Consider the following 72089-nt stretch of genomic DNA (forward strand, 5'->3'; position numbering starts at 1 on the left):
CCTTTTGCTAGCAGCAACATTTTTTTTTAACAGTTCAAGATAGAATGGCTTTTATTTTCAGCAAATACACCCAGTACATATCTGTGTTTAATGAATACCAAACTGTAAAAAAAATCCTGGGTACTGAAAAATGTACAGCATCTGCCGTTCAGTCAATAAGCCATGTATAATTCACACAACTGCAACAAGGGCTTCCCTGGCTTTTTCTGGTAACCTCATCTTGCCTCTAGAGGAACTCCCCTTCTGAGAATCAGAGTCATTCATTTTGTGTGCCAGCCTGGAATGCCCGATTCATTTGATACCTCTATCATTTGTCTGGGTTTTCTGTACCTCATATGCTCTTGTCACGATTTCTCCTGTTTCTTCTCGAACACAGCCAGCAGCATCTAACTTTACACAAAAGAATGAATGGCTGTTCAGAGGTTAAAGTTACCAAGAAAACATGCCAGGACAAATTTTCACAGGTGAAAACAGATTACCGCATAACCTAACATTCACCTCCAAAGGACATCCATCGCTGTTAGAATCCTGAATGCTATTTTTGCTTTCAAAAAATCTACACTCTCATTTCTCTAAAGCAAAGAGGTTCATCTATGTTTGAGGGAAACGTGGCTGGAAAAACAGGGTTAAGAAAGGAAATCCAGGTGGAGTCTCATTATTCCTAAGGGTTCTGTTCCCAGAACTCATGTGGAGGGCAAAAATCACATGAAAGCAAACCCATTTAAAAAACAATGACCCTTTGCTAGGCAATTTAAAAACAGCCTTTCCGACCTTTGTGGTGTAAAACAGAGATGTTAGGCAAACAATTCATCAATCAGTCTCTCTCCAGGTGCTTAGAAAGGCTTCACTCTCAGCCAGTGACCTCTCCTTTCACAAATGCAAAGTGATTATCTTTCTTTCACATGCTCAGGGGGAAGGGACAGGTTGAGTGAAGCTGTTCTGCCTGGAAAATGATAGATGGTCAGCCGGCTGCATTAACAAGGCTATTGTTAAACAACTGTTTTCCTTTAATTTAAAGGGCACTTTTCATTGTTTTGAGATAGAAAAGTGCATGGATTTTTTCTACAGGTAGAAGGGGAAAAATGCATCCTTTTATAATCATAGTTTAAAAAAACTGCTGTTCTTGTGGTTGTAGAGAGACAGTCATGCAAGTGATTACAGGTAAAACCCATGGATAACTAGGTTATACCTATAATCACTTGCATGACTGTCTCTCTACAACCACAAGAACAGCAGTTTTTTTAAACTATGATTTTAAAAGGATGCATTTTTCCCCTTCTACAGATTAGTTGAGTCAAATCTGCGTATAACAAGGTTGGATCTGTAAATGGAAGCTTCCTTTTTATTTAACTTCAGTTCCTACATTAACGCTTTTCCATGGATTTACAAATTGATTTAATCATCATTGAACACTAGTATTGGTTCTTCCCTGCCAGATGTCTGACTAATGCCTGTACAATACATGGTAGTTAGAACTTGAAGAAAGACAAAAACATTTTTTTAAAATTTTTGGTAAACACCACAGTAAACCCTGTCTACTACTTATCAAAAAGTTGATCATATGAATTCACCAAACACTCTTTGTAGAATGGTTAGGTCCAACCCCTCACCGGGTGCAGCTTCTGTTTCTGCTAAGCACTTTGACAGTATCTACACACATGAAACTTCTACATGCTTAAGAACTTTTCACTGAATGGCAGCCCTGTACAGCATGAAACCAGGACCCTAGGCCCAATGTTTTATTCTTGTCAGCATATGCCTATTATAAAAGCACATATTTTAGGGAATTATGATAGTCTGACCCTGCCCTACCCCCATGTTTTAGGAAGCTCTGAATACTTCCCAAAGTATTACAGAGCAATACCTCTGCGGCAGGAGATGTGGTCTGTTGGTAGAGCTGCCACCTTGCCTGAAAGAGCTAAGCAGGATCTGCTCCGGAGTGGCCTTGGATGGATGACTGGAAGCTGCTGGCTGGAGATGAAGGAGTGTGGAGGAGTCAATTGGCAAGAAATGAATAACATTCTAAGAACCAGCCTGAGGTATGTTTTGCAGCTACCTGTGGATGCTTGGAAAGTACAAGCCAGGTTGACAACTGCACTATGTAGGGAAACATTAGGAGATAATGGAGGGCCCTATGAATTTCTCTCATAGAATAACACTTGTAAAAACGTCATTTGAAAAAAAAATGGGGCTTATGGTAAACAGCCTTGAGTCTACAATACTCAAGTCTACGAGAAAGGCGGTATATAAATACTATCATAAATAATATAAATATGTCCTTGGAAAATGATACATTCTATTCTTTTCAGGAAGTCACGGCAATTGCAGACATTTAAACCCAGTAGTATACATGTGACTTTAAAAAGGTCATGGACTTTTTCCCACACCCAGGACTGTAAGGCTTTGGTGGCAGATGGAGAATCGGGGGGTTCCAGTGCATTTTCATACAGATCTACGTTACTACAGCTTAAACCACTGGAACATTTTACATATAGTGTATGAGGGGAGCACAATTCCACCATCTAATCACATGCATACTACTACCATGACGACAGGTGTGCAGATTGGTCTTGTGTTTTTGTCTCTTACTGTACACATTGCCTGCAATGCAGTTCACAGTAAGAGGCTTAAGTGCCATTGATTTCAATGGAATTTATGCTCGTCCTGCTATGGACTGAATGCAACCATTGTGTTTGTAACAATGTAAATTTTTCAGTATTTACTTAATTTTTACTTAATACAGAAAAAAGTGTTTGCATGTCAGATTATATGGTCCTTACAGGTTGATACCTGACCAATTATGGATGAGCAAAACAATATTTGGTTCTTCAGTTGCATTTTAACACTCTTAAAAGCTAGAATGAAGGTCATCAGTGAGCAGGTTTCTAAGCCTTTCTTGTGTGGCTGACCAAAAAGAACAGACAGTGTGTTTGTTTTCGCACCGTCCAATGAACACTCGAGACAACAGATATGGGAGAAAGGGCCACTTTATTTAGCAGTTACAGCAGAAGAGGAGGCTGAGACCTGCAACATTCAAGGCAGCGAAGCCCCCAGTGGTGCGGAGGCGGGACCTCTGGGCACATCTGCCCCCAGGCGGGCATGCACCCGACTCCAAGCCGTGCCGCATTGTTAGGTGGTGCAGCTCATCCAGGTCTGTCCCTTAAGGGGAAGGCAGCCGGATGGCGGGCTGTGCCACCTCGAGCTGCTGAGCCTCTGAGGTGGACCCCACGGTCCCGGCCAGTGACTCGTCTATGTCCTCGTGCCGCCAAGCCCCTGAGGACTGCAATTGGGTTCTGCCCTGCCTATGCCACCTGAAGGTGCATGCCCAAAGTCCATTTCACGCCTTCTAACCCGCACCACCTGCCTTCATAAAGTGACCAATGGCAACTTGAAGGGGAGCAACCCCTGGCCCTGGACAGTCTGGGGTAGGTGAAAAAACTGCCTGACCCTTGGCTAATCTTGGCAGGCAGCAAAAAATTCCTACCTGTCTCCAAACGGCGACCAGTAAAACTCAGACTGCCTTTAGGGTGGGTGGGTGGGTGTCTACACAGTGCCCACGTGTAAAGGAGGAAGAGGGGTGGGTATTGTGCCCTTTAAAGGCCCCCATAGTTGCCAGTTCCAGCCCACCTCCACTCCCCAACTGGGAGGAGACTCTTGTGTTCCAGGCCAGGCTAAACAAACTCCGATCAACCTTTAATTGGGCGATCGGGATACAGTTGGTTCAGTTCATGCTGTTTTCAGCAATATTTACATCAGACACAATCAGGAAGAGAGCGAGAGATGCTCAGATTCATTTTAATGCTACAGTTGGGTCTTTGTTGCTTATTATTGACATCTCAGGATTGAGCTTTGGCTGCATGCAAACTTAAACCAACTGTACTTGAGCACAGATGTATTTAAGGTGGCAGTCCTAAGTATGTTTGCTTGAAATCTGTGATCCTTAATTCAGAAAATACATGGATAGAGTTTACCTGCATTTCTCTATTACATCTGCACTGCATGAGATTGCAGAGCTCGATTCCCTGTAGCAACCCACATTTTCATTTGCAGAGTGCTCTCTAATACAGTTGTGTATTTTATATCCCAGTTGGACTGTTGCAATGTACTCTACATGGGGCTGCCTTTGAAGAGTGTTTGGAAACTTAAGCCAGTCTCAAATGCTGCAACTGTTGAAAGAATGACAGCTAGATCTATACAATACAGTACAGTGAGTGTGGTTATGTGTGTGTCCCTACCAATAGGGGGAGCAATCAACTATTTGCGTCCTAGTTTTAAACGCTTGTAGTCTATTCTCTCCTGCTTTGACTAGACTTCTCATTTGCTTCTTGTCTTGTTGTTTTTAACCCCTCCTGCCTAAGGGGCCATGCCCAGTTGCTTCTCTTGTTTTATTTTGCAATATACTCAAAGCTCATTGTGTAACTCAGCTCTGATGACAATGAGTTGTTTTTTCCACAGCTCTACCAGTACCCAGTCTATTGACCAGAGTCGACTAAGAGGAGCATGTGATTATCTTGTTAAAACAGCTTTACTGGCTTCTGGTCTGTCTTTGGGCTCAATACAAAGTGCGAGTGTTTAAAAGTTACCCATTGGAGGATGCAATCTTTTAACACTTACATGGGAGTAAGTCCCATTGAGCTGAATATGACTTACTTCTGAATACACACACACAAGAATGTGTTGTGCCGTAAGGGGACCATCTAGGGCAGGGATGGGCAAAAATTTTGGCAGGAGGGTCACATCATCTCTCTGACACTGTTGGGGGCCAGGAAAAAGAAAGAATTAATTTAGATTTCAAATTTAAATAAATTTACATAAATGAATACATCAGAGACGGAACTTATGTGAATGAATGAATTTTACTGAGCTTATTTATAATACACATGATAACTATAATACAGGTATGTAGAACCACATGAGAACTATGAAGTGTTTGCCACACACCTCATGCACAGTGAAAACATATAGACCAAGGCAGAGACCAAGCCAGAAACACATGGAGACATATATTGTTCAGAGGAAATGGGGGGGGGGGCTAAAATAATGCCCAGGGAAAACACATGGAGACTTTAAAGCTATAACTTGGCCCGCAACTTGCATCTGGCGATTGCAACTGGCAGTCACAGGCCTGCGCAGGCTCCAACAGTCTCTGATGGGCCAGAGGTTCATTGGAGACTGGGAGCTCCCTGTGGGCCGCACTGAGGGTCCCTGAGGGTCGCCAATGGCCCCCGGGCTGGGGTTTGCCCACCCCTGATCTAAAGGATCATATTTTCTCATATGAGGTCACCTACTCGTTAAGAACTCTTCCTCTGTGTCCCCTACCATTGGGAGTTGTATGGGAATGTGAGAGAGATCTTGACTGTAGTTGTGCCCAAGCTGTAAGAGTTCACTTTTGAGGGAATTCCACCCTGCCATCTCTGATGGACAATGCAAAGTATGGATAAGTAGTATTACCATGTAAAATGTTTATTTTTCATATGTTTTACCACCCTTCCTCCAAGGAACTCAGGGTAGTGTACATAGTTCATTCCCTTCTTTTGTCCTCACAACAACCCTGTAAGGTAGGTGAGGCTGAGAGATAATAACTGATCCAAAGTCATCCAGGAGGCCTCATGGCTGAGGAGGGATTTGAACCTGGATTTTCCAGGTCCAAATTGAAATCCCAAATCACTATACCATCCTGACTCCATACCAAGATACTCCACACCAAGATAATCTAGGGCCTAGCTCCACTGTTAAGTTCATACTGATGAAACCTACTAGTTGATTAACCATAATTCTACGTTGTCCCAGAGTCATCCTCAGTATCGTTGTATATTAATTGATATTTTGCATAACTTCATTACACAGAACTACAAGCGTCAATTACATATGTAGGTCGATCTTTCTCAGTGATGCAGAGTATGATTGCTAACCAGCACGTTTACCACCAGAAAATCCAGTTTGGGGTCTGTCTCGCATATCTTGGAAATACAGTAAGTGAAAAAGGATGTGCGTAGTCTTGGGGCAAGTCCTCTGGCTGGAGTAAAAGGAGGTCATGACTTTGAAGTTCACTTTAACTCCCTTTGGCTCTATATTTTATGAAACCTCTTCCACAATAGAACTATAGAATTTGTGAGAGCTCTGTGTGCTTGTAAGGAATGCAAGGCAGTTCGGATTGTGCGTTAATTTATGTTTGGTGTAGCAGTTAGGAAGCTGAGCCCTCTCATAAAACTCTATGGTCTCTTTCATTAATTGAGAATCGGGGGGGGGGGGGCAGACAAGGATTGTAGCAGAAACTGAATGCCCAAAGGGAGTCTGGAGCTGACACCTGTCCCTGAGAGGACCACAACTCACAGCTAATCAATGCAAATTTTGAATGTTTAAACAAAGTGGACTGAAATGCTCCATTTATGTTTTCTTGGCCTGATTTCCATAAAACAGAGCCACAAAAAGTTGTGTGGGTGTGCGTGCATGCGTGCGTGCGCGTGTGTGTGTGAAAAAATACCACAAGAAGAATAGAAAACTCACAAAATAAAATGACACAACCTAACAGCTATATGCCTTAAAAGAGGACTGAAAAAAATGTATACATTGCATATGCATCTCCAGAAGATTAAACAAATCACTTATGGTGTGGCATACTTTTGCACAGGTACTCTTTCTGACCAAGCTGGGAAGTTTCCGCTGCTGCTGCAGCTCCAGCTTTTACTTAAATGGCTTCATCTTCCTTCCAGTAATTCCCCTTATGATGCTTTCCTTTTACTCATGACATCTCTGCTCTTTAGGACAATATATTGAATTTGCTTATCTCCCCCCCCCCTGCCTTTTTTGTAACATGTCTCTTAGCAATTGTTTTAAATTGTAAATACCTTGAACACTTTGGCAGAAAAACAGTATGCAAACAGAGTTAGTAAGTAAATAAATAATACAGCAACAACATAAGGTGGAAAATAAATGAATATATAACATAGAAGCTTCTTCCTTCATCAGTAGCTCCCCTTAGTATAAAAAGAATTACATCAGGATTTACCCATATTTGGGGGGAGGGCGGGAGAAGCAAGAAACATTTTTGATGAATGGTCTCATCCTGAATTCCTGCACTAGCAAAAAAAACAGGGTTAGTGAGAATATGTAGACCCCACGATTTTCCTAGTGCCAACTGTGGCATTACAGGCTGATATATCTTTAAGACAAAGGGCTGGCGAGTCATTAATGCCACATTTGGAGGACTTGGGATTCGGTTTAATGTCTCCCATGTAAATGCTGCTCCAGCCTGATGTTCCTTATCAAATAAGGAATGCTGAAAATATCACAGCCCAAGATGGTGTGGCCACAAGCCAGCCTTAATTAGTTAAGCACACAGTGCTATACATCACTCATTAATTCTTTTAAAAATCTCACCTCTATTTTTTGTTCATTAAATCAAACTTTCAGGAAAACAAACTACCCTCATTCCCAGGGCTGCAGCACAAACTTAATTTCATTTTAAGCAAGCATCAGAGTTTAAAAGATGCCTTAGGTCAGTGGTTCCCAAACTGGTGGGTCTCAGCTTTGTCTGCAACTTTAAGGGGCAAGAAGGGGGGAAGGCATCGGCATGATCCCCAGGATCGTGCTGCTGCCAGGGATGGAAGGGGATGTGACACTTCTCCACTAGCTCCAACCTGGGGGGGGGGGGTTTCCAGGGAGACCCATGGACACCTTGTGTGCACGCATGCACGCATATGTATATAATGCAAAATATTTGCAACATCAGATTAGTCTTTATTATAAAGGTTGTCTCAAATCTTTTCTCTTTCAGATCCCATTAATAAATGTTTCAGTTCTCAGACATCCTGAAAGTGTGAGAGATTAGTGCTTTTCATAGTTCTCAATTTCCCTGGCAGCACAACATACCACATGTATGGCACTGGCCAAAGATAGGAGGGTGGCCCTATTCATGATGTGAATAAGCATGATTTTCCTTTGTGGGGGGGGGGGGGAACACCCATCTATCTTGTGCAGGTAAAAGAGAGATTTAGATTTGCTCTCCGCACTCTGATGCAATGAGGGAAATCCACACATAGAAATCAGCTTCTGTACATAGGTTTCCTTGTTTGCTTGGGATTTGCACGTGCAGCTTAGATGTGGATGAGCATCCTGATTTCTGATGCACTGTGCTGCACATCTGAATGCAAAGCACCGAAAGTGGTCCCCATCTGAATGGGAGGGTGTGGATTGGGATGCCTGGTCCCATCCGTCTTGCTTAGCAGATTCAAATGTGCTGTCTGGCAAGCTACTAGCCATGTGCAATGCTACCATTTTTATTGAACTATTTGGATTGGGACCTGAATGTTTACGAGATGGCTTGGAATGTTTATGAGAATTGCCATGAATCTAATGTTTCAGCTTGCTCATGTGAAAAGGTTTCAGTCATCCACAGAACTACTTTGGAGAAAGGTCCTTTATGCAACAAAACTACAGGAGAGAATGATCAATTTGTTTCTTAATTCTCGTGTCATTTTTAAACTTTCAATAGTGTATTTTTTTCAGGAGCATTTCATGCAACTTTAAAAAAATAGCTGCTTAATGATGCTGATAATGCCCCACTCCTAGGTTACTTTAAATATGTGGGCTAAAAATGACCTTTGCCCATCCTCATCCACACCAGCAAGGGTTGGTACACCTTCACAGTCATTCTATACCTAGTGTGACATTTGGCAAGCGAGACTTCACTCTCCTGCCTGTTAGCGGCACACATTTTTGGTGGCTACACCACTCACTTCTCTCTCCAAGGAATACAGAAGTCAGCCACCCGGAGATGCTGTGATACTGAGTCACAAGTCACCAAAGATCAATTTCGATTACCCTCTGCTTTTATCGTACCAGGGAGGTACCTGATATTGCTCCCCCACACTTCCCTGAATCTCAAGTATTTTTCCCCTTCTCCTTAGACAGAGAATGAAAAAATGTTTCAATTTCTCCAGAGCAGTTTTCCCCCTTTTTCAAATTGTTCAGAAATCATTCATGAGCTAGTACTCAGCAGTGAATATTTGAAGTGATCTTGTTGAGTTGCACTTAAAATGAGATATTTTTTTTCCATTCTTTCACTGTGGCCCTTCGCATGCAGTTCAGTGATTACCAGTAATTCCTGAGTGGCCAATCTACAGTATAGAAGTCACAAATTGCCAAAGGCAGCAGTGGAAATTTGTGGTTGGCCTAGCCAGGAGCAGAAGGTCCTGTGGGCCTAGCCCTGGTATAGTATTAGGTCTCAACTTCCAGCACTTGGAGAAAGTGCTTTGTAACACGTCTTAGCAGGACTGATGAGCAGCCAGGGATTTGAAAGTGTTGGATCATGTTATCGTTTAATATATTCATTAACCAATTGCATTTCAATCAAATGTGCACCTGTACTTATTTATATCGTTAGGGTCCCAGTCCTATCCTTGTGGCATGCCAGTGTACCACAAAGTGTGCTGTTGCAACAGCTGGTCCACTGGTCTGCGCAGCTGTTGTGGGAGGCTGTATGCTGCCAGTGTTGCCACGCAGACTGGCTGCCAGTGGGGTTCTGCCGATAATGGAGGCAGCTTGGGGGCAAGATGGCATGGATCTCGGTGGCACTGTCCACCTTATTCAAACCCCCATCCCAGTCCTCACATTCCTGGCAGGGTCCAGTAAAACAGCTGGTGTAGATTGAAGGGGTTCCACAGAAGGACAAGGCAGCGGCCTTGGAGATAAGTAGGTAAATTTTTTTGTTTCTTCCCTCTTCCATTCAGGCTGCATCCAGCATGCCAGTGGGGTTAGGATTAGACTATTAGAGATCCTGCCCTTAAGGAAACAATGCTCTCATGTTAGCTAAACTTCACTACAAGAGCTTTTCAAAAATATTGAACACAGCACAAAATGATACAATTTAGTTTACAAAAGTTGGCACCATTAAAAGAAGAGGCAACCTTCAATAAATAGAAATACCATTAATCATAATCATATTTTCTTATGCCATTCCATTCATTCCACAGTGTACTAAACAAAACAGGAGTGTCCTTAATGCGCACCGTTACCAACATCTTCCTTGTAGATTACAGTTGCCCTCATCAAATAAAGAGGACTAGAAGCAAAAAATCATTTCAGCAAGGGCTCATCTGGCATTTGGGTGATGGGTTGATGCCTACCCTCTGTGCTTCTGTAATTATTCTGTAGTTTGTTTCTTTCTGGACCAAATAGTTACCCATTCCCCCATGGCTCTACTGTGTGTGAGGGGTTTGGGTGGGTCTTTTTTTGTTTTTAAATGATTTTACTTATTGCTATTATACATGGTAGTATGGAGCTTTGTAAGCCACCTTGGGCATTTGCTTTGGCATGGGAAAGGCAGGATACAAATTTTTCAATCAAATTAATAATAAACAATGCAATCCAATGTGGTCTTGACCTGTGTGGCATACTTTCTAGAAGTTGATCGTGACATTTATGATGCTCTATGTCAGTTGTAAAATCTGAAGATATTTGGACAGCCATGCTTATATCGTTCATATGCTCACAGAAACACGTATGAAGCTGGCATGAGAAGAACCAGTGGACGTGGAAAACATTGCTGCCTTCAGTCCGGTCAAGTGGCCGAGGACCACTGGCTTTCATATCCATGGATGTGAAAACTTTGCCGATTAAGCCAGTAGTTGTGGTTGTGATGTTCTATGCAGCTGAGTGGATAATTCATAATTAATCATTTATGCCACTGTGTTTCTTTCCTTCTTGTGTGGGATTTTCTGTTCTGCTTCCTTGGTTTGACAGATTTTTCTGCTTCAGGCTGTTAGTTACTACTTGGGCAACCCAGGGCTGCAGTGATGGTGCTAGTTGGTAACAGGAGAACTTGAGCAGCATGAAAGATGATAGAATCTGTGACTGGAGTAGTGGTCAATTAATATCCATAAGGTTGCCATATAACCAGAAAGAACAGCCTAATTGGCTCTTGTGCCTTGATGTAGCAGCCTGATGTGCAGAAATCAGTAGGTGATGCTTTTCCTGGTTTGGAGCTAAAGAGACAGAAAATATGTCACTAGTAAATGTCTGAGTGTCAAGACTACTGTTGAAGTATAGGAGCAGAGCCTGTGCAAAAAGGTGGCTACCCTATCTGAGATTGCAACTCACTTACCTTTAGATCTGCTCAGAAGCCAAAATATTTGTTCTTGCGATTTTCTATAATTTTTATGCAGGATGTTATTTCACAGGTTTATGGACTGTTTAAATCAGATACTTTCAAAGTTTGTTACAATGCAGGGAAAAAAGCCCAACAAAAAACTGTTCAAAATAAAGACAGTCAGTCCAGATGGTAGCATTCGTTATTTTCAAAGAGACAGACAAATTTAAAAAGGAAAGAGGAAGCAGGAGTAGGCAGGCCTATAGTTTTGCAGAATTGCCAAGCAACCTGTATTTTACTGGCCCAACCAGTAAAACAGTGTTCTCACAGGTCATCAGCAGGACTTGAGTCTGAGCACCAAACTGCATTGAAATGGTAAATATCATTTAAATCAATTTAAATAAATAAATGCAGCGGAGGAGGGCAGAATTAGGATCAGACCTGTGGTCTAGGGGAGTTAATCTTTTCCCCCAGGATCCATTTTTCAGTTGACTCCTCACCCATCAGGGTGCGTATAACAGAGCATGGGAGAATCTGTCACAGATCAATGTCTCATCAAGCTACATCCAGAAATGTAAATAAACTCCAGTCTGAATTCTGTCTCTCCACACCTGAAACCGTCAGATTTTGTTCCATCACTAGCCTGCCAGATTGTTCCAGGTTCTGTTTATCTTGTTTCCACCCTGGCCTTGCCAAAGTGGGCATTGCATTTTGTATCAGAAAATAGGAGTTCCAAATATCTCAATGAGATAAGCCTAATATAAAATAAGAACTCATGGAAAAAGAAGGCATTAGCAGGTCATTACACCCATCAATCGATTTGTCAAACATTGAGGAAGCAGGGCTTGTGTCAATTACAGTAGTTCTTAACATTTCACTAAGTGGGACTGACTGCCTGGGCCTTCTTGGAAGACCTACCTATATTCTGAGAAACTTGGCTTTCACTCCCCAGAGAGGATCTACACATTGCAACAAAATGAGATGTGAAAAAAGTAGTGGAGTTCTGAAGTGGCAGACAGTCACTTCAGACATGGGATGTAAAACGACTTTTTAAATATTCCTTTATGCAAAGAAAGCCCTGCAAGTAGACAAGCAGCATGGCAGGGATAGAACTGGGGGATCAACTTTCTTTCTGATATGTTAGTTTTCTGCATGCAGGGATGCATTACATGGGATGTGCATTACATACACATTTAAAAACTGTGTTCCTAGTCTGCAGATTTAAGTGGTGTACTCTACCAATCATTCTGCTGGTGTGGCCCGTAAGTGGTAGAATGTCTTTAAATACAGTTGTCACTTTATTAAGTGTGGAACTTCATTACATTTGCAGTACTTTTACTTTTCTTCTTCTGAACAGGTCCTAAGTATTTTTCTTACTCTGATCAGTTCTTCCATTTTAGAAGTGCATTGTGTTGAAACCTGCACCTGGTATTTGTTTTTTAATCACCACCACCACCCCCAATTTTTTTTTTTTTAAAAAAACCCCTTTACATTAAAAGTTTGTGTGACTGTGAATTCATTTCCTTTTTCCTTTAAAAGAAGGCAATAATCATTTTTCTTTAAGAGAGGGTGACAATTCCACTATTTGTAAATTCTCCTTCCGAGGAACAGACCAGATTGCCTGGATCTTTTCGTTGTTGTTCTGGCTTCAGTTTCAGAACTGAATGCACTCCTTCTGCTCCGTCTGTTTGAGTATTGACAATGCAATAGATAAAGCTGGAGGAAATCCCATGAATAAGAGTGGTCTAAGCTGCTGCTTTATCTTAGTTTAAATTATCTTTCTACTTAGTAGCAGTATACATTTTTAGAGGAATTCGGTGTAGCAATTAAAAAAATTTTTTTAATGACTTATTTATTTTAAAATGTTAAAAACTGGAGTTAACGACATTTAGGCTGTAATCCTATATGTATTTAGTTGGGAATAAGCTCCAGTGAGTTTAATGGTACTTACTTCCAAAAAAACATGTATCAGTCTGGAATGCACATCTAGTATGCAGTTAAAATATTGATTTAAATCTTTTTACTAAAAGGGGGTCCTAAATTAATCATGTTATTTTATGGGTTCCACCAACCTTTAATTTGCTCATCAATTAATTAATTGACTGATTAAAGTTTGTATATGCAAATCTTCAGGGATGGGCAAGTCCAGCTCGGCTTGGTTCGAATCAGGTCACGTGTCTCAGTCCCCTGCAACTTGACAACGAATCATAAAGGGGGCACTTTCCAAGTTGCCCAGAACGTTTTCGCGACTCAAAAAGATGAGTCACAAGTCATTCCCTTTAAAAAGCCAGCCATGGGAAAAAGGGAGCTGCTGCCAGGGTATGTGTGTTGGAGTTCTCTTTAACCACTTCCCTGATGTCCCCATCCCATCTGTAAACAAGGCAGGAGGGGGTGGGACCCAATCCTTTGCAGCTCTACTCAGAAGTAGTCCCACTGTAGCCAGTCATTTGATGAGACTTACTCCTCCCAAGTAACAATGAAGCCCTTGCCCTCACTGAAAAGCAAAATTTTCCTGGCCTCCTGTCTGGAACTTCCCTGCAGGTCGCCTGATCTGATGGCTTCACAGAAGTAAAACAGGGAGGAGATGGGCAGAGAGGAGGGCAGATTGGGTCAACAAAGGGGGCGGGTGTGGCAGCAGTGCCTGCTGAATCCTAACCTCTTCCCAGTTCTGATCCACCTTCATGGATCAACATGAACTTGTGCCAGGGGTATCTCTGGTGCAGGTCTGGGTTGACCCAATGGGCCAGCAGGGGCTTACTCTGAGGGAAGGGGGAAGGTTCCCTTACCCCTAGAAGGCCTCCCAAGGCTGAAACTACCCTGTGGGATTCAGCAGACACCACGTTGGCATCACTGTACAGGGCCTTAGGTAGGATTGGGCTGTACATCCTTTTACAGATATCTAAGTGCACCTTAGTTCACCACGTGATGCCTCAAGTGACAGACCCTTGCTTCCCTATTTACTATTCTAGTTATGCTTTGAATCCCCTTGCTAATAGATAAACACTAAATCTAGGTTTCAAGGGGCTGCATGCCCTTCTAGAAGCCACGTCTCTTGAACTAGATGTGACATTGTCCACCACATATGACAGAATGTGCTCAGGTTGCCTGTCAAGTGGTAGATCTGGTTTCACTGTGATGCCTCCCAACATTCTGACCCAACAGAGACAGCTGCTCAGGAAGTAACAGTGTATGTACTCACTCTAATTATATGAATCCTGTGATGTGGCCCCTTCTTTCATAAGAAGCCTGAAGCCCAGAACTGCTCAGTGATCAAAGAGATTAGATTTGCTAATAATATGGATTCTGAACACCTGATCCATATGCAATCATGTGAACAGAGGGTTCAGGCTACATTGCTAATATTATTATTGTAAACTGTCTGAAGTCATTTCATGCCAAAAAAGGGGATAGGAGAGCTGTTATATGGAATAACTACAGTAGAACTTCCAAAGTTGACCACCTCCTTAAGTTGACCTAATTTTCACAGTATGGACAGACACTGCATATACACTATGGGAGACCAACCTCTCTATATTGACCTCCTCCGTAAGTTGTATCTTGGCCACTTCGACCATTGCACAGAGTATTAATTTACCCTCTGTAAGTTGCCCGCTGAACGTGATACTGTGGGCCTGTGTTTTGCCTGGTTTGTCCCATCTTGGAAAAGCAAGAAGCCATGTGACAATCCCTCCCCTACACCTGCTAGCACATGTGCGAAAGGGTTTTTATAGGTGAGCACACCGCATGTAGCTGACAGACCTGTGCTGGCTGCCGATTGTACCTGGACATGTACCAAGTTGTGAGGGACATGAGGTTGCTTGTGCATAGTGAAGCCACTGTCCTTTCACTTTGGTTCCCATCACCAGTGCATTACTTTACACTTATATTGAAACACAACTGCTATTTTACTGCCTATTCTCCGGGTTTGGAGAGATCCTTCTGGAGCACTTCACAATCCCTTCTGGTCTTCACCACTCAGAAAAGTTTAGTGTCATCCACAAACTTGACCCCCTCTCTGCTTAACCCTGTTTCCAGGTCATTTATGAAGATGTTGAAAAGCACCAGTCCCAGGACAGATCCTTGAGGCACTCCACTTTCCACCTCTCTCCACTTTTTGTCAATTGCCCATTGACACCAACTCTCTGTTTCCTGGTCTTCAACCAGTTCCCAATCCATGAGAGGATCTGTCCTCTTATTCCCTGACTATGGAGTTTTCTCAACAGCTTTTAGTGAGGGACCATATCAAACACCTTCTGACATTTAGTGAATCAGAGGAGACCCAATGGAGGCCATGTAGCCTAGGTAAAAAGTGTGTGTTTTTTTTTAAGCTGTTGGGGCTATGTAACATGCTACAGACTGGCAAGGGATAGCATTGCTCTGCCTTTCTGCTATGAAACCAAGTAATTTTTTTTAAGCTTATGAATTTTCAGGGTTTTTTTTAAACACTGATTGTGGGCTGTTTATTCTCTGTCTCTTGATATAGATGATATAAATAGTAAGCATCACAAGAGGATCAATTCTCATTGATATTTGCAATAAAACTTTTTAAAAATCCAATCTAAATAATAACTTGGCCTTGCATTTGTTGTCCTGGGAGCTAAACATGATAATATTTAAATGCCTTTTTTCTCATATGTTGACCACCTCCCTATGTTGACCGATTCCTCCAGTCCCTTGGGTGGTCAACTCAAAGAGGTTCTACTGTATACTGTATACAGGAGACATGCAAGCATGTGCCAGAAAAGCCTAATGATCCCTACTTCAAAACAACTTTTGAAGGGGGCAAAGTATTGCCCCAGATACTCAGTCTGCATAATTATCACACAATTCGCATAATATGCAAGTTATACTGCTCATATGTGGTGAACTGGAATATGGTGACTCTTAAAAAAAAACACTCCTTCAAAATGTACTTGGAGTTATTTCATGGTCAATCTACAAGTGATGAGGAAAATCCATGATACAGCCTCAACATTTTTAAAGAAGGTTAAAAGCAGCCCTGTTGCAGTCCTATAGCTGCCCCCAGGTTTACTGACCTTAAGCTCCTTTTCCTTAAACCCCAAGGAAAAGAAGAAAAGGGCTGGATGGAGTTCACTTGCTCAAAAACAATCACATAAGTTGTAAAACATCCCCACTTTATTAAGCAAGTCAGAAACCCCCACTCTTAAGTTTACAGAAAGGCCATTTAGAATTGTTAATGGAGAAGCACACATTCACACACAAGTTCAGGAACTAGAGGAAAAAAAGATATACTCCCAGAGCTTACCTAAAGCTAACAATGAGGCTCTCTTCTGCCTCTATTCTACTCCCTTTTATAGCCCCAACCAAATCAGTTGACCAACATCTCTCTGGGAGATGTAACCACAATATCAGCTGGGGCAAAATAACTACAGCCTCAAACAAGCCCAACTAGAACCTTAAAGGGGCCAGCACATAACAAGCCCTGAGTTAAATTGAGGCTGTGATGTCAGAAGTGGTGGCGGTTTTGATCCTCCTTTGTGCCATTTTCCTAATCCAAATAACCTCCGAAGCTATTAGCCCTGTTGAGTGTCATACCCTATGCATTCTATATTTTGCAACTGCAGTAATTTGAGCAGCAGGCATACAATCAAAGAATCATGGGATACTTTATCACAGCACATATATGTATTTCCTACAGCTATTGTAAATGGTAATGTTAATGCTGGCACAACTTAATTTCCCTGTTAAGTTTTCTAAGTGGACGCCAGTCTCAATTATGGAGTTTTCATAATACTCTGTGTGTAAAATAGCATTAGGAAAGTCAACTGGCAAAGTATAAATGGAAACATTTGCAAATTTCCCCCAGCTGTTGCAACTGCTAATGTGTCTACCTCACAAAAGTCTCAATTCACCCATAGCTTTAGGGGTCTTTGAGATCTAAAAGACTAATCAAATCTCAGCTGCTTTTCCACTTTGGGTTTTGTAACTCTTGCTATGTGGCATTCATTTCACTGTAATGTATCCAAACAATAGCTGGTGAGTAAGGAAATACTCTGCCTCTTAGGCAAAAATGAAGGTGTCAGGTGTGTGTGTAAGTTTCCCTTTAAAACTATCTGCTCATAATGTCTATGTTCCAGTGACATCACAGGTTGTGTCTCTTATCCACTGGGGAGTCCATCCAGGAACCCCCAGTAGATAAAAATAATCAGTGGATACCCAATCAGTGGAAAAATAGCTTTAAAGACCCACTGCCAGGTTTCTTACTCCTCCATTGTTGCCCCAGAATACTTTGTATCAATGTGATACCACATTCAGTCACTAGATGAGATGAATAATGGAATCTAATGGAATGAAATTATTTAACAGTACGAAGGTAGGAAATTCGATTTTGATGCTTTTTTTACCTTGTTGCATTTAAAGTTGGACCACAGTATCAGTGGTGAGACTAAACAGTGGATACCAAATCAGTGGATACTGAAGTCCCACCTGTAATTTAACTTGGTGGTTCCCAGACTTACCAAGGTGCCTTTCTTTTGTGGCGGGCTCTTCTTCCTAGCTCTCCCATCCTGGGTGTTACCATCTTGGATCATATGAGATCTCATGTGATTCAAGATGGTGGTGCCCAGGAGAGCCGGGAAGAAGAGGATGTCAGGGGCATCTTGTGGCACCCCCTTGAGTTCACTGTGGCACTTGGAGGCACCACAGTGCAAAGTTTGAGATCCACTGATTTAACTGATAAGATGCTAACTTGCTAGTGTCTGTACTGGGTAAATCTGCAATCTGCTGATATGAAGCACTTCTGTAATGGGGGAGGGTGCTTAGGCTGTGAGCTCCAGCTGATGCTCCAGCAGACTATGGGCAGTCTGAAAATGTGCCCCAGCAGCATGCTTAGTAATGTTGCAAATGGACCCGGGGTGGCTCTCTCAGATGTTTGCTTGGAGCAACAAATCACCTTGTGCCTTGCCTAGGGTTGCCAGGCCTCAGTTTAGTCTGAAGTTTCAAAGGTTTCACCCTTGATTTAAGCAAAGCACCAGGCTGTCATATGGTAGCATGAGAGATTTTCATATTAGTTTCCTCCCACATTTATCAGGTTCCACCTAAGCTACCACAGCATCGGTGTCCCATGATCCACTAAATGCTGTTCCCCATCATCTCCAGATTTCTCCCCATTGCACCAGGCTCTGCCCCCAACCTATGATGCTTCATCCCTAATCAGAGTATCAGGGAACCTGACAATCCTAGCCTTGCCTTGCCCTCCTCTTTATTCAGCTATCCTACTAATTCCCTCTAGAAAATATTGGAGGGTATGTGGAAGTGCTCTTTGGATATACCCACATTATATGCATTGGAGGCTTTCTTATGCAGAGCTTCAGTAAGATATTTGACCTTACAAATGTTCATTCACATGGATGGGGGAGTACAATATTTGCATCTGAGTACCAGTAGCAGAAGCGATTTATAGCCTATCTGCAATGAATTCTGAGTAGGTAAGATTAAGATTTCAATCAGGGCTGCAAGCAAAGAACCAGGCACAGAGCCTAATACCCTTTAGGGACATGGAGATAATGGAGGCATTCCAAGGCGGGGAGGAGGATGGAACAGGTGGAGGGGCTGGCCAGAGAGGGGGGCGAGGCCCACTGGATCCTATGCCTCATAATGCTTGGAAGCCCAACACAGGGCTTCTTAAGTCTGCATCAGCTATTTAACTGGCACAGACTTGAGAAGCCCCATTGTGGAGGTTGGGGCATTACTGGGGGGGGGAGGGGAGAAGATGAATGTCCCCTTCCCCTGAGGAGACTTCTAGAGGATTCCCTGGTCCCACAGCATGTAGCAGTGGCCATTTCAGTGCCACTGTAACCCACAGCACTTAGAAGGATAGGATTTGGCTGCCTATTACCATAAAAATGTATAGTTTTAAGCAGGGATGGGCAAGTCCAGTGTGGCTTGACACGAGTTCTAACAGGAGCACTTTCTGAGTTACCCAGAGCATTTTTGCAACTCGAAAAGACTCGAGTCACAAGTAGTTCCCTTTAAAAACCCAGCTGTGGAAAACAAAAGAGGCTACAGCTGATGTGTATGTGTGTCAGAGTTCTCTTTAAAGGCTCCCCTGCTGTCCCCATCCCATCTGTCAACAAGGTGGGAGGGGGTTGGAGGGACTGCATGAGACCAGGGACAGAAGCGGCAAGAGGGAGGAGGGTCATGTGCAGCAGCTGCGAGGCTTACCAGAATGACACAATCCTTTGCAGCTCTACTCAGAAGTAGTCCCATTTGCACCAGTCATTCAATGAGGCTTCCTTCTCCCAAGTAACCATGGAGCCCCCCAGTAGCATAGCTAGAGGGGATGCAAAACACTAAGAGGGGGTGCAGAGTGGGGCAGTTCTGCCTTACCTGCCACCCCCACACTGCATGTGCCTGCTCTGAAGGGGAGGGGACCACTTGCATGACTGTGGTGAGGTTCCATACAACATGTAGTGTTTTGCAAGCCAAGGTGAGGATCCCTGCAAAGCCTAATGCTTTGACTCCCTCTAGCTATGCTATTAGGGCCCACAGGAGCCAGCCATACAGTTGGAAAGCGTGATCGCTATGAATCGCCTCCTTGGGCTTCTCCAGCCAATTCTAAGGCAAGAACCCCCTTGGGCTCCTCCTCCTGCCCTACCTCAGTCAAAGAAAAAGTCAGACTGCACATCCTTCGTCCAATGATCATCAAAGGAAAAGAAAGCTAGCTCCTGCCTCTCCCCTCTCACTCAATGCAAAAGCAAAACGTTAACTCTTCCCTGACTCCTGGCTGGAACTTCCCTGCTGCTCGCCTGGTCTGAACGATGGCCCCATGAGGTCTTTCATGCTGTGAAAAAAGCAAGCAAGCACACCCAGACACAGACAGACTCCAGTGCCCATGTGTGGGGCATCAGTGCCAAGTTAAGTGGCCTCAGACTCAAGTCAGTGACTGAGTCATCAACGCAGGTGACTTGAGTTTCCATGAGTCAGTGAAAAATGCTGGTTTTTGTGACTCTGTCTTGTGTCACCTGACTCATTCCCATCCCTGGTTTTTAGGGCACCACCACAACCCAGTTCCCAAGTACATCTTTTCCTGATTTACGTAAAATTCAGTAGATATTAGCAAAGTGTGCAGATCAAGCAGCAAAGCAAAAGCTGATCTACTATGACTTAGGTAAGTTCATTTTGAAAATATGCTCTAGCATTAGTTACAAATGCTGCACACACAGCAAGAAAACACACTTAAATGCCTGTTAGAGGGGGCATTGATATGATTCCAAAATGCATGTACCTCTGCACCGAGTCATCCCCACCACTAGACAGCACACCCTGCTTCATCACGAGCAATGACTGGATGATTTGATGAGCACTGCAGTGGATCTGGTACATGTGCACTAAGTGCCCATGGGAAAACAGTTGCTTTCCTGCGGCCTCAAGTAACCTAGCCAAAATGCAACCTGAGAGGCAGTCCTAACATGAAATATTTGTCTGTCTTCTGCCTTTCTCCCAGCCAGTGGCCCCGTGCAAAGCTGAACAGAGATGCATTCTTGTGCTCTTGGCACCCTGAAGGTGGGCACCCTCCCAAAAGGGTCATCCTAAATTTCTGCGCCTCTCCTACTCGTATTGGTTCACCCATCGCCTGCATGACAGCTGATCCAAACTCTGTCCAGGGCAGATGGTGTATCCCCACAGGCCATGTGACCCTCCAGGAGACAATCTGTGTCACAGCCAAGACTTCTCCTTGGCAGGGCAGACTCAAGCTTACTTTGATAGTGACTCTCACTACATATCTATTGAAATAGCCCACTTTTTTCAGTACAGCATTTGTTTTTAGGCTTCAGACTATTCATGGAAATATAACTTGCAAAGAAGGCCTGGGTATTTGCTGTACCTGACAGAAAATCAAAGTCTCTCTCAGCTGGAAGCATGGCATCTGAGACAGGTATTAAGCAAAGAATGCCTTTCTCTGTATCATGGATTGAAATGGCTTGTTCTGAATCGGCTATGGTATGTTGCATTTTCTTGTGTTGCACTGAATCCTTGTGTGTGTGTGTGTGTGTGTGTGTGTGTGTGTGTGTGTGTGTGTGTGAGAGAGAGAGAGAGAGAGAGAGAGAGAGAGAGAGAGAGAGAGAGAGAGAGAGAGAGAGAGAGAGAGCGCGCGAGCAGCAAAAATCCCAACAGTTAAAAGACTAGAAGACCTGAGTGGGTATTCTTTCTTTCACTTCCCTCTACCTATGCGAGACAGTTTGTCCCACCATCCCATGCACTTCTATGGGCACATGATAGTGGGTTTTCTGTGTGGGTTTTTTTTTTCAGAGAGTTGGGTGGTATTAAACGATCACTGTTGCTCCTGCTGTACATACGTCACTGTTGGTGAGCCACTGTCCTCTCTCATCAAACAGGGCTTGCAGGTTGTTGCAATGTGTCAGAAATGTGTTTGACCACACATGATAGTGAGTTATTAAAAAAAAAAAAAGTACATACTACATAAGCAATGAAACCTCTATCATACCACAGGTGGTCCGTGGAAAGTGGTCCGCAAAGTCTCAGGAAAAAAAAGATTGCCTTTGATTACTTCCAGCATGCTCCCCCACAAGCCATCAGAGAGGGCAGAGAATGAATTGCCCACAGCCAGCAACAAAAGCAGCAACCCACAATTTTCTCTATAAATAATAAATCTCTGATCTTCTCTAATTACTACAAATTTAATTGTTTTTTGTGTGAAGGGGTGGTGGTTGCATGCAGGGACTATAAGAGGGGGAACAGGGGATAATTTGTACCTGGGTCCCCAGTCAAAAAGGGGGTCCAGGAGCCAAAGGAGGGTCCCCAGAAATTTCTTGGGATCTTATATTTTCCAATCTCACCAGGACTTGCCTGTGTGGGATGCTGGACGCACTGCAGCTGTGGGAAGAAATATGTGCTGGGCCAAGGGATGCACACATGACACTCCTGGACACTGTCCAACCTGGGAGGAAACTGGCCTGCTAGAGTAGCTCTTTGGCTTGTGGCTATGTCTACCATGAAGGTGTGTATCAGGGAAACAGCTGAGGGAGTACAGCTGCTGCAGAAGTATGTTTCGGTACACGCAGAACACTTTCCATTCTAGTGGGAGCCTAAATATGATGATCTAATTTTCTGCAATGATTTGCTATATTTAAAAAATTTCAGAGACTTAGGAGCGTGCTTGGTTTTCTGTATTACTGTATCTAGCTGCTGATGCTGTGTGGACAGGTAGACCTGGATTCCACCTTAATAAGCATGGTAGACCTGGGCTCTAAGGACTCTTCCTGCTGTTGCCACCCTTCCCCTGCCCTGTTTTGCCTTCTACACATCCCCTCCCCCTTTGAGAAGGGCCCCCCAAAAAACCTTGTATCCCCTGATAAAATTCCTCCTGGAGGCCCTGGTTGCATGTGGTTCACACCAATTCCAATTTTTGTCTCAGTGGTCCTTGGGCTCCTAAAAGTTGGAAACCACTGACCTATGTAAATAAGCATATATGTGTATATATATCTATAAATTTAAAACATTTTACCCTACCTCTCCAAAAATTCAAAATAACATAAAAGAACTTAAAATATTAATCAGAAAATATCTAAAATTACATCATCAACCATTCTTGTTGGCATCCTTCAGTCCCAGAAGACCATGGTATCGTGCTCTGAATAGTGCTCTGGAACAGAGTGTCCTCTCCAGTGCGTGAAGCCTGGGTAAAGTACTCGTAGATATGGAGGATAGACTATTACCCATGCAGCAAATCCCCCTTCTCCACATCGCTGAAATGGTCCAATGGAAAGGCAGAAGCCAATACGGTTGGTTCCAGCGACGTCACAGGAGTTGCCAGAACGTGACTGTGTTCAGCCATGAACTGCCTCAGGGACTCCGGCTCCGGATTTTGCCTCGAGGTTGACTCCTGAAGCCTTTTCCATAACTGGATGTAGCCACAAGGCAGTGGAGGTTTGGGATCAGAGTTTTCCTTCTCTCAGATGAGCTGCCTTCCCAGGCTAACGAGTCCAATCTACCCGGTGGCTGTTCAGTCGCCTCTTACGACAAGTACAGCCAAACTGAGGGCCTATTCTTATCCCCACCCCTCAGGGGAAATCATCAACCAACAGCATGTCTAATAGTTAGAAAAGCTCAACTATTTAAGCCAAGAAAGTTGGAAACTCTCCTATTTATTAACCAGATGACTGTCTAAAAATATGAGTATCTTTCTTTCCTATGCTGCAGTGATCTGGTGTGGAAACTGCCACCCCATATACCTCTGATTTGACAGCAACTGTTACCCTGCACATGCGCAATCTTGTCTGATCTTGGAAGCTAAGCAGGGTCAGGCCTGGTTAGTACTTGGATGGGAGACCGCCTGGGAATACCGGGTACTGTAGGCTTATACCATAGTCTTTTGAGACTGAAGGTTGCCAACCATTTGGTTGGTATGGCATCTTTTTCTTTGTTATTCTAGTTACTCTTTGTGTGAAGGGGTGGTGGTTGGGTTTTGAGTTTTTGTTTCTCAAGCAGCAGCACCCCCCCCCCCCCACACACACACTACATTCAACCTTTTTGAATTTATGGGGACTCTCCAAAGCGGTTTGCAACATGATATGGTACTGTTCAAAGGGAAAACATCAAAAGTCCCACTGAACATATCAAAGTCTTTGAGTGCAAGTAGCTTTCTGGATTCCAGCATATGTCCCCTAAGAGTCTGATGCAATAAATAATCCTCTGCTTGTTAGCCTGAGCAGAAACCTGTGGACTGTGAACCCAATTGGTTAGATAGGGGCTTGTCATCTGCCAGTGAATATGGGGGAGGAGTATAGGAATGGTTAGACTTCACAGAGGCATCTTCACTTGTATTCTTCTGTTGCTTGAATGGCTTCCATAAACAAAGCATCAATGAGAGCAAGCTGCCAATGATTTTAGGATACAGAACATCAAAAATATGGAAAAACTTCTTAACTGAATGAATGGGTGGGCAGTTGTAATAGTCTTTCCAGAGAAGTAACAAGACTCTTTCTATGCAGACTAATGAAAGAATCCACGCTTCCTGTTTACACCAACTTCCCTGCCTGATCTTCTAAAAGTGATTCTAACTGACAAGAGCCCATCCATGAAAATGTCACGTCAAGTGGCGAACTGGAGGGGAGTGGCATACTGACAAGGAGTGCCTGCTGCAGCCTGCATCTTTCCACTGCCTCCCTCTCTAGGCTGACACCAAGAGGTTGTTTGAACTGGCTTTCCAATCTACTTACTGCTTCTTTCTCTAGTATCTCTGGCATGCTCCATCTCTGTGTACTCAACTGCTAAAGAAAGCAGCTGATGGACAAAGAGAGATGGAGCACGATGCAACCTTTATTCCACCCACCCACTCCCTCACCTACCTGACCACTGCTGCCAGTTCTCCCCCATCCTGTTTCAAATAAACTCTGCCTGTTTATTTGAAACAAGATGGTGTGGAGACAGAACCAGGAGGTAAGGAAGGGAGTGTGTGGGAAGAGGATCATGTTGTTCTTTTCCTCTGGATGGTCTCCATTCTCTGCCTCTGAAGTGGACGGGCTAGGAGGAAGAGACAGTGATGGCGGCAAAGGGAGCAAAGTATGTGTGCACGCACGGTGGCCTGGTCTGACTTGAGGACCAGAAATGGGAACGATGGAAAACAAAACAAAATTTAAAAAAAAAACCTCACCATGCTTTGTTTGTGTATAGATGCCAAAGAATATTAAAAGCCAAAAAAGGGAAATCCTAGTGACTTTGGCAAAATGGTGGAATAGTCACCATGTGATGGTTGCTAGCAGAATGGGGAAGATAGAGATCTAAAAACGTCACTGTCAAGTCTTGTTATGAGATTATCACTTTGATGGAATACTGGCTAAGATCCATGTTACAGTGTAAGGGGGGGGGAAGCAAAAACAAATTTACATTTGTTTTTAAGTAGTCCTCCAAAGTTTCAAAACACCTTTTAGCAATGTAAGAACTTGTAAAGCTACTATCAACTTTTGAAACATATGCACACTTTTGACTTCGATGTTCTTACCCACTTGTGTCACTAGTAATATGCAAGATCGCTGTAGCTGTAAGAGATTAAAGTAAAGCCATGTTTTTTCTTCTTATTGTTTTCTAGCATGTTTACTGTGTGCATCTGACAGCACTTTGTGTCTCGTCCGTCTCCCTTTCTCCCCTGTGTAGTCAATCAGTTTCCCCTGCTGTTTGCGTGAGTCTTTCACACAACAACTGGGGAGAGAAAGGCATTTCTTAAAGATAGGGAAAAATGATTGTAAAAAATTACAAAATCTGGCAGGGGGACTCTGGGGTGAGAGCTAGTACCTGAGACTACTCTTATCTCATTTTTTGAAGCTGAATAGCTTTTACATTGAGGGTGTACAGTAAAAGCAGAAGCCTATGCTGAGTGCCCCATTTCAAGTTGAAAGCCTAAGAAGCTAGAGATGCCTGCAGAACTCTTTTTGAGCAGTATAAACTCCTGCCAATAAACTCTTCAATAGGGAGCAGCAGGATGGTGGGAGAACACTGGTAGCCTGCTACTGGGATTTCAGCCTATGTGCTTATTTATTATTATTAATAGGAATATCTATATACCACTTTTCAACAGGAGTAGTTCACAAAGCGGTTTACATAGTAAAATAAACCAGTACATGGTAGATATTTATATATTCATTCATTCATTCATTCATTTAAGAAGCTTGCATTCAACATATACATAAACATGTTTCTAGGGTGGTTTACAACTATTAAAAAACAAAATAGTAACATTCAATAAAATAATATCTAAAATGTAACAGTGCAATGAAAAAAAGGAAGAAACCCCCCAGCACATAAAAGCACAGCAAGAAAACATCCCAGAAACGGTTTTAACAAACTGAGAAAATGAAAAATCTTTACCTGGCATCAACAGGACATCAAAGTTGGCACCAGGTAAACCTCCAAAGGAAAGGATTCCATAAGTGGGCTGTCAGAGCTGAAAAGGCCCTCTCCCCTATTGCCACCTACTCCATCTCAGGATATAGGAATTCTTTGAGGAAAGCCTCTAGTGATGACCTTAGTAGCTGGTGTGAGGGAAGACAATCCTTCAAGTACTCAGATCCTAAGCCAAGTAGGGATTTAAAGGTATAAACACCCACACTTTGAACTCTGCTTGGAAACAGATCAGGAACCAATGAAGGCAAGATATGATCCTAATACCTTATCCAATTAACAACATAGCAACCATATTTGAAACTAACCAGTTTCCAAACTTTTGAAAGGCAGCCTCACGTCAACACATTACACTAGTCTATCAGAGCATAGAAAATAATGGCCAAGCTGACTCTGTCGAGAAAGGGCCACAGCTAAGGCATCAGGCTCAGCTAGAAAAGGTGCTCCATGCCACTGATGCCATTCGGGCCTCTAATGACAAAGCTGGATCTATGAGAGCACAATCCTTGTCTACTTAGAAATAAGTTCCTATTGTCTTCAAAGGGACTTACTCTCAGGGAAGTGTGCATGGGATTGCAGTCTGAATGTCCCTCAACTGTGAATCTGGTTTTTAAGGGAAAGTACAACCCCCTCTAGAACAGGTTAAGCATCACCTCCCTGAGAATCCACCAACACCTCCATCTTGTCAAGCTGATCTTCATTGCATTTGCCCTCATTTCATCTAATACTGATTCCCCACACTGTTTTAGCACCTGCCACAACCAACCTCCTGTTAATCCTAATCTGGGAATGTAACTCCCAGAAGTCACTGAGGGCCCAGTGTGTCAGGCTGGAATGATGGAGAAAGTGAGGATGAAAAAAGCCTCCTCAGCTCCATGCTTTACCTATAGCATGCCACGCACCAGGGCAATGGGGGATGGGGAAGGAAGGAACCCCCCTCCCCCATTCACTGCTTGGGGTCCACTGTACATCACCACTGCTGCTGGATAAGTTTGGAGAGCTGGTTGGTAGGGCTGTCTGGAAAAGGGTGGACTTTTCTGAGCTCTAAATTTGGAAGCTAGTCATGGGGGATATAGAAATTCATCTCTCTTCTGGAGGAGATGCGTCACCAAGGTTCATTCCAGAATCTAAGATGCAAGATCCTCCCCAACATCTCTAGCTGTGAGCCATTTTATTTGCAAAGCATTTTACAACTTTATCACAATGAGCTACCCAGAGTTTTTTGCTGTCCTTAGGGGCCCAGCTATATAAGGAACAGCTCCGTCAGATAACTCTGAGCAGACATGATGGTGGCAGAGAAGAAAGACTTCTTTCTAGCACATTTGGTCAGATTCATCACAAGATTTCCTCCACTGATGCTCTAGCTCAGAGGTCTCCAAATGTTTCAGTACAAGAGCCACACTGTATCTTTCACGCATTTTCACAGGCCAAAAAAAATGGTTTTATAAATGTATCCGTGAAATTTGAATTAATATGTTTTACTTGGATCATTTTGTATTCAGCATGATATGATTCAGAACAGAAGAGAAATGTGACAATTACAAAGAAACAGTGTTGTGCTTAACCTGAGAAATTATCAAGGAGGGGAATTAGAGCTTTGGGACTTGAGTCAGAGTCGCAAAAACACTGTTTTTGCTGACTCATGTACACTCGAGTCATGTGTGTCAAGGACTTGGGCATGACTCAAGAATCGGGTCTGCTGACTCTAAATGAATCATGAATCTGAAAAACTCGAGTCTGTGAGTCTGGGTGTGCTTGTTTACTTTTTCTGTGGTGTGAAAGCCCTCGTGGGGCCATCCAGAAGCTGGTGAGCAGCATTGTAGGAGGAACAGAATGGTTAATGTTTTTGTTTTGGATAGCTGCGTCAAGCAGAAGGCAGGGAGAGGAAGGCAGAAGCGGCTTCTCTTGTCCATCTCTGAGAATGGTACAATTGATTAGATGAAGGATGGGGCCATACTCGTAATGTAAGCCTCCCAACTGCTGTGTGTGACCCACCTCCTGCTTGCCACTTCTGACCTTCACACTGTCTGTCCTGCCCCTCCCGCTTTGCCCAGTACCTTTTGGTCCATGCCCTGGCATAGAATTTTTGGGGAGGTGAGTCGCTGTGGGCGCATGTTATGTCTCATGCATGAGTTGAGTTTCGCGGGGCAGAGACTTGGGATTCAACTCAAGACTTGCCACAGTGACTGGGGCACATCCCTGGAAATGATATATAATGAGTAAAAATGTCAAAAATTCACAAATGCTCTGACCAAAAAAATCAATTTGCTGTGGGCTAGATAAAATCTTGTGGCAGGCTGGATGTGGGCCCCAGACCATAGGTTGGAGACCCCTGCTCTAGTTATTGTTTCTCCTGTTTCATTGCTTTTAGCTCAGGGAAAACCAAGGAACCACATGATTTGAATGGAGAAGGGAAGGATACTTAGGAATGATCACGTCTGCTGCCCAGATAATCTCTATATTCCATGTATTGACCAGGTTGTTGGCAGAAATGAGAACTATGCTAGCAGGGAAATCCCCCAGAGCCATCAGACATTGAACCCATCAGCCTTCTGATGTCATCATGTTGTATGCAATGCCACAGGCGTTTAGTGCAGATCTTACTCACTATGGGTAACTGTATTGCAACACACCACAAATTCCTAAACTGTAGTTCTTGGCAAGCTCCACCATCCCACCTCCTTTCATAGTAGCATCAGCAACTAGCAAGGGATGGGATCCACGTATGGCTATTTCTTCCTATAAACAACTTGTATGAGAAAAATCAAGCCACATCTAAAGATCTTCTTCCACATGTGGCTACATAAGTCCTTTAACAAACTACATGCACAATTTCACTATTGTACATGTACACTTATGGAAGGATTTGCATGTGTTTGTTTTTCCATGGGTAGGCCCGTCTTTGTGACCTTGGCCATGATGCACATATTTAATTTTGATATGTCTCCTTCTTAAACTGCATAATAACCAATCAGAGCAGCATAAATGAGTCACAAGAGAGATTGGGACTTCTACAATGAGATGGGGCTTTTTTATTATGTGTGCAGGGGTGAGTGATGGCTATCGTAAGAAAGAGGATGAAAACATCATGAGCCACAAACCAGGGTGTGAAGCATGCTGGATGGTAAGTACTCTTTTTCCGGTTGCCTCCAGAAGAGTCCTTCCCATCCTTTCACACTGTTCTCAGTTGAGTCTGACATGTGTGAACAAAACACACACAAGAAAACCCTGAAAATCAACACTAACTTAAAGTATATTCTGGGACTCCAGCACACCAAACCACTTGCCCTGCATCCTCTTCTGTCAGCATTGCCACAGATAGGCAACACTCATACCTGACAAAATCCCACCCTGTAGAATTGCATGTTAAGGGAACCCCCATGCACTGAGATGGCGACATACAAGTTCTATCTCATTACACCAGAAGCCCAAATTTAGTTGTGAAATACTTAGCCTAATGGTTATGTTGAGATGCACTACAGTGTAGCTAATGCCAATTCAAGCATCTCTGAGTTTGAGAGGAAAAAAGAAATAAAACCAAAGTTCCACCGGGGATTGGAGTGGAAAGGGATTTAACTTTTGTAAGCAAAATATCGAAGTGCCAGATTAAGGAGCCACTATACAGTAATCAAACTTAGCATGCCCCAGCCTAGTGCTTCAGCAAAAAAATACAACCCTCCAGTCATGTTGTCTATAGGTCAAAAGAAGAACTTCCTAAATTACAGGGGGAAAACAGAATGACAAAATTTTAATACATTAATGCACACTATGATATATATTAAAGAATATGGCACTAGTACCTTATGGAAAACTGAAACATACAGCTATTTTCTAAGAGTGCTCAAAACTGTCACTATCTTATATTCATCCTCGCTTAGCTTGGTTGATCAACATTTTGATGCTTTTTCCTAACCAATTTAGTAAGATTTCATGTGGAAAATAAAAATCCCACCTCCCAACAAACTTTAGGAGATAACAAATATTTAATGACGCCCTACCTAGAAACAATAAATAAATTTGAGTCCCTCCTGGACTCCTGTGGAAAGAGATAATGAAAATTTTATAAGATGGAAATTAATAAATTATAAATCTGGCTGTTAAAATGTGAATCACTAAAGACTCTTGACACCCTTTTCCTTCCTCTAATTAGAATTTAAAAATAAATAAATGAACATATAAACCTGCTGCATTTCAAGATGCTAACTTGCTTCTCAGAACATGTTGTGAAGCTAATAAACCCTGACAGTGCTACAGTTTACATGCCTTCATTCACAAATTAAAATTGCTTGGAGGGACAGTAACAAGAGGAAATACAAATGATTTAAAATGCAATCCATTTATAAGAATCATGTTATAACAAGCAACATAACCACAAACAAGTTTCTGACAGTTCAGTATTCATCATAGTATTTTTATTCGCAGAAAAAGGAGCAATCATAAAAGTGTGCATTTCCCATTCACATTTTTTAATATTTTTTTTTTTTGCATCGGAGGTACTTTTATCTGGCTTTCATGACATTCAGCATTACATGTGCTCTCAGAGATGTTGTCTCATTCATATTCAAACCAGAACATCAATTAGATCTGTTGTAGATCATGATGTTTGGTAAAAGCCACTTCTATATGGCTATAATCTACAGATTATGTACAGTAGAACAGTTGCATAGCACGGCAATTCTACACCCACTTAGACAAGCTTTACAATGTAAAGGAAGGTAAACAAGCCCATATCACAATCTGCTTTTGAAAGACTCTTCCATTGCAAAAGTGACTTGCTGCATGGTGTGGAGCAGGGCCTAGGAGAGGGGCATAAAGGGGGTAATTTGTACCCAGGCCCAGGGTCAAAAAGGGGACCCAGGAACCAAAGGAGGGGGCCCAGAAATTTCCTGAGATCTTACAATTTCCTGTCTACTCAGACTTGTTGCCCGCACAGGATGCTGGCAACACTACCACAACTAGGGATGTTGGGGACACTACTGATGCCACATGGGTTGGTAGACATGGGCTCCAAAGACTTTTTCAGTGGTCTCTACCCTCTCCCCACCCTGTTTTGTGCCTCCCTGCCCCTATTCTGCTTTCCCATCACCACTCTCCCCCGCTCTGTTTCACCCCTTCCCTTTTGCAAAGGGGCCCAAAAGAAACTTTGTACCCCTGATAAAATTCCTCTCAGAGACCCTGGTATGGAGCATTGCTGTATGAGAGGGGCAAGCCACAGACCCCCTTGGGTGCATGATACAGGTCACATGGCTCTTTGGATTTGGGCTAAGGGGTTTACAAGAAATATGTAATTGGGTCAGCCTCCACATTGAGATTTACACCCTAATCCTCTCCATGTTTTCTTAGAAATAAGCCCCATTGGCTGAATAGCAGGCCCCAAATTTCACATCACAAACTGCTTTTGAAGGACCTCTCAATTTCACAAGTAGATTTTTATGGGGAATGGAGGAATAATGTTCCAGAAATTCAATCCCTTGGCTACACAGGTCTAGTTGTACAAAACCATCTTCACACAAGATGCCTTCTTGTAGCTCACTCCCCCACCACACACACATATTTGGTACCACAACTCCTACTCTTCCTATCTGTTTTACCGAGAGAGAGAGAGAGAGAGAGAATTCTTCTTGGAACCACTGCTCTCTCAACTAAATGGGTGGGCATGTGGTGATAGCAGCTAAGACCAAGAACAGCTGCCAGATAAGTGAGAGAGCAGGTAAGTGGACAAGAAGCATCTGCTCCTGGCAGCCATTGCCACTTGCTCACTTACTTTGCTGTAGCAAAGCTATCAGTGGAAGTGCAGTTGCTGCCTGTCTCTTCCACTGTTCTGCAGAGGGGTGACAATTCTCCCTCTGACCAATACTTACTGTTGTTCAGAGATGGCCAAAGGAAAGGCCATTCCTCCTTTGGTGGAGGTGAAACAGAGGTTTGCAGGGTGCCATATCGCCATATCTTATCCCCCCTCCTGGCCAAGAAGACCCAACATGGTTCTCTTGGATTCTGTGCTCACTCAATAGCAGGTGCAGATCCAAAGAGACCCATTGGGGCTGCTTGGTTGCTACATGGGGTAAGGGAGCATAATTCTCTTCCCAGGAAGGCTTGTAATGAACACATCTCAACAGGTTTGCCATTCGTCCTATATCTTGCCTTTCAAGATATCATGGAGAACTTGGTAGAATAACCACACCTGGTAGAACCAGGCCACACATGGAGTATTGTGTCCAGTTCTGGTCACCACATCTCAAAATGGACATAGTGGAAATGGAAAAGGTGCAAAAGAGAGCAACTAAGATGAATACTGGGCGGGGGCACCTTCCTTATGAGGAAAGGCTACGGCGTTTGGGCTTCTTCAGCCTAGAAAAGAGATGCCTGAGGGGGGACATGATTGAGATACAAAATTATGCAGGGGATGGACAGAGTGGATAGAGAGATGCTCTTTACACTCTCACATAACACCAGAACCAGAGGATAGCCACTAAAATTGAGTGTTGGGAGGGTTAGGACAGACAAAAGAAAATTTTTCTTTACTCAGCATGTGATCAGTCTGTGGAACTCCTTGCCGCAGGATGTGGTGATGGCATCTGGCCTGGATGCCTTTAAAAGGGAACTGGACAAGTTTCTGGAGGAAAAATCCATTATGGGTTACAAGCTATGATGTGTATGTGCAACCTCCTGATTTTAGAAATGGTCTATGTCAGATGCAAGGGAGGGCACCAGGATGCAGGTCTCTTGTTATCTGGTGTGCTCTCTGGGGCATTTGGTGGGCTGCTGTGAGATACAGGAAGCTGGACTAGATGGGCCTATGGCCTGATCCAGTGGGGCTGTTCTTATGTTAACCAAAATATGTATGTTGCCATTTACAGTACAGTGTTTGTGGCCATAATGAAATATGGAAGTGGATTTCCAGGATATCATCTCATAATTGTCATTTGAACAAAGCCATTGTTGATTTTTCAAGCTACCACCATCTGTTCATCACAGCTTCTATCAATTTCTGGATAACATCACTAATGGAAAAAAAAACTAGATAATTTCATACATTTTCTGGATAATTTGGGAACATTGTACTACTGCTATGTTATTTGAGAAAACCAATCTTATTGTCCTGATAGACAGGCCAACACTGCCTGTTCAACTTGCCCATGCACTTTCCCATCTTTGGAAGCCCTCATGGAGATGCCCACTATCTAAAGTAAGGTGGCTTGTGACTGGAGAGGGCCTTTTCAGTTCTGGTGCTGTGTTTGGGAAATTCTCTTCCCAGGAAGGCCTGTCCAACACCCTACAATGGTGACTTCTTAGAATCCAGTGAAAGCCTTATTTATTAGGCCATTTAAATTGTTTTAACCACTGGTTTTGATCTGCTGTTTTATCATATTTTCTGTGAAATCCTATGCATGTACACTCAGAAATAAGCCTGACTGAATTCAGTGGGACTTGCTTCTAGAAAAGTGTGTATAGGGTTGTAATCTTTCTGTTATAACATTATTATTTTATTCTCGTTTGTTTTTGTATCCACCCTGGAAAGATCTGAAGGGTGATATCAGAAATGTTAAAAATAAACACAGCAGAATGAGATGGCAGAATCCTAAGATAGTCAAATGGTTTGAATCACTTTGGATTGCAGATGGAAGATACCATTTTGAATTCTCCCCAAATATTAACCAACTCGAGCATATTGGAGAAAACACTAGGCTAGAATTTTCCTTCCTGATGTGCTCAATTTCGACTTACAGATTTTTTTTTTAATGTGAAAGAACATTAAAAAAAAGTGATTCCCCCATCTGCAGTCTGATATAATACAGTCCTTTCTACCATATCTGGACTTTTCCACCTCATTTCCACCTCACTCTGCTGCATGTGTAGGTTGGGCTATAATGAGCAGCTATGGAATGATCTTCTCAAAGAAAATTCTTCCAAACATCTCCTGGAGGGAATTTGGCTTCTCTCCTGAGGGATTCAGTGAAGTATAGAGGAATTTCACTTACCTATGAAAATGTCTAAATTTTGGAATCCTGTTGAGGTCCTATTGATACCTAGTGGAGATTCAAATTATCTTAGGTTAGTCATGGGCTTTATTCAATATTTCACCAGATTTCCACTTTGGAGATTAGAGATTCAAAACTCCAGCCAAAGACTTCCTGTGACACATTCCAGCTGGAAGTTCTGCTGCTCACTACATTAGGGGTTACCACAGCAACCATCTGGGTCTGCTCAGTCCTCATTGAAGGAAAACGTCAGGTTTCTGACTTTACTTTTACATGTCACAAATTGGCTTGGCTCAAGATGCAGATTTCTTAAGTGCAGGCAGTTCTCCATAACCGCTGGGGTTAAATTCCTGGAAAACCTCATGGTTACAGAAACCGTGGTTACTCAGTCATTGATCCTATGGGGAAAATTGGGTTAGATTCCCACAGACCCTCTTTGCTGTACACTATATGACCTTTCTGAACCTGAATCTTTCCTTGAAAACTGTGGGCTGGATGATAGCAAGGAGCTCAACATCCTGAGCACAACTTTCATTAGCACTATGCTTTGCTGCCATTGTTGAAATTGTTGAAACAGCACAAACCAGTTAGCATGTCAATTAGCATTTAGCACTTAACTGCCACTTATTAAGCCACAAGAATAGAAGCCATGAGAACTGCCTAAGGATTCTCAGACATCTTTTGGCTTCTGCAAATGGGCGCGAAGAGACCTTGTATGTGGCAACATGGGTTACACTTTTATTGCCGCAGATAAGCGAATCTGCAGCAACAGAGTCCGTGGATAACAAGAACTGACTGTACTTATTTAGTAACTGCTGAGAAAGATCCTTTTGGATGGTGAACAGCATGGGAAGTTCATTGTACAAAAACCTATATCAATGCTTATCCATCTCCAAATCATGTTTTCATAAAGGAATAACTGTGTTTACGAATACATTTCACAATCCAAGTTGGTCACCTTCATGTTGAGCTGCCCCTGGAGTTTAATTCATGGCATGTGTGGTGAAAATCTCTGATTGTCTCCTAATTTCTACCAGGTTTTGACCTTCCTATCCCTGAAGGAGGTTTCTGTAATGGGTCAATACCTTGAAGGGACTGCTGAGATTTCAGCCATTTCTGCTTTGTTGTTGTTGACCTTCCCTTTCTTTCCAAACTGAGTAGTCAACCAAGAGCTTGGTCTTGAAGCAGTTCACTGTTCTCTGAACTCCACCTGATTCCCCAGAGTGGGAAGTTAAAGAGCTCAGGTGACCCAAAGTAACAATCCAACAAGTGAATTTAGGTAGTGTCCAGATGGTATAAAAAGAGAAGTAAAGAAATTCCCATTGCACATGTCCCACATCCATGGCATCAGATGATTAGGTGAGCCCCAGCCTGGTGTGAGCATAGGAACTGGCCTCTTGAACTGGGGCTGGTACATAGGGAAGGGCCAGTACTTAAAGAAATAAGTTAATTATTTTATTTTTCACATTTTTATAGTTTTGACATTTGGTTTTAGCTTGCCTTTTAAGCTCAATTCATCCTTCACCCAGCTCTTCCACTAGTTCTCGCTGCCATTGTTTCATTCCCAAAAGGGGGAGAGGTTTGCTCAAGATGGTTCCTCCTGCCGAAATCTCCCCTCAACTTTGCTGGTAGCAGCATTATAAACAATTGTCCCAGTTTAACCCCAGTTCAGTTATGAAACGGGGGAAGAGAGGTGAGTGCCAGTCCCTCAGTGCTGAGTCCTGTGACCTGTTGTCTGTCACAATATGTGATTATGACATCATGAAGTGTGAACAAGTTTAGACAGCTACTTACCAGCAACACCAGACCATATAATAAGAGACACAAACACAGGGATCAGAGGCTGCAACAAACCCTGAATCCAACTCTGTCCCCAGATTCGTTCAGGCAACACTATCAGAGACCTTAATAACATCATCCCTGCTGTCAGTGCTCATCATTTGACATGGGCTATTTGCCATTACTAGCCATCAACACCTTCTCTTGTTTACATGGGACAAACAAGTCAAACGGTATGCTAATGAATACGGGCAAAAGGAAATGATACCTTAAACTTGTCTTTAATAGACCGGCTTAAAACCAAAGATGCACTGGGTGGGGTCTTTGGCACTCCAAATGGTCGTGGGGGGGGGGTCAATTCTGCATGGGAGCCTAGCATGCCAAGAGAGGGGGCTAAATGCCTTTCCTCTTTCACTATTTACACAGTGAAAAATTTCCCCACCCTCAAAGTAGCAATTTGCCCCCAAAGGGCAATTTCTGCAAAAAATCACTTGGAGGGTGATTGAACCAAGAATGGAGGGTAAAGCATTAAGCCCCCTCTCACAGCATGCTAGGCTCCTGCACAGAATCAGCAAACTCATTTAAGCTAAGAGCCATCACCTCACCTCGAACTTGCAGATTTCACAGGTACGTCGGTCCCTGTGAAAAACTGAAAAAAACAAATACTAGTCAGTTGTTGGAAGGTTACTACCATGTGAAGCCAATCCCACCCCCCACCATCTTCTACCATGCAGTCAATCTGATAGAGCGTGAGCTGCATGCGATGGTGGTGGTGATGGGCAACCAGACAGCCTGGGAGAGATAAGTAAAAATATCACACCTCTGTAGGCCACCAATTAGTCCCCTTGGACCTATGCTAGCTAGTTTGCTGGTATAGGAGAGGCAGGGGGGCCAGGAAAATAGGGATAGCATCCTGGCATGTGCTGCCACCACTGGGATCCACCCTGTACCATCCTTGAAATGCCCCTTGCCCACTCTGGTCCCTGCCCAATCCTCCCCCAAACTGCCCTCCACCTTACCTTCTCTGGCGTGGCATCCAGGAGCCACTGCTGTGTACACAGAGCTTCCAGCCATTTCTGCCAGATGCCCCAACGTGCATAAGATTAGCATGCCTTTTACAGCACTACAGCACTTACAGCAAAGGACCAGGATTTCTGCTGCCATAAGTGCCCAATAGGATTGGGCCCACAGTCACAGTCAATAGGATTGGGCCCATATGTATATATGGGCCTGCTAATGGAGCAGCTACTTCACATCACATATGTGGCGGGGGAGGGATATGTAATTGTTCTTCTACTTAGCAAAGATTTGCTGGAATGACTTGCATTTTAAATGTTTCCTTGTCACAAACTGGTCCTGTATTGTACTTGGTAAAATATAATGCATTTGCTGCTTTACAAACATTGTTGATATATTATTTCAAAAGCAAAGGAAGCTATTTTTCAGGATATGTGGATCCTTATAATACTTTAGAACCATCATTTTCAAGTTAATATACAACTATTTCAACTGTTTGATTTACTATTTATTAATAAAAATAGACAAGAATAGAACATACTTTACCTAGAATTATTCTTATCTTGTGCCCCACCTATTACACGAGCCAATGCTAAGAATACACATTAGGCTTCTTGGTTTATTTTGGGAGTAATGCTTGGACTGGAAATAAGGAGCCGGGGATACATTCTTCTTTTCCAGCAGCTGTGTATTCTCTGTTCCCTGTGGAAAGTGGTAATCTCCCGTGATGATTTCCTCAGAGTCTGTTTATGAATATTCCATGGCCATTTGTAATAGCTGGAAAAGCTCTCCTGCTTGATGCTCTTGCGAGCTGCTAAGTACCTTGCCATCTACGTGGATGTTCAAATGGAGCTGCCTGGCCTACTATACTCCTTCTAAATATGGCAGGGTTCGACTGAATAGAAAATACCAGGCTAGTCATCACCTCCACTGGTCTTACGCTCCTCATAGTAAAAATCTATACACATTGTGCTTGGGGGCTGGAGCTATTCTTAGGTGTTATTTTTCCACTTGCTCCACAGCTGTTTCAAGTCACAAGTTCCTGGCACAAGAACAAGACAGAGAGTTGGCACAACGCAGGGCGTAAAGATGACATAAACTCACATGTGAATCCCCCTTCTTAGGATTCTGGAGACCCTGGTGACCCCTCTTCTGTGCCGCTCACAGGCAGAGGAACAATAAGGGAGCCAAAGTGCTAAAGCAGGAATCATGGGATATTCCACTGAGTACAAGTCTTAAAGAAGCCCATGATGACTCTCAGGTGTCATAGGAAAACTACAGAATACAGTTGGTATAGTGTGTGTTGGTATAGTGCCCTTAAGTACCGCATGACTTCCAAGTTCAAGTATTTATTACTAAGATTAGCAATCGCTGTTCCCCCTCACTCCAAGAGAATGCAGTTTTGGAAGGACAGCTTGCTGAGTGTGGCAACCACCAAATGGAGAATGAATAGAGTTACAATGAAATGTTAATGGTTAACGTTCATGGAAGAGTAAGCTAACAGCAACTCTGCTCCAAAGACAAACCTTTCATACACTGACCATCTAAGCGATGTTTTCAATATGAAAAAACCTTGGGTGCAAGACTTGCCGTGGTGTACTGTTTAATCAAGTTATTTGATATATTTTATATGAAAGTCAAACAACGATCCTTTCCCATGAAATCGGGATTGTCCAAATTAGATTTTATTATATTGCATATATGTGATATTTCAGTGTTTTTATTAAAATTAAAATTGCTCGTTTGCCACTTTTGAAGTCAGTCTGAAATTAGGATCACCTTGTATCCTAGGAAACACAGTGAGTATTTTATATGTGCTCAGAGTTTTTCTTTAATTGCATAATGAAAAAGAAATTGGTAATTACGTACATTATTCATGGGGAAATTGTTGTTGAGCAAAGTGTCTGTGTAATTCTGGCATATACATCAACTTGTCTTTCAAATAATTACTTTATACCAAGCTTTTGGGCTCCTGACATACAATCTAGACCAGACATTTTCAGCCACTGTGCCATGGCACATTGGTGCGCTGCGAGTGGTCCACACGTGTGCCGCAGGAATTTGGGGGAAGGTCATTTATTAGTAGGGCCGATGGGTGCCTTGACAATTTTCGTACCTTGTCAGTGTGCCATGAGATGAAAAAGGTTGAAAATCACTGATCAAGACAGACAAAGAAAGCATCCATTTGCCTGGTCACACTCTGAGCCAGAAAGTTCAACTCAGAATCTGGTGCAGGCTGAGGGGGATAATGGGGGGGATTCCCTCTCTGTTGACAGAGAGACTGCAAGGGCGATCCAATCAATGTTGTAATTGAACAGCAACAGGGATAGAGCAGCAGTGAAGGAGAAACACACAAGTAGGGTTGCCAGCCATCTCCAAACAGCAGGGCTGTGGTGCCCTTGCAAATACTCCAACAGAAAGCCAGGTAACATGCCTGGGGGGCCTGGCTGCCCTAGTTGGTTCACTGCCTGCCTGGAAGGGGCAGGTTTGCCACCTTGCTCAGCAGCATGTGAACTCTCACGAGCTGCTGCAGCTGGACCGATTACTTCCCTTGGGGTCTGCATGATGTCTGCACCTGTGGGACAGCTCCTGTGGGGAGCAAGAAGAAACACAGAGAGAGTACCAAAGCGCAGGCGATGGCATCAGTTACATCAGTTGAGATGTATACTCAGTGTTTATGAAGGTTCCACCAGGGTATGCATGCAGTGAAGTCCTGTGGGCGGTGGGGGCAGGCTGGCTTGGCTCCTTCCCTTTCCAGGGGCTGCAGTGATCTGCAGAGGATTACTGTTCAACCTCTTGTAGCCATACTGTGGTCCTGCAAGACAAGAGGGGTTCAGGTGAGCAGCCAGGACTTGCAATGATTGGAGCCCCATGTGTTGCGAGGGGCTGTCATGAATATGTACAGTTTAGGCCTAGTAGCATTGCAAGGCCTGAACCAAGCTAAAACAGTAACACAGAAGTGGCTTGCATTTCCTAGCTGCTAGGAATTTACAACTCAATGGAAGCTGATAATGTAGCACCTAGGCAGCCAGAAAGACGCCCATCAAGGATGGAATGCAGCTGTAGATCTCCAGGGGGGAGGGAAGAGCTGAGAGGGAGAGCTTCCAGCCCCACTTCCGGAGGACAGGGCTTTTGGTCTTTGTCTCTTGGTGAGAGAGGTGGTGGGTGTACATCCTGCCCCGCCAGGACCATGTGGCCATAGGTAACTGGCCTGAGGATCTACAAAAGAAGCTGACCCAGGTGAGGGTTAGAAATAATAGAGTTAGCCAGTTAGCTTTGTTGTTTTATGTTGATATGTTCCTAGAAGTTTTTATGCCTCTAGCATTTGCTGCCTTTTGTAACCTTTTGTAACCCTATGTATTTAATAAAGTAGAAAATCTTTTTACCATGTTGGTTCATTGTCTGTTGGGGACAAAGGTTCAGAATCCTGCCTAGCTGTTCAGCAAGCTACCAAAAATCCTCATTGTGGACTAGAAACTTGAGGACTGAGACTTTAAGTAAAGAAAGTGCTCAGTGCCTACAAGGGATATAGTTAAGCCTAGAGGGTCTCGGTGTCCCTGGACCGAGGCACTGGCTCTTACAGGGTGGTGGCAGTACTACCGAACAGGGATCTTTGAGGGCTCTAGGGTTCAGAACCAACAACTCTGAGCACCCAAAACCCTGGGAGTGTGAGACCAAGTATACGACAGGGGCTCACCACACTCTACTTGTGAGCTTCCTTGAGACATCTGGCTGGAAAGAAATTGATTGCCAGGCTAGATGGACTACTGCCTGATCCAGCACAGCTATTCTTATTTTCAGCTCCCAATAGGTTGGGCACCTGTTGAGGCCCACTGCTTACCAGAGATGCCCGAGTGATCTCCCGTTTCCCAGTGAGAGAAGTGTCTGGCAGCAGCAAAAGAAACAGGGCACAAGAGGGTTGTGCTTATGGGGATGTGGGAGATTACTCAGAAGCACCTGCAATCGCACATGGGCCTATGTGTCATGTGCCAGGCTTTCAGTAATCTGGAAACAGGTTCAGCAAGAGAAAGACTAACTGGGTCAGAAGGTCCAGAAGCACAGAGGGGAGAACCACAGGATTTGTTCTTTGACATCAAGTCCGAGTCCAACAGCCAAGGGTCCCCCAAACCTGGGTCTAGCAAAGAAGGAGTCCCTGAGCCAGAGACCTCCAAGATCTCCTCAAGGCAGGTGCTGCTGGGGAGGTCCTGGCATGCCCCTGAGCCTATTGGCCACTACAGACCAGCAAGAGATAATAGAGACATGACAGATTGCCAGAGAACTGTCTTTTTAGCCTTTCCATTTCCCTAACAAGGGGGCAGAATTCATAGGGGCCAGTCAGGCTAAGTTAAAGGTTAGGTTACCACCAGCCCTGCTTGAAACAAGTTGTCTTCACTCTGAGCCTTGTCCAGGGTTCTGAAGTTCTTATACCTGACAGCCCTTGACACCTGCACTATCCTGAAACCTTGGCATAGGCCCACATTCTTGGCTTGTCGGTCCATTCCTCTTTCTCTCCAATCCAGAGAACTGCCTGTCCTGCATCCTGTGACCTTAATCCTTGGCTCAGCCTTGACCAAAATAGGCTGAATAGGGCAACTCCCCATTGCCTTATGGGGGAGGAGGAGGAGGGCGCCATGACTGGGGGAGAAAAAGATGGGAAGGTCGTCGCAATGGGGGATATGAAGGGAGTGATAGTTGTGAGAGAAGAACAGAGCCACAATTAGTGGTGGGGGAGGGACAGTGAAGGAGATAGGATGGATATAGATAGGATGGAGATAGGATAGAAGGATAGGACACTCCTACTTGGAGGGTCGGTCCCAGATGGTGGTGCTGGGGGATGCCTATTCGACACCCTGGCTCTTGAGGTGCAGGGTGCTGCAGGGTTCAATTCTGTCCCCCATGCTATTTAATATCTACATGAAACCGCTGGGAGAGGTCATCCGGGGGTTTGGAGTGAGGTGTCATCAATATGCTGATGACACCCAGCTCTATCTCTCCTTTCCTCCAGACTCCAGGGTGGCAGTTGAGGGCCTGGAGCGCTGTCTGGAAGCAGTGAGGATCTGGATGGGGGCTAACAAGCTGAAATTAAATCCGGGTAAGACAGAGCCTCTCCTGGTTCGGAAATCCTTGATGCAGGTGCTGGATTATCGGCTTGCTCTGAATGAGGTTGCACTCCCTCTGAAGGAGCAGGTTCGCAGCTTGGGGGTCCTCCTGGACTCGCAGCTGCTCCTGGATTCCCAGGTATCAGCTGTGGCTAGGGGGGCCTTTGCTCAGCTTCAGCTGGTGCGCCAGCTGCGACCGTACTTGGATCGTCCAGACCTGGCCACGGTGATCCATGCCACGGTGACATCAAGGTTAGATTACTGTAACGCGCTCTATGTGGAGCTGCCCCTGAAGACGGTTCGGAAACTACAATTAGTACAGAATGCAGCGGCCCATGTGGTCACCGGAGCCAGGCGGTTTGACTCTGTCAGTCCGCTTCTCCGGGGGCTACATTGGCTGCCCATTCGTTTCCAGGGCCAATTCAAGGTGCTGGTTTTGACCTTTAAAGCCCTATACTGCTCTGGGCCAGGATATCTTAGAGACTGCCTACTCCCGTACAATCCGGCTCGCCATCTCAGGTCATCAGAGAAAGCCTTTTTGCAAGTGCCGCCACCTAAGGAGGTCCGGGGGGCGGCTGCAAGAAATAGGGCCTTCTTGGTAGTGGCACCAACATTATGGAACTCCCTTCCCCTTGATTTGAGAATGGCTCCCTCTCTTGAGAGTTTTCGGCGAGGCCTGAAAACACTGTTGTTTAAACAAGCCTTCTGATTTCTGGCCTTCTTAACATTTTTATACATCTTTTAGTTTTTTACAGGCTTGATTCCTCGGTGACTTGCTCTTTTATTCTGTCTTTTAATCTGACTACTGTTTTTATGGCCTCTGTAATGTGTTTTTAAATGTTTTTATCTGCTATGTATTAATGTTTTTAAAATCTGTTTTTTTTAATATGTTGTTAATCACCCTGGGTCCCATTAGGGAGAAGGTCGGGATAAAAATAAAGTTTTATTATTATTATTATTATTATTATTATTATTATTATTATTATTATTATTATTATTATTATTATTATTATTATTATAGGATGGAGGAGAGAAAGCAAGCCGAGTTGCAATTTGGGGATAATTGGAATCCTCTGTCCCAGGGCCCAGAAAACCCTGTGGCCAATTCAGCGTTTGTTCTTACGGACTGATACAATGATGCATCCAATAACAGTGCTCACAGGTCAATGACAACAGGGAAAGATTTCCTGCTAACTTCTTTTTAGTTGGCTAGTAAAAATTGTCATCCTATTGCAAAACTGCCATAAATCATTATATGTAGTTAATAAAATCCACTCATTTTTGAAATCTTTAAAATGCCCCATTTCATTTTTCCAAAGCTTTCCATTCTAGCACTCTGTCATCCTGCACTAAGATGAAAAATTGTACTTGTAAAGCACCTCACTAGGTGCTCACTAGGCATGGTACCTTTCAGCAGGGATGGGCAAGTCCAGCACGGCTTAACTCAAGTCAAATCATGGCAGCAGAGACTTGCGATTCGACTCTCCACCCCCATGAGACTCGAGTCTCAGTCCCCATGACTTGACTCAAAAACGAGTCACAGTGGGGGCACTTTTTAAGTCACCCAGAGCGTTTTTGCAACTTGAAAAGACTTTAGTCTCAAGTGTTCCCTTTTAAAAGCCAGCTGTGGAAAAAAAAAAAAAACAGGACTACTGCATTCAGAATCTTACATAAGTCAAATTGATTTCAGTGGGACTTCCTTTCAAGTAAGTATGCTTTTACAACTGCAGCTTTGATTGATTCTGAAGACCACTATCATGCGAAGTCACACACAATTCTTGTGTGATATGCACCTGACACATTCATTCAATAGCAAAACAGTGGAACAAGAGACTGCTGAATCAATTTTTTAACCCTTGGGGCGATCCCTCTATCAAATAGGTTTGCCAACTAAGCAGTTTGTAAGAATGTGCAATCACTACACACAACCTAAGTGAACAGAAAACATTTTCTCTTGGGTTCATTCTTTGATCTACCACATTTGGCCTGATTCTATCACCTGATCCACCAGATTATCACACTGACTCTGTCCAGGTCATCCTTCAGCCTAGGTATCAGGAGGTCTTGGGCTGGCCCTGCTCCAGCCCAAATAAAGTATCAGCATTTCTTAAACCAATAGTTCATAATTCTAATATTATTCAACACATTTCTCTGCAAGTCTCACCTTCTTTTAGCAAATGAGACTATTCAGTGGGAAATACTGGTCAAAGGTTGTCATAAGCGCCATCCAGCAATAGCATCTTGTGCATATTTAGAGAGAAAGTTTTTTTAAAAAAAATTAAAATATTTATATCCCCTCTTTCCATGTGAAAATGCTCAAGGCAGTTTACAATAACATTTAAAAAAAAAACACCAGTAAAATAGAATAATAAAAGAAAAAAAAAGTAGTGGGTTACCATCAAAGCATGCAGTACTTTGCAAGACAAGCATTGCTTATTTGGGGGATTTAAAGAAGGAGACAAAACCCTCACCACCCACCCCTAAAAGGCACTAACAAAAATATGGATGAACAAATTGCCTTTCCCTGCAGTGTGAGGTGCAGCTTGCTTGCTTGAGCCATCTGGTGTGTTTACTAAACTTGTTCCTTGTACTGCAGACATCTCTGGCGTGGTACACCTTGATCCCTCCAGCTCCCTGCTTGTGTAATTGAGATTAATTAGATCCATTTTTAAGGATATTGACTATGTGGAGCAATAGAATAGAGATGAGCATCTGGTTGTCTCTAGCCTTAGGAACTCTCCAATCTTCTGAAATAGGAGGTGGGTTTTGTCCTGGTAGTCAGAAGATGTAAAAATTTCATGTAAAGGAATCCAGTGAAGGTTGAAATGTAGCATAAGTTGTTGGAGAGGAACGCAAGTGGTGCTTGGCTGGCAGACAGGCAAGGCAGGCAGGCAGGCAAACACACACAGATTATTCCTTCAGTTGCAACTGTACAATTTGGAAATTAAATTGAAAAAAACTGGCAGAGTCTTAGTGGTGGCAGATGCGGTCTCTGGAGCATTTGACAAAACTCCAGTGGAATCAAGTTGAATCTTCTATATGTTATTTTAATTAAAATAATGAACAGAAAGCAAAACCTCTACCTCAGATTATCAGTATCATGAATAGCCGGATCTATGAAGTCAAATGAGATCATTCCAAAGACCATACACCTAATCCCCAACTGCCAAATGGAAGGAGGTTTGTTTATGAACTGTAGACCAACTGTAAGCGTTCGCAGTGACTATTCATGGCACTTGCAGAAATTTTAAATCAGTTTCAAGATTGCTTTACTGTCTATTACCAATTAATATTTTACTGCAAAGGTATTAGATTTTATTTTTGTGTATAAACTTTCATGTAAATTTTTTTAAACACTTGTGTGGTTTTAAATATGATTGAATATAAGAATGCTGTATCAAGTGAAAGCTAAGACTTTTCTCTCTGAGCCTTTGTATAGCTTGTGTAATTAAAAGGTGCTTAGTTTAGGAGCGATGTCAGTTGATTGTGCAAAAACTAGGAACACAAGTCACATACTTACTTGCTGGGGGAGAGGCCAGGCAGAAACAGTTTTGCAGTTTGGCTCCAGCAAGGATAGGAAGGGGAAATACTGTGCTGAGTTAATTCAGCTGACTGGAAAGAAGCTGCTTGAGGGAGTTGCAAGGTATTTGTTGCAGGGGAAATGGATGCTGCTGTAAAACCATAGAATGGACTGTCCTCTACCATCAGATCAGAATTGACATAATTAACCCTTTTCCTCCATCCCAAATAAACATGTGTTGGGCAGCTGCTCTCTTGTTTATTTTGGTTCCTAAATTTGTTAAAGGAAAGGAAGGAGTGTTTGGTGCTTAAACAGTATGACCTGTGCTGGGTGGGGCAGGGAGGGGAGGATAAATGTACTTTTCAAGTATAACTGAATGATGGTGGAATATGAGTAGAGGACGGATCATCCATCAAACTCCCAACAACTAGATCACAATGCCATAACTACTAATTTCAATACCCCCATGAGTTACACTTGGAATTACCCCGCCCCCTGCATAAGCAACATTCAGTTTCTGAGCATGCTTTACTGAGTCAGGCAGTGGACACGAACAGTCCTATTCTGAGCTGCCCAGGGCACGGGGCTCCAGCGGCACTGAAAATGGCTGCCACTGCATCCTGCACACGCCGGGCAGCCACTAGCAGATCCTCGGGAGAAGGGGACTGAGTAGCCCCGCAATGGGGCTACTCGATTCTCCGCCGACCCAAAGGTTGGCGGAGAATCAAGTGTTACCAAAAGGGCTGTTTTGTTTAGGGGAATTATTACACTGCCCTTATTGGAACCTTAGGATCGTAGGCTGGATAACAAGACGGCACAATGCAGAGAAGTTCCCTTTTGCTTAAAGAGGAGACTGAGAGAAAGATAACTTTTAATAAAAGATTATAGTTTTATTACAAAAGCACAAAGGTAAACATAATGCACATGGAGAAATGATAAGTATATGTTTCTTGGTCCTAATACCTGAATCCAGTGTACCTAGCTCTCATGGTGGTTGCGTGTAAAGAGTATTTGGTGCATCCGAGGAAAACAGAAAAAGGAAGGGGGGTTTTAGGGAAGGCTTTTTGGAGTCCCTGCTCTGCCAACCCCAGCTGCTAATTAAAGATGGGGAGAGAAGGGGAGAGAAAGGGGGGAGAAGGGAAAGAGTTTCAGTCGCAAGATAGTTACCTTTCCTGTAGAGCCAGTTGGGGGGGGGAGAGTCCTGTGGAGAGGACCCTCTGACACAACATAGATGTGTTGGTCCTTGGAGAGAGAGACAGCATGTGAGAGGAAGCCCTCACTTAAAAGGGGTTGGGAGACAGTGCTGAGCTGGATGGTAGCTTGATTACTACCACGCAGCAGGGTACTTGGAGTATGTAAAACATTGAAAGAGGATCAAGATGTCAGTTACCAGCAAAATTCAATGGGGTCTATGGCTGGGTTCCTAGATGGGAGAACTTAAACAATACAATGAATTAGCAACACAAGAAGGCAGTTCAACTTTGCATACAGTACTTAAACAGTGATTGGGTTAAAACAATGCAATGAATACAGTAACGTAGGAGACTAAAATTACTAAAACAGTAATTTTAGACACCAGACTTCCTCCCATAATGTGTGACCATGGGGGTGGGGGTTGTGTAACCATGAGCTTCTGGCTTGACCAGAGTTCTGGAAATGTGGCCTGTGTGCTGGGAGAACAGTTTAGACTGCCTGATATTTTAGTCCATAGTAACATAACCAGATATAGAGAGAAAATCACAATTAAAAGGCAAAAGGGGATTTTCACGTAACACAAGAGTCTCTGTATCGGGCAATGAGCCCAACACGGAGGTTCTGGATCCGGTGGAGCTTGCTTAACGGGTTCTGCCTCCCTCCTTCCTCACCCCCTCCCCACCCTCCACCCACCCTCTGCCCTCCTCCCCCTCCCCAGAACGCCTCCTCCCTGCATCCCCCATGCCCTCACTTGCCTTTCTGCTGCTTGGCGATCCACGCAATCACCAAGCAGTCCATGTGATCTCCGGCGCTCAGCCAGCGCTAGGGCCCATAAACATGCCTTACAGCACATATGCAACAGTGCACACCAATGGTAAGCCAGCGCGCACTGTTCAGGATTGGGCAGAGAATCATTAGGAAGATGCAACAGAGCCATTGCTGCCCTCACTAAGTCCCTGAACAAACTAATAGCAGGCCTTTCATCTACCACCTTGAAAATATATCTAAATATTCCAAACTGGAAAACCCTGCATAATTTAATATTTTCACAAGTCAGTATATTACACAATCTTTCATTTCTATTTTGCACCCATCTATCTGCTTGCTTGCTTGCTTGCTTGCTTGCTTGTTTGTTTGTCTATTTAAGTGATTTTTTTTAATCCCATCATTCTTTGTGGTTCCAATTGTGAGCCACAAAGTACACTTCAGATGGCTCACATAATAAACAATAAAATAATCTTAAAGTGATCAACCCATTAAAAAACATAACAATACAATCCAGGACAAACAGCTCATATTTCCCCACCTCCGAGTTACACTCCTGACAAAGTGTTTGCATTTCAGTTGTTTTAACCAGGTTGCCCTCAAAGATGAATGCCACCATACTGCAGCAGAACTGCACTGTAGGTTGGGTTCCTTTTCTATGCCTCCGCTGAACTATAGGGAATGACATGTCAGCAATATGCATTGAGCTTCTATTTTATTTAAGCAATCCATAATTGAGCTCTCTGAGTAGCCAGGCCTGAGTAGACTTGCCTGCTTGGAACAAAGTCCTTTATGGAGTTGCCATTAGTTCCAGAACAACAGCATCCAAATAAATCTCAGTAGAAACTCACACTTGACTAAACAATAGATTTCATACAAATTTGGATCTGCTGCATTTCCAGAGGCACCAGCCAACAGTGTAGATAATGTGATCCTTGGGGATTCACCACAGTCATCTTTAACATTGATCTCCTCAAGGAGCAAGATGACAAAAACTGACTATAAAATCAATAGTAAGAGACCTCTAATTCTATGCTTTGCTAACCATAAAATCCAAGAAAAATCCACATATCCGCTTTAGTGCTGTGGGACCCAGTGCCTCCAGGTCTGTGATATTTTCCTGTTATAAATCCCACGATTCAGGTTTTATAATTGCTCAGGAAAAATCTGCTCTTTTAAAGTTGCAGTGGACCAAAATCTTGAATGCTATTCATGTGTCAGAGATAGCAAAAAGGGCACAGGCAAAGATCATCAGTTATGTGCTTCCTCCCACAAGCCAACTTGGAAGCCTGGAACCGAGCTTTTTGCCTTTTGCCCTACAACACAGTCGCATAGCTAGAGGGGCGCTAAAAGGTAAATACTGCAGATGCCGCAATGCACCACGTCAGTGTTCCCTCCCACTCGTGGTCAGAGCCATCCTGGGCAGTGACAACAACACACAGGAGACACTGTAGTTCAGCAAGCGCCTGTGCATTGCTGTTGCTGCCCAGAACGGCTCCAATTGCTTAACGGGAGAGGCCACTTACACAGCACGTTATGGCACCTGCAATACTATTCCTCCCCCAGCTATGCTACTGGCACAACAAGGCTTGTACTGGTGTAACTGGTAGATTAAACAATTAATGTTTAAGGGCACAATCCTAGACACACTCACCTGGGAGTAAGCCCCACTGAATACAGTAGGAGCGACTTCTGAGTAAGCATGTATAGGCTTGTTAGTTATGTAATCAATGTGAGCCAATTTTAATTGACGGGATGACATTTAAAGGCCCACTTGTTTACTGTATACTGTTTCACTCTGGTGTATTATTCTGCAAAGGAATGAAAAACAAAATATTACAGTGTTTATTTAGTTATTTATAGATATTTATATTCCCCCTCTCAAAACATATATCAAAGTGGCTAACAACATTGTATAAAAACAAAATTGCACAATAAAACAATAGATGAAATCACAATTTCCTTCTGACAATGGGTGGTAGGTTTTGCTTATTAAATTGTGAGTCATCTTACTGTTCTCTCTCTCTCTCTCTCCCGATAGATAGATAGATAGATAGATAGATAGATAGATAGATAGATAGATAGATAGATAGATAGATAGATATAAACGCTCAACAGACTATTTTAACATTTAGGGCTCAATCCTAACTTGAACAGGAAGTGCAAGTTTCGGGCCAAAAGTGGCGCAGCCCAAGGCAAGGGGAAACCTTTCCTCTTACCCTATGTCATGCTGCAGTGGCCCCAATGGGTCTGCTTGCATCTGTGGCACCTGACGAGGTGGCGCAGATCTGAGCAGCCAGGAGCCATGCCATGCTGCCCGGGAATGGCATCAGGATCTGGCATAACTGCAGGATCCTGGCCTCGCCTTCCACTTCCTGCCCACCCTCCCCTGCCCTGTAACACCTCCCTCCCACCTCCTCCCCACCCTCCCCATGCGCCCCCACCCCTGTGTTGGTCGAGCTCAGCCAACGTCACTCACCCTTTCCACAAGGCCCACATCGGCACAGAAAGGCCAGCGTATGTCCATGCACTGGCCTATCTCCCCCTTGAGTGCAACACTCCCAGGCCAGTGCAAGGGACTTGCCCAAGTGTGGGTCTAGATTGGACCCATAATTGATCAATCAGGTTAATTGATTAAAAACCCTTTCTCATTGACTAAAAGGAGCCATTGCCTCAGAGAATTTTAAGGGAGGGGAGCTGTTACACAGTCTATCCAGAGCAACACCAGTAGCACTTGTGGTAGCTGGAACACCTGGGGAACTGGGGAGAGGCCATCTGCCCCCCCCATTCCCTTTTGCCACTATCACCTTTCAGAAAACAATGGAAAAAATCTGGCTGCTGAATGTAAGTTTGGTAGCGCATTTAGGAATGGGACAGGAGAGCTCGTTTCCTGTACGATGGACCTACAAAGGCAGCAACCCCAGCAACAGACCTGGGGAGAGGACTCTATATATCATTGTATTCTCAGTACCTCCAAAACCATTACATCGAAGAGTCCTAAAGGCTGGGAACAAATAAGGACACCTGCTCAGAACAGCAGTGGCACCAGGATCACCTGAATAAACTGGGGTGGCAGTGCTGTCAAAAATCATTTGAACTAGTTGACAGTATGATCCGGTCCCTCCCCACACATCCCTATGATGCAGCTCTAAAGTCTTCTCTCTAAGGTCTTCTCTGTTCTGCTGTGATTGTGATCACTGTGGGTTCTGTTCTTTCATAGTATTTCCATATGCTGCCACTTCCTTCCCCTTGTGTGTTTGTCTATTTAGATCAGGGGTGCCCAAACCCCAGCCCGGGGGCCACTTGCAGCCCTTGGGGGTTCCCAAACCGGCCCGCAGGAAGCCCCCAGTCTCCAATGAGCCTCTGGCCCTTGGGAGACTTGCTGGAGCCCATGCTGGCCTGACGCAGCTGCTCTGTGTGAGGACAACTGTTGGACCTCTCACCTGAGCTGTGGGACGAGGGCTTCCTCCACTACTTACTGTTTCACATCTGTGATGAAACAGTCGCAGTGAAGGAAAGGCTGGCCTTGCTTTGTGCAAGGCCTTTTATAGGCCTTTCGCTACTGCAAGACCTTCATTCATTCATATAAGTTCCATCTCTAATATATTCATTTATGTAAATTTATTCAAATTTAAAATGTAAATTAATTCTTTTTTTTCCTCTGACACAGTGTCAGAGAGATGATGTGGCCCCCCTGCCAAAATGTTTGGACACCCCTGATTTAGATAGTAAGCTTGAGGTCAGGGACATGTCACTCTTAATTTTTGGCATGGACATCATTGTGTTTCTTAGGTGCTTAAGAAGCAATATTATATTATTATTCCCATATGCATCTCTTCTTGCGCATAAGAAGCACACTGGATCATGACCCTGGTATTTTAAAACCATTTGTTGTGATTATTTTTTTTAAATGGTAGCATTATAAATATAGAGCAGACACCTCTCTTGGCTAAGAAGGGAGAAAAACAAAAAATGTGTGCAAGCATAGTACACAGGCCTATTTATAGTATCATTGTACGTCTGTTTAGTCAGAAGTAAGTTCCAATGTCTGGGACCTCTCCCAGGTAAGTATGCATAGGATTAGATACTTACAGCCCAGTCTTAATACGGACTAGAGTTGGCATGGCAACCACTGCACCAGCAGTTACCGTCACAAACAATGCTGTAAAGCACGTTTGCTTTCCTTCCCGCCAAGGAAGGCCAGCGCTGTCCCACTGGTGCTGAATCTGGACCCGTGGCTGCTGGTGGAAGTTATTTCTGCACTGGGTGGTGCAAGGGTAGGGGAAGACTGAATGGGGGAGGGGTGTTTTGGGGTGGGGGAGGGTGGGAAGGAGGTGGTTCAGGCCTGGGAGGGGGCGGGGATGGTGGAGAAGGCCTCCATTGTATCCCTACATGGGGCTTCTCAGTCCAGCACCAGTGATTTAGCTAGCGCAGATCCAAGTAGCCCCATTGGCTGGCTGGGTCATGACATGAGATGAAGGAAAAAATGTTCCTTTACCCCAAGAAGAGCTCTGGCTTGCTCAGTTTCAGTGCTGGGTATGGCATGGGCCACGCCGTCTTGTTGTGCCAGTATTGAATAGGATGGGACTGCGAATTGCTTGTAACAGATAGTCAGCAGGGCCAGAGATCTGGTCGGTGAGAGAGGTGTTCCTCTCACATCATTACACTTGCTCTGAAACACCAGTCCCTCCATCGTATCCCTGAGGGAGATGGGGACCATTGGGAAAATAGCACAAATTTTCTTGGAATAAGATGTCCAAGTGATTTTGAAGTGGGTAAAAAAATACAAGAATTACAGTAAACCGTCAATTTAGCAGATTAATGGGAGAAGAGGTTAATGCCAAAAGGCTGTTAAATCTGACTGTTCTTAGGTCATTGGAGATGCACAACGTGTATATGACTAGTTTTTAATGAAGCAGAAAAGCATCCATTGTTTCTGAAGTCTGTTAAATCAAGGTCTATTAAATCAAGAGTTCACTGTACAGCATTTTGAAAAAAATACTATCATGGCAAATGAAAAGTTATTTCTCATTAGGACCAGCATGCAGAGCAATTCAATATCTTTCAGTATCCTATCATTCCATTTTCCCTCCCAATATGTTTCCAGATATTAGTGGTGACATCATTATAACTGGGTTTTTGAAAGGCCATTTTCAGAGCAACAAAACAACTCTGCAATTCTATATTCCTCTCCACCTGGGTCACTCTTTCAGCACTACACATTCTCCATGGTTATTGTACATTCGGCATTCCTTTGCTGCAATACATACAATGTTTACAGAAGACCTGCCAAAGGGTTTCCCCCCCTTTTAAAAGGAGTGGGAGTGGGGAATGTGGAGAGCCCTGGGCAACAATAACTTATTTGACATCAAGTTCCACAGGTTCCATGTGTTTATTTCCTCAAGTATTCAATTAAAAGCTTTCTTTGCCACAGCAGCTGCTGCTTTGCACAGTACATATGCTGCCTCTTAGATACCAAGCAGCTTTCGAGAAACAACTGCCAACATGTTCTCGTAACTTTAGTAATCATTTTAGGGCATTGCGTCCAATGTTAATGGCACTTTAAAAAAATTGATTGCTTGGTAAAGTACCCTAGATACCTGAGCATCAGTCCATCTCACAGATAGGTCGAGGGCAGGTTTGGAACGAAAAAATCATGGAATTTTCTATGACTCTTGGATAAGTCAGGGGTTAAACTTTGGGGGGGGTGTAATCTGACTATAATTTTGTCTGATTTTATCCAAGGCCAAATCCTGAAAAATAACCTACAGTCATTGTTACCTAAGAACTGTACAGTCTCTAAATTATTTAAAATATAGTAAAAGGTCATGATACATTTTTATTCATTCACTTATAAAATTCTGGTCTTCACAATCTTTTTGTGAACACTATCAGAGTAAGTGCACTATAAACAACATACCAGTAGAACCATTAATCAAATCTTTCTCTAAGGTGCCTGGTGTGTTAAGCCAAGAGGCTCTACATATAATGTACAACTTATAACACATAACTGGGAGCGTGCAATTCAATTCACAGCAGAGCGAGAAACAAGGACTGGACGTGAGCAAGTGCAGCTACGTATAGTTGCAAGCCAATTTACTTAGAAGTAGACCCATTGATTTTCATGGGTGTTATTCTTAAGTAATGGTGCACTGAATTGTAGCTTTGGACTTTGTTTCAGATGGAATGAGGATTACACAGGGTGACCAGATACTATGGAGCAGGGGTGCTCAATACGTAGATCGCGAGCTACTGGTCGATCGCAAGGCAAAATGAGTCGATCTCATGCTTCTCTCCCATCCATGCATCCCTAGGAGTGAGCCCCTGGCAGGCTTGTGAGCCCAGGGAGTGAGCCTAGGGAGTGAGCCCAGGGAGCCCAGGGAGTGAGCCCAGGGAGTGAGCACCTGGCAGGCTCCTCATTGGGAGAGGACCGCTGGCAGGCTTCTCTCCCATCCACGCATCCCTGGGAGTGAGCCCCATTGACTCTACTGGGGCTGACTTACCTTTCCCCTGTTTTTGCACTGGTATGTATGGAGATCTGCCCCCCCAACTTCCATCTGTTGGTTCTGTGTGCAAGGGGTTTTGCACTGGTCTTGATGTGATGTCTATACAGAGATCTTCCCTCCCCCACACCTTTCCCCTGTTTTTGCTATGGTATGCATGGAAATCTGCACCCCCCGCAACTTCCATCTGTTGGTTCTGTGTGCAAGGGGTTTTGCAATGGTCTTGCTGTGATGTCTATATAGAGATCTTCCCTCACCCACACCTTTCCCCTGTTTTTGCACTGGTATGTATGGAGATCTGCCCCCCCCAACTTCCATCTGTTGGTTCTGTGTGCAAGGGGTTTTGCACTGGTCTTGATGTGATGTCTGTACAGAGATCTTCCCTCCCCCACACCTTTCCCCTGTTTTTGCTATGGTATGCATGGAGATCTGCCCCTCCCCAACTTCCATCTGTTGGTTCTGTGTGCAAGGGGTTTTGCAATGGTCTTGCTGTGATGTCTATATAGAGATCTTCCCTCCCCCACACCTTTCCCCTGTTTTTGCACTGGTATGTATAGAGATCCGCCCCCCCCCCTTGTATTGGAATTGAGGAAGATCTGGTGAGGAGGCAGATGTGGTGTCAGCAGTGGCCCCTTTAAGGGTAAGGCCTGGGCATCCAGCAAAGTGTGCTGCACAGCTGCAGCCACTTGAAGGCAATAGGGCCCTCAGGGATATAAGAGCACCTGAGGCAGGAAGGGCTCCAGTTATTTATGTGAGTCAGCCTTTTCCTACATGAAGATCATTAAGTCCAAGTCCAAGTTCCACCATGACTGATGAACATTTGGAAGTGTGCTTGAGGCTGGCTGTCAGCAGCTACTGTCTAACTATGCATCCTTGGTTGATTCACTTCAGTGCAAGTCATCAAAGTAAACTCAAGTAATTACAAAAAATGTTTATAGTTAATTATGTTGTGTTGTGCAATATTGGCTCATTCGGTTATGCAAGGTACACCAACATACATTGTACATGTAAATGTTATACGTTATGATGGCATGAACATTGTAAAAAAAACTCTGGTAGATCTCCGGGTCTTGCTGGGTTTCAAAGTAGCTCTCGAGCCAAAAAAAGTGTGAGCATCCCTGCTATGGAATATAGAGTGACTACACCTTTAACTAGTGTATAGAAGATGGAATTTTCAAAGGTGCCAAAATGATTTACACTTGATTTATTGGCAGAAAATTCACACCTTATAGGCAAGTATCTGCTATAGTTTGTTTCCATGGAAGTAAAGAGCTAGGTGGCATAGCTGGGATGAAGTGTCAGAGATGTTGTTTGGAAAGTGGCAGTTCCATGTCCCATCCTCAATTTGAAATCATGTACCATTTTTTCTCTGAAGAGCCCCTCTCTTCCTGACTACCTCATTGGATCTACACCTCACCTGTTCACTATAATCATAAACCATGTTGAATGTATTGATTTTCAGCACTTGTATATAGTAATGGCATACGAAGAAGGTGGCTAGGAGGCACAGCCCTGGGTGCCAGGCTGCAGAGGGGTGTCCAAGAAGCCACCCCAAGAAAGTGGGGGGGTGACCCTGGCTTCAGTCGCAATTTGGCTAGCACTGGCTGCAGCTGCCTGCAAGAGAATTGTGTTTATTGGTGTGATAATATACATGAAGTTACAAAGCTATATATAAATATACAAATTAACAAATTAATGTACACACACAGTTCAATAAAAGAAAATATCTGTGCTTCTTCTCTGGCCATTATTATTATTCATTTCATGTCATGACTATTATTGAAAATAATTTTGTCATGTGGGGTGCCAAAAATTTTTGGGCCCCAGGTGCTAAACGACCTTGGTATGCCACTTGTATACAGCAATACCTTGCACCCTCATCTGGTTAGGAAACAGAGCGTGGCAGAAAGTCAAAAATGGTTGACTGTCCAAGCGTAGCCTTCTTTAGCTTGCAAATTTATGTTGGCCAGCAAAAAACGTTAATAACTAATCATATAACACATGCTAATGTGTGTAAAACCAAAATAAACAGAAATAAGAGACAAATAAACATAAGAACACTGACGAATGTCATGGAAGGTTGGATGAACTTGGACAAAGGAGAAAAGCACATGGATGAAATTTGAAATGTGGTTATAATTTAAAATGGCTGAAAAAGCAAAGCGATGAAAGTCAAGTGGATGAGAGTTGAGCTGTTGCTGTACTAGTTTCCATTCACATTGAATTACACAAAGGCTATAGGGCAAAAGCCCCATTCCTCCCCAGAGCCCCATTCCTCAGGGAGCAGGAATAGTGAGGCAAAGGGCTCAGGGAGTAGGAAGCACAGAGTAATAATATGAATGGTGTTGAATGCAGGTAAACAAAGCTCACAGCAGTACAGACCAGGGTCCTCAGATTGGTGAGGAAAACATCTGCCCAGGAGAATTAATCTCTGGACACTCTTTTGGGTACATGCAAACTCCATTTGACTCAGGAGAATCACCAAAGCTCAAACAGTTATTGGGAAAGAATGATGGACTGACAGATATTTTCTCAAAAAAAGGAGCAGTTACAAAATGTACAGTGATGAAGTTCTTCTGCACAGATCTCATTTAAATGACTTCATTGCTCCTGTTCATTTCAATAGGGTATGCACAGAAGAACTTCCCATTACATGATGGCCACAATGTGCCCTTTCATCTGTTCTGTCCTTTAATTATAGTGGATCAAGCAACACAGGACAAAGAAAGATCTTGCTGTTCATTTTGTTCATGAGCTGTCTTCCAGTTTTTTCTCCAATTCCCTGTCCCTTCCCATGTCTTTTCCAAAATTTGAATGACAATTATTCAAACATTTAGCAATCTATTACATATGCATTATAACAAACTGACAAAAGACATTATCTTCCAGTGCAGTGCAAATGCACTTAACTAGTGCCTCAAGGCCAGAGAAGCACCCCTATCAGCTTCTTCTTAAAAATCTATGGTATATTTGGAATAGACTCTTGAGAACACAGGTTATTGATCTCACACCTCTTGCTCTTTGATTGGGCATCAGGAGAGCAAATTATGGGTTTATGCATATGTGTGTTTATGTGTGAGGGAGAGAGAGAGTGCAGTTCTTCCAAGTGAAATGGCCAATCCCATATAAAATGTGGCACTTTATATAGTTCTGAAATACATGGATATGTTCCTTGGGGCAACTAATGAAACACGAAATGGAAGACTATGTTCTCAAAACATATTTGGCACAAAATATTGGATTCAGCTTATTTCACAATGACTACATGTAAGTATTCTGAGAAGAGAAAGGATTTGTGTAGAGGGGTGGGATTAAAAAATAACCCCTGAATACAATGGTTCCTTGAGAAAAAAGCAGGTGAAAGCCTACTCAAGCTGCCATAATGAACACTCCAAAACAGCTTAATTTATTGATAGCCTTAATTGATCTTTTGTGGAGTGCCTCTGCTTGACATCAGCTTCTCTCCCCTTGTGTGAGAGGTTGATAGATCCACATTATGACATTTTCAAATGCTGCTTTATTAGTCGACACAAAGAGAGTGTTATTGGCCAGAAGCAGCTATTTGGATGCATTGTTGGCAGCAATCATTTGGGGGTTTTACACCCCTCTTTTTCATGCTTTTATTCACACTAAATCCCATTGTATGCTATTCTTTGTGATTTTGTGCTATGGGGAAAAATAAAAATGAAACTCTTTTTGCCATGGACTGAATGTTCAGGTTTTGTTGCACAAGTCACCACTGATCACATGGCAAAAGATCTATACCCTGCCTTTTTCACCAACATCAGCTGAATCCATACGTCTCTGTTCATAGACAAAGAAAGAGACTGCTGGGTCAATATCAAGGTAGAAGCCCTCTTACAAATCTAATCACATCTGTTCTGGTATAATATGATTGGCAACCTTGAAGACTCCAGATGGGATACTTACTTTTCACTCATAGGCTCTATGGCACCACCAGCCAACAAGATCTGGCAATGATTTGCTCAATGTGTTCGTCCTATGGCAGAAATTCTTTAAAGCTGCTCATAAGGTGAAAGCTGTGGGGCTAACTTATGAACCAATCAGATGGATCCTTATGTTGCTAAGGTGTCAGTCAATGCCATTCAAAGTATTGGAAGGTTGTATTTTGTAAGATTGATAAAGATCTGTGGCTTTGAATATGTGTTTGAAAATCTGCACTGCTCCATTTCTTCTGATGCTGTTCCATAGGTATGGATGTCAGATGTACATTTTTAAGAGCAATTCTCAATCATCCTGGATCATGCCCCATATTCCACAGTCTATTATACATTTTTTGGATGGAAAAAAATTCCAGAGTCTTGGGAACTGTTGCCTTACTCACTGTTGTCACAGCTAAAACTGGAGGAAATAGTGCAACAATTGTAAGGAGGAATCTAGATGGAGGTTGTTTAATCAAATACAGGAGTACCCCAGTATCCACAGATTCAGTATCTGTGGTTTCATTTATCTGCGGTTCTGTAGATACTGGGGGCGCCCTTTAAAAAAATAGGGAAAGTGAAGGAAAACACTATAAAATAGCTCTGTTTACCTTAGCACAGCAAAACAGCTGTGTTTTCAGGGCTTCAACCTCTTCCCGGTAGATTCCTCCTTTCACTCAATGTCGCCCTAGAATGCATCACAGTGCATTCTCTTCCCGGTCATGATGGATTCTGGGGCATTCTGGGATAACATTGAGTGAAAGGAGGAGGCTAAAAGTGCCTAGGAAGAAGCTGCAGGCCTCTTTCAGAAGCTCAGTTCAGGTCCAGAAGGGGCAGAAGGACAGCAGAGGCGACCTCCATCATATCCTAACCCCTGTCCCAGGTCTGAAAACCCTACACAGTGTACTGAGTTATTATTATTATTATTATTATTATTATTATTATTATTATTATTATTATTAACAGTATTTATATACAGCTTTTCAACTAAAGTTCACAAAGTGGTTTACAGAGAAAAATCAAATAACTAAATGGCTCCCTGTCCCAAAAGGGCTCACAATCTAAAAAGATACAAATGAATACCAGCAGACAGCCACTAGAACAGACAGTGCTGGGGTGAGGTGGGCCTGTTACTCTCCCCCTGCTAAAAAAAAGGAGCACCCACTTGAAAAAGTGCCTCTTACCCAATTAGCAGCAAGTTAGTTGCAGCAGATCTGAGTAGCCATAGTGAGAAGGCTGGGGTGCTATACAGGGTAAGGTAGCAAATGTAAATGTTTCCACCTGCTCAATTCCAGTGCTGGATACAGAGTGGGCTGTACCAGCATTGGATAGGATTGGGCCATGAATTAGTGTCTGGATGTGTGTCTTACGCGTGTGTTGTGTTTGATAAATGTTTATTATCTATCTCACATGACATAGTAAAGTACAGTAACCTTATTGAATTAAATCACATAACCCATCCTAGCCTGTACAATAAACAGATTAATAACAGTTTCAAGATGCCTTGTTATAAATAAGGGACTATTAGCCAACCACAATGCAAAAGTAACTGTAAGAAATGCACAAGACTCCAGATACTGCCACCGTTTGTCAAAAAACTTCACACCTCCATACAATAGAATTCCCTAAGTTTAGGGGATATCCCAAGCTAAGAATACACTTTGACCAAGAGTAACCAATCTATCTTTTGTCCATCAGCAGGGACATTAGTGAGAAACAATAACCTGGGCTTCTGCATTCCAAAGCAGCTGTATCCCAACTTCACATCCTTTAGAGCTGCACCTAACATTAATTAAATACAGGGTGACCCCCCCCAAAAAAAAACAGAACCCACAAATCTTTGAATAAAACTGTCAATTTCAATTTTTCATCTTTTTTCTTTCAGGGTATACAAGTTGACTTTGTGCATGAAATATTGGAACAATAATCTTCCCCAATATGTCTTGGTCAACCAAGGAAAAGACCGAGGAAAATTTACTGGACCTTTGTAGGATTTAATAAAATTTTTATGGGTTCTGTTTTTTGGGGGGTCACCCTGTAATAGTGATTCTTCTTCTTCTTTCTAGTTGAACAGAGCTGCTTGTTCTCATCTTTAACAGCTTCTTCCTCTTCGGATTTCCATGCAGTTTTTTGCCTTGTTTCCCTGTTCCTAGTTCTAGTCAGTGTGGCAGGGTGACCACCCTCCTCCTTTTGCAACCAGGCTTGGGACCATCCTTGGCAGCGCATAGTACACAGAATACATCTACATCACACAATTACATTGCTATCCTACTAGTTTAGCTCTCATGGCTCCCACTGAAGTCTCCTAGAAATTGGAGTTTGGCGCTATTCATTCTCTGTCAGAGAGCTCAAGCTCTTGTCACAGAACTAGGCTTCTCAGGGTTCCGTGAGACAGCAAATTATAGTGAACCTACCTTGTCTGCAGGTCTGGCATCCATGGATTTCACAGTCCATGGATACTGGAGTCTGCTTTCAGAAGTGTTTTAAAAACTCAAAATAAGTCAGAAAATAGCCTTTCCTACTGCAGCGCTGCAGGGCACTCAATGGAGCTGCAGATGCCACTTCCCGGTCACACTAGGGCAAGCCAGGGCCAAGGGAGGGGGTCACACAAACCAGAAGTGGCTTCCAGAACACCACTGCACAGTTTTGCATAACTATGGCAGGAAAGGCTTTTAAAAATATATTTTGACTTCTTAAAATGCTTTTAAAAGCAGAACCCAGTATTCGTGGATTTTGGTATCCACGGAGGATACTATGGGGGGACCAGTCTGTCTATTTGGCTAATGTGTATGGATAAAAATAACTGAGAGGAAGCAACATTCAGAAGCTGCATGTTAAAGGCAGTGGAGCAGAGCCTGTTAAAAAGATGGCAACCCTACAGCAGTTACACATTGAATATCTCCTCCCCGTTGGTTTCATTGTCTGCTCAACATTTTAAAGGCAAATGTTGGTTTTTAATATTTCAGTGGTTTCTTTGTCCCTTTCTTGGCTCCTGTACTTTTTAGTTTTTGTGTTCCGGTAGCTACTTTCTCTAAAGAAGCCATGTACAGTGTAATGTTGTTCCTTCTGTAATGCTGTTTAATGTAGCAACACAAACCTGGCAAGTGACCTGAATTTCACAGATCAAACTGCAATCACGTAGGAGACTTGGGGACCTGCAAACAAGAATGTTTTGCCTCAGTGCTGCTGTTCTATTCCCTGCCCACAATGCGAGTGCTCCCCCATCTGACCTTTCAGGCAATTTCCACTGCTTATTCTTTGGAGGTTGTCTAGGTGTACAGCATGCCAGCAATTCCTGCGAGCATATTACATATGCAGTCCCTGATTAGCTGTTTTTCTTGTCTGCAGCTCAGAGAAAGTTAATATGTAAAGAGCCTAAACTAGGCTCGCACAACTTGTGACTCTCCATGCTGAGCATGGCCTACCAGCTATATTTTGTGACCCACCAGATCATTGACAGAGTGCCTGATTTTGCAGTTCCAGGCAAGCAGAAAAGTTAGCTGCTTTTTCAAGGCCCTGGTGAGCTGCCTTTGCAGGATCGCAAACAGTCTTGGTCAACTCTAAAATGACTGCCCCAAAATGAACTGCCAATGACTGATATTTCTCTCCACTCTTTGAAGTCCGTCACTTTTGGTAGTTCCATTATCTGGACACCACGATGGTGGTGGTGGGGCATTTTTAGAACTGGCCTGCCAGCTCTGGAGCCAGCTTCTTTTTGCTGTGTCCCATATACTGATCTGCCCATTTATGTGTGCATTGAAGGCTCTTTATTCAAGTGGGCTTTTTGCTGTTGCTTTACTTTGTAAGTTCTGAGTAGTCTCTTTTGCTTGCTTACATTGTTTGCTGATTTTATTTTGCATGTGACTTTGAATTTTAAACAAAGCTGGTGTAGTGATTAAGAGTCTGTCAGTGGAATCCTGTGCATGTTTACTCAGAAGTAAGTCTCACTATGTTGAACATGGCTTACACCCAGGAAAGTGTATATAGGATTGTATCCTGAGACTGCAATCCTATCCACACTTACCTTGGAGTAAGCCTCATTGATTGGAATGGGATTTACTCCTGAATTGACATGCATAGGATTGGGTTCTGAGCCGCGCACCGGGACTGTCTTTCTTTAAATCATGGCTCTGTTGGGATCTCAGCAAGTGACTCTAGACAAACTATTTCCCCTCATCCTCAGCTACAATATGGGGATTATAATGCTGACTTCTTGACAGGATTGTTGTAAAGACAGCATCAATACAATATACATTAAGTGCTTGACACGCTTAGAAAATGTTTTACCGCTGCTAAGTACACCGGCTCCTCAAGTTACGCATGTCCCCATCTAGCCCTCTCAATCCAAGTCCAGCTCAGAATTTACTTCAAACTTCTACCCAGAAACTAATGGAAGCTGCTCTTAGCTTCCTGAAGAGCATGATGTATGTGTAAATAAATATACAGTCAGAGTAGCAGCAGTTGTCCCCCTACTTGCCCAGTGGGCTCCTTCACATATAATTCTACCTGGAAAAACATCCACAGAGGAAATAGTGTTCAGTGCCCCTTCCCCCAGTATATTCATCATTCATAATTCCCACAACATACTGTATATGTACTGCAGGAAAACAGAGACATGTGACGATGTGCATTTATGGGCAGGAGGTCTGGTCTAGAGGGTAGAGCCTCCGTCTGCCTGAAGATAACATCCACAAGGTCGCCAGTTCGAGGCCACCGGCACCGTGCGACCTTGAAACAGCTGACAAGCTGAAGCCGAGCTATTCCAACTGCTCTGAGCGTGGGAGGATGGAGGCCAGAATGTGAAGCCAGATCGGAATGAAACACCTGAATGTAGTGGTTCATGAAAGAAAGAACCTTCTTTCAATTGTAAAAATTCCTATTTAATAAGGGATTTAAATAAGCCTGCCTATGTAAACCGCCTTGAATAAAGCCTTGAATAAAGACCAAGAAAGGCGGTATATAAATACCTGTTGCTATTACTACTACTACTACTACTACTACTACTACTACTACTACTACTACTACTTTCTGTCATGTGAGGAATTCACTGTGCATGAAGTGGCCTTTACTGGGATTGTGTACACATTTTCTCTCCCCCTGCCTTCAAACCATGTTTATTGGTGTCTACAGTCCACATTAAGTGGTAGTTCACTCTCTCAGCATGCAGGACCGCTTAGTGAACCCCCTACATACCTTTCCACAAAACTAGATCTAGCCCCTGGGATTTACCAATCCATCCTTGCCTTCCTTCCCTTAGGCAGGATCACTGTTGCCAGCAGGTGAATTGGTGGAACAGAGAAAAGGGAATTCCTTCAGAGACCTCGCATGTTTGCTTGTTGGCATTGCTTCAGTGCATTCTTTCCTTACCTTGGAAGTCACACAAAATGCTCAGGTATTAGACATCCATTTAACACTTGCTTATAAAACCATGATATATAGGAAAGTATGAACCTAATGTTGTACTGATTCCATTCAGTTGGTCAACAGTGATCTCTGGCAGTGACACATGGTCAGGATGATCAGTTACAATGAAGGACAGAGGGCCTACACCAGGGGTGCTCAATAGGTGGATCGCAATCTGCCGGTAGATCGCGAGGCAAAATGAGTAGATCGCGGAGTGCCGACCCCCCCCCCCTTCAGGTGCCTCTGGGAGGAAATGCCGGGAGTAAGGCCCATTATACTCAATGGGGCTTACTCCCAGGTAAGTGTGGCTAGGATTGCAGCCTCACAGCCTAATCCTAGGCTACTCAGGAGTAAGTCCTGTTATACTCAGTGGGGCTCAAGGTACACCAACATACATTGTACACATAAATGTTATATGTTATGATGGTGCGGACATTGTAAAAAAAACTCTCCGGGCCTTGCTGGGTTTCAAAGTAGCTCTCGAGCCAAAAAAGTGTGAGCATCCCTGGCCTACACCTTTAACCACTGTATACAAGAGGGGATTTTGACAGGTGTAGCTAACATGGAAGGGTTTAAAAAGCTGTATCTACCAAAATCCCCTTTTCTACACACTGGTTAAAGGTATAGTCACTCTATCCTCCATTGTGTCTGGTCATCCTGCATGCAGTGCAGGGGGTGGAAGGTGAGGCAGAACAGGAGTGCTGCCGCCACGGCTGTGATCACACAAACACTTACAACCCATGTACTCCAGCCACTCAAACCACATGGGTTGTGAATGTTTGCACACTCACAGCTTTGCCAGCAGTGATGGTGCTTTTCAAAGAACCCTGGCAGAGTGTCTCTGTCTCACCTTCTGCCCCTGCATCACACACTGCTGATATCTGGTCATGAATCCTTCATGCCAGTAATCAGCATTTGTTTTAATCAGTACTGGCGGCTGTATTGACCCAGTATTAAGTCAACCTCTGCAGTTCTGCAATTCGTGGTACATTTTTGTGCTTGGAGCAGCCCAATCCTACAAAGGACTTATGGTGGCAGAAGCCCTGGTTTGATGCTGTAAGTTCCGCTGAAGCACTGTAAAAGGTACACCATTGTCTTATGTTTCAGAGCTGCCAATGCAAATGGCTAGAGGCCCCACGAGTGTGGTTCCTGGACACTGTGTTGGAGCAGATAAGGTGGTGGAGGGATCAGCTCAGGGGAGGAGCAGAGTGGAGAGCAGGGAGGTTCGGGGCAGTAGGTGGATCTCAGTGGTAGTAGCACACACCGGATCCTATCCTCTTTCCCAGCATGGATCCACCCTAGGAGTCTCATCAAACTTAAGCCAGTTAAACAACTGGTGTAGGTCTGAGGAGAACCACTGGTGCCCAGGCGGATTATGGAGAGGTATTTACCTCTCCCAAGCTGTCTGGTCGCGCCCTCCCACTGTAGCATGCAGTGCATTCTCCTTCAGTAGCACTACATGCTACGGACTGGTGGGGGATAGGATTAGGCCCCAGATTATTGAACCAGAATAAGGAGGGTTGATAATGATCATCCACCACTGCAAACTCTTCTCCTCCCTAATGGTGGAACACTGAATATTGAAAAGATTCTCATGTAGTGAACTGCTCTGCATGAGAAGGCAACCACCTAAAGCTCTATTCAGTGCAGTTATTATTACTATTATCAAGAATATTTATATGTTTCTTTTTAACAACAATTAGCACACGAAATGGTTTTCAGAACTAAGCAAATACATGGTTCTCAAAGTGCTCACAATCTTTAAAAAGATCCAAAAGAGACACCAGCAATGACCACTAGAAAAGACACCATGCTGGGATGAAGAAGGGCAATTGCTCTCACTCTGTGAAATATAAGAGGACATCACCTTAAAGAGCACCTCTTTGAACAGTTAGTGTTATGTATGCAAGTTATGCAGGATCAAAATCCTGCATAACTGATTGGCCCAGACTTATGGCTGACCAATTGGGTGATGGATTGAAATCCTACCATCCGATTGGCCCTCTAGTTAATGTTTCAATTGCACCAATCATAGGGAGTCTGGGCAGAGCTAAAGGGTATAAAAGCCAGAGGTGTTTGCCTTGTGTTAGATTCGTTGCCAGGTTCTGGTCTGCCGATGGAATAAACGTATTGAGCTGTTATCTTTATGCCTTCCTTTATTTGCATGGACCCACTCTATAACAGTTAGCAGGGTTAAACAGTTCACTCCTGTGAACTTGACCTCAGAGAACAATTAAAGAGCAATTAGAGTTCCTGTCAGCAGGACTATTTTCAACATAGAAATGTTGAAACAGATATCAGATATATCTGATATAAGTGACAGATATAACTGCTGCATTGCATGCATGCATACACACAGAGGTCACTGGAAATCTGTCACTAGGAGCTAGGCTACCCTAGTCCTGGCCCTAGTTCAACACCCTAACCACTACACCACACTGACTCTCTACAGTGGCTCTCATTATATTGCTCTGTCTTAATACTGAACATTAGCTAAACTCTAGTCTAAGATTCAAGGTATCCATAATTTGCCTGAAACAGGCCTTCACAAACTCTGACTCACAAACCAAACACCTCCCACCGAACTTGCCTGCCAAGTGCTTTAACCACTCCCTGTTTTGCAGTTCCAGACAAGCAGCAAAACCATTGTGCCTCCTCCCCGCATAGGCGGCTATCCATGGGTGGTGGGCTGTGTTTGGCTTCATGGATCACAAGAGATGCAGGTCTGGCCTACAGTAATCCTATTTGTTCTGTGTTGATGGGAACTTAATTTGCTCCCTGCAGGAATAGATGAATTCCACCCAACTAAAAGGGAAGGTGACACACTGTGGCTGAGAGACCTAGAGATCATGTTGACACCAAGTCTCCAGATCACCATATGATATGGGAAGAGGCTGTCTGAGCAAAATATTCTGCCTGAAATCCATGAAGCCTGGTGGACAAATACAACTGCCAGAATCTCAAAACATCTGGCTTTCAGAAGTTCTATTCTATGCAAAATATTTCCATATAAATATTGCCTTATAGACATCTCCATCTATAGACCCTCATAATTTTTAAACATCAGATGGCTAAAGAAATTGTTTTGACTACCCGCCACCATGACTGCATTAATACTATGCATTTAGTGGACATAAATTTTGTCATCTTGTTTTATGCGAACAGTAAGATTTATGAGGTTGGACAGACCATTAAGTCATTTTTTCCCTTTAATAATGTCTTTGATTCAGTGAACTTAAATTTATGCTCCATGTTATAGTGTGCTAACAGCTATTTTTTTGGCTGGGAATTCAGCAATAAATTTGAATTTAATAAAGTGACAATAGATCTCAGCATGAAAGAGATTCCGGGCACCAATTTCTTTTCTTTCCTCTTATTAAACTGGAAGGGATCTGTGTGCAATCCATATACTAAATTTAGCATTAAAAAGGTATTTACTACAATGCATTTGTAACTGCAAACACAGAAATGTTTACTATCTAATGCAGGGCCATAGCATAGGGTAAGGGTTGGATCTGACTTGCTCTGTGCTAATGTCTGTTGTTCCCCATAACTTCCATGTCCTATATTTTTGACACAGAATATCCATAACAAACCTATCACATTTATATCCTGCCCTTTCTCCAAGGTGCTCAGGGCACAGCGCACATGGGCTTTTTCTCTCTTCATTGTATTCTCACAACAACCCTATGAAGTGTGTTGTGCTGAGAGGTGACTGAATGAATTGCTCAGTCTGAGCAGATACCGCAGTCCTGGTCTCAACCAGACCAATACCTTCCCCCACCCTCAGGAGCAGTTAAGATTTCTTACATAGCCACAATGTGAATGGGATCAGGGAAGGATGGTCTTGATTCTCTCCCTTCCTCAAGTTGCATGTTGCCATAACATGTCACTAACTAAATGGTTCTCTGTGCCACAAGGACTCACAATCTAAAAAGATACAGAAGAACACCAGCAACAGCCCCTAGAAAAGACACTGTGCTGGAATGAAGAGAAACAGTTACTCTCCCCCTTGTTAAATATAAGAGGAACACCGCTTGAAAAAAGTGCCTCCTTGTACAATGCCTGAAAGTGCATCCCCATCTTCTAGCTCGGGGGTGCTCAATAGGTGGATCGCAATCTAGCGGTAGATTGCGAGGCAAAATGAGTAGATCGCGGAGTGCCTACCCCCCCTTCAGGTGCCTCTGGGAGGAAACGCCGGGAGTAAGGCCCATTGTACTCAATGGGGCTTACTCCCAGGTAAGTGTGGCTAGAATTGCAGCCTCACAGCCTAATCCTAGGCATGTCTACTCAGGAGTAAGTCCTGTTAGTGGGGCTCAAGGTACACCAACATACATTGTACACATAAATGTTATATGTTATGATGGCGCGAACATTGTAAAAAAAACTCTGCTAGATCTCCGGGCCTTGCTGGGTTTCAAAGTAGCTCTCAAGCCAAAAAAGTGTGAGCACCCCTGTTCTAGCTATTTGCAATGCCCTGCACAGGCCCATTTTTGCCATTCCTGGGGCAGATTACAGTCTACAACTGATCTTGTGGCAAATGTGATAAATACAGACAGGCAGTAAACACAAAGGAAGAACAAGTCATACTGGACAAACTGCAACTGTTTCTGCCCAGGAAAAGAATGGTTTTATCCGCCTAATCCTAGAGTTTGGTTATTGTTATTTCTAAACTCACACATTTCTTAGAAGTCTTACTTATTTTCATGGCTGAGGCTAGCATGACATCTGCTGTTACACTTTAGTTTTGCTTTGTGATTCTCCTACCTCTTTTGATGAAAGTGCTTTGGTTCGCTACAAATACATTTGACAGACACATCTGCACCTCCACCCAAGGAAAGCCAGTGGCATAACACAGCTACCCCTTTATCATTGGGATTATTAAAATGTTACTGAACACAGAAAATACACTGAATCTAGATTCAGTGCATGTATCCCATATATCCCACAAAGGTTTTGCTTATTAACAGCAATTGTATTCAAATATTTTCCGTATCTGTGATCCTTTCCAGTGAGCTGAATCCTCCCCTTCCTCAACAATGGGCAGGAGGCTGACTATATTAGTCTACCTGCTGGCAATAGGATTGTGCTTATTTAATGATATATTCTACCTGTAAAGTCTGAACTATGCATCTTTTTGATGGCTGAAACACACCGTGATAATGAGCAGTTTCTGAGCCACTGAAAATTGTACTCACTTCCAGATAGAACGTTTACTTCCAGATAGAATGTTTACTCTAGGATTATCACACTCCACCCACTCACTTTTTACTGAGGGTTCACACAACATTGTCATCCATTCATTGTCCTCCTGTATTTTCCCCACACATACAGCCCAATCCTATCCTTGTGGTATACTGGCAAACTGCAAGATTCGCTGGAGTACTGAGAGATTAACCTTCAACAGCCTCTCTGCCAGGCTATGCAGTGTTGCAACAGTGCAACAGCCTCTCTGCCAGGCTATGCAGTCCTGCTGCTCGTGCAGCAGCCAAAAAACCACGGGCCACCTGTCAAGCAGTGCAGATTGACTGCCAGTGGGTTTCTGCCAGCAGAGGGGCAGGGATTGGACCAAATGGGGTGGGTTGCAGCAGCACTGCAGCAGCATCCACCATATCCTGAACTCCCATCCTGAACCGGACACTCCCCCAGAGCTAAGCCAGTAATCTCTCTCTCTCTCTCTCTCTCTCTGTATGTGAACAAATACATGAACATTCTAAGCAAGCTTAACAGGCATTCAATCAGACTGCTTGCCTATAAAACCAATCATTAAATGTCATGCCTGGGGAAAAAAAATCAGTCATTTATTGAAAAATTGTCATTTTACAATATCGCCATCCAAGGTTGTAGCACATTCCCTACTGGAAAGACTAAAGAATTTGGGACTTTTTGATGTAAGTAAAATTAACTGTAGAGGGAAATACATTTAGAAATCATGAACAGTGAAGAGAACAAAGAGAATTTTCTCTGTCTCGCACACTATTAGAACTTGGGGTCACCTAATGAAGTTGATTGGAAAATAGGTTTGGGTCAGGGAAAAGAAAAGAGGGAATACTTCATTACACAATGTATAATTTATTATTGTTATTTATCAAGAATATTTATACACTGCTTTTCAAAAAAAACATAGTGCACAAAGTAGTTTGCACAGCTAAACAAATCAATAAATGATTCTCTGTCACCAAAGGTGCTCACAGTCTAAAAGGAGATGCAAAAGAGGCTCCAGCAACAATCAGTGGAAAACACAACATGCTGGAGTGAAGAGGAACAGTTACTCTCCTCTGTGAAATATAAGAGGACAGACACCACTTTGAAAGTTATCTACACATCTTTGCTACAAGATGTGATGGTTAGTAATTTAGGGCCCAATACAGAACAGTCAGCGCTAGCCCAGCACCAGTGCTGAGTTTTGCAAATGTACTGTAAAGCATGTCGCAACACTCACTGCTGGCTCAGCACAGGAGCCAGCTCAGTGCAAGCCTGCGCTGAGCCAGTGCAGGGCAGAAGAATGACAAATGCCAGCTAGAGCTCTGGGGGAGTGCCAGGCAGCAGACAAGTAAGTTGCAGACAGGGAGGCATTCCGGAGCAGGCACAGATCTGAGGAGACCCATTTGGGCCACCTGGAGATTACACAGGGTAAGGGAGTAGACCCTGCACTGCTTCCCAACCCCATGGATGCAGCAGTTGCCATTTTGGTGCTGCTGCAGCCATGGGCACTGGGAAGCACAGGATTGGGCTGTCTGGGCCCGATCCTATTTGGTCTGGTGCCAGTGGTATGCCCAGTGGTGTAGCTAATGATCATGTAGCCCGGTGCCAAGCTCAAAAGGTTGCCCCAGAAGTGACATCACGCCCGGGCTTTTTGAAAAGTGAAAATTGGGAGGAACTCACCTCCTCCCACCAGCAGCTCACCACCCACTTGCTGTGCTGCCTCCCCTGAGTCAGTGGCATAGCTAAGGCATCTATCTGCTATCCAGAGTCAAAGAAGATTTTGTAGGCCCCCCCCACATATGATAAAATCAAATTTAATTAAGTAAATAAATAAAAAGTTATTGGTTCCATGCTGTATCATAATAACATCTCATTGGCACTCAGAACAATCAGTCTTATAGGTCAGTTTGGAGTTAAGCAAATCCACTTGTTGTTCCACAAGACAGTTGTGTTTTCATTTTCTGGTTAATTGGCCATAACTTTTGATAGAATACAGATATTCCTGTGCAGTTTGTTTCATTACACTCTGCATTAAATTACCTTTCCAATGATATATAACATGATGGTATTATTCATACATACCAAGATTTTCACAATTTTGGTCACTACTGTCAAACTCAGCTTGTTGCCCCCCTAAAGCTTGATGCCCGGTGCAAACACTACCCCCTGCGCTTCCTTAGCTACTGGGCATGCCCATACTGCCAGCTCCAGGTGTTGCAAAAACGCCATAAGTCACAATTGTGGCACCCAGCAAGGAGGGACCACTGGCACTGGGATTGTTTCATAGGTTCCAATAGCAGCCATTTCAGCACTGCTGGAGCCCTGGGTGCCAGGTTGGATAGGATTGGGCTGCCTGATAACTTGAGGAAAGAGGTGGCCAAAGGGTAGGTCTATTGGCACCTATTAGTCGTAATCACCAAAAAGAACTGCCATGAATAAATTGCAACATATTTGTAACCAACTGAGGATGGGAACAAACCACAGATGAAGGCCATCACCCTTAGGCCCTGCTTTTGAGCTGTCAGAGTATCAGGTTTGCTGCTGCTGCTGGAAAAAGGATGCTGGGTCTGATGCAGAAAGGCAGTTCTTATGTTTTGTAACATGTAAGTATTAATTCAAATAACATTGTGTCACTAATTTCTGACCTTGCTTCTATAAGCAGTTGGGACATAATCAGTGCCTTTGCTTGCCTCAGGTGCTGTCATGAGGCAATGAATGCCTCCAGCACTCTACACACTGGGAAGACTGGTTAGGATCCTGCCTGGTTGGTGAAGACATGGGCCTCCGCTTTGGCTGGCAACTGCTGTGCTCTACAGCAATCTGGTGCAGCAGCCGGCACATTTTCTCAGTGCTTTGTGTACATTTTTTTTAAAAAGATGCCTAATTAAATACATCAGAAAACAGAACAATATAAGTCAGAATAACCCCCAGTGTTGCTGACTTGTGATAAGAAATTCCCCTTTGGGCAACGGAATGGACAATGGAATGGTGAATTGAAATTCATTTCTGGTAAGCTCTTAGTGAGATAGACTAGAAGGAAAAAGTAAACCGAACAATACAAAATCTAGGGTTCTAAATTAGTTGTTACCACTCCGTAAAGACACATTAGTGTCATCATAAGAGACTTCTCTGAAAACACCCATTCAGTGTGACAAAGAAATAAAACAGACAACAAGTGCTATAGGGACTGAAGAGACAAAAATATCCTGTAAATCTACAGACAGATATTGTCTTTCTATTTTAATTGGGTCAAATACATATAAAAATGAAGGACTTGCAGCACAATCCTATGCACAGAAGTAAGGGCCCAATTCTATCCAACTTTTCAGCACCAGTGCAGCTGCAATGCAGCCCCAAAGGGAACAAACATTCCCTTACCTTGAGGAGGCCTCCAATACATCCCTTCCACCCACAGCGGAATGAAATACACACCCTGTTGGCATGGCTGCATAAGTTCGAGAAAGTTGCATAGGACTGGGCTGCAAGTCCCATTGTGTTCAATGCAGCTTATTCCCAGACAAGCATATAGGATTGCAGTCCTAGGTGTCCAGGTATAATTGTAATATCCTTACAATTATCCATATATCCTTTTAATGCTGGATAAGAGTTTGATTACACAGGAAAACTAAAACTTATAGGGCAGGATTTGCCCAGAATCTTATTGAACAGAAGCATTTTTTTAGAATGGCATGTTATTATTTTATTAATGTACAAA

At 43.4% G+C, this 72089-nt stretch overlaps 1 long non-coding RNA gene across 1 annotated transcript; it reads right to left on the reverse strand.

Moving 5' to 3' along the window:
• Positions 1–4837: 4837 nt before the first annotated feature.
• LOC136654083 (uncharacterized) lies at positions 4838–37609 on the reverse strand. The gene is made up of 3 exons (XR_010794576.1): positions 37291–37609; positions 33949–33996; positions 4838–10985 (listed from the first exon to the last, which is right to left on the reverse strand). It is a non-coding gene; the product is annotated as an uncharacterized lncRNA (long non-coding RNA).
• Positions 37610–72089: the final 34480 nt, after the last annotated feature.

This window comes from Tiliqua scincoides, chromosome 5, assembly GCF_035046505.1.
Source record: "Tiliqua scincoides isolate rTilSci1 chromosome 5, rTilSci1.hap2, whole genome shotgun sequence".
In the NCBI taxonomy this organism is placed as follows: domain Eukaryota; kingdom Metazoa; phylum Chordata; class Lepidosauria; order Squamata; family Scincidae; genus Tiliqua; species Tiliqua scincoides.